At 42.9% G+C, this 60,948-nt stretch overlaps 3 protein-coding genes and 1 pseudogene across 5 annotated transcripts; 1 reads left to right on the forward strand and 3 right to left on the reverse strand.

Annotated features, from left to right (window-relative positions):
• The first annotated feature begins 1,790 nt into the window (after positions 1-1,790).
• LOC311214794 (aldo-keto reductase family 1 member B1-like) lies at positions 1,791-10,859 on the forward strand. The gene is made up of 10 exons (XM_084295567.1): positions 1,791-1,915; positions 2,180-2,347; positions 2,805-2,921; positions 4,151-4,228; positions 4,602-4,724; positions 7,987-8,093; positions 8,257-8,338; positions 8,843-8,926; positions 9,398-9,480; positions 10,221-10,859. The coding sequence occupies exons 1-10, from the start codon at positions 1,850-1,852 to the stop codon at positions 10,261-10,263; spliced, it is 951 nt and encodes a 316-aa protein (XP_084151693.1). The 5' UTR covers positions 1,791-1,849; the 3' UTR covers positions 10,264-10,859.
• A 7,736-nt stretch (positions 10,860-18,595) lies between these two features.
• On the reverse strand, positions 18,596-26,765 carry LOC311219984 (aldo-keto reductase family 1 member B1-like; annotated as a pseudogene). Its single transcript has 10 exons — positions 26,754-26,765; positions 23,883-24,022; positions 23,301-23,352; positions 23,083-23,199; positions 22,350-22,434; positions 21,055-21,179; positions 20,200-20,306; positions 19,990-20,020; positions 19,122-19,205; positions 18,596-18,682 (listed from the first exon to the last, which is right to left on the reverse strand). The product of its transcript is annotated as an aldo-keto reductase family 1 member B1-like (transcript).
• A 7,668-nt stretch (positions 26,766-34,433) lies between these two features.
• Positions 34,434-48,128, reverse strand: USP18 (ubiquitin specific peptidase 18). Its single transcript, XM_084293322.1, has 11 exons — positions 48,022-48,128; positions 44,981-45,170; positions 44,016-44,112; positions 42,782-42,927; positions 41,372-41,451; positions 40,413-40,559; positions 38,161-38,256; positions 36,689-36,859; positions 35,624-35,755; positions 35,115-35,164; positions 34,434-34,547 (listed from the first exon to the last, which is right to left on the reverse strand). Exons 1-11 carry the CDS (start codon positions 48,106-48,108, stop codon positions 34,499-34,501), a joined length of 1,245 nt encoding a protein of 414 aa, XP_084149448.1. The 5' UTR covers positions 48,109-48,128; the 3' UTR covers positions 34,434-34,498.
• Positions 48,129-53,156: 5,028 nt separating this feature from the next.
• Positions 53,157-60,211, reverse strand: LOC311222266 (tubulin alpha-8 chain). 2 transcript variants are annotated; one of them, XM_084306452.1, is made up of 5 exons: positions 60,061-60,211; positions 56,488-56,710; positions 55,625-55,773; positions 54,406-55,086; positions 53,157-53,614 (listed from the first exon to the last, which is right to left on the reverse strand). In XM_084306452.1, exons 1-5 carry the CDS (start codon positions 60,061-60,063, stop codon positions 53,327-53,329), a joined length of 1,344 nt encoding a protein of 447 aa, XP_084162578.1. In that variant the 5' UTR covers positions 60,064-60,211; the 3' UTR covers positions 53,157-53,326. The 2 variants fall into 2 exon arrangements, with proteins under 2 accessions (XP_084162578.1, XP_084162579.1); XM_084306453.1 differs by lacking the exon at positions 60,061-60,211 and adding an exon at positions 58,876-58,948.
• Between the last annotated feature and the right edge of the window lie 737 nt (positions 60,212-60,948).

The raw sequence follows: 60,948 nt of genomic DNA on the forward strand, positions 1-60,948 counted from the left end.
AAGCCACATCCCAAAAAATCTGCAGCAGTGGCATTTCCTCGACATTTGGCTGGTCCCCAGCATTTTTTTTTCAAGCACATGCAGCACTTGGGATCAACAGACAAGCCCAAAGACAAAAAGCCTTGTTAACTCCAAGGAGGTGAGAAGCAACCACAGCATGCTCCTGGTATGATATGAACGCAGCGCGAGGAAGAGGCCAAGGTCTTCTCTTTGTGCCAGAGAGAAATTCCTACTGCCATTGGCGACTTCCCCCAGGCACCCACTTTTGCTGTGATTCCAGCTGGAAACTGACATGCTGTCACCTCAAAGCACTGATTTTGGCTGTGTTTGCACCTGTCGGTGCCTACAGCTGCAGACCCTTGCAGCTGTCCTCCTTACAAGCAGAGGCGATTGTACTTTGTGCTTCTGCCACCCCCTGAGTTTTCCTTTGCACGTTTTCAGCGGGCCACACAGCCTCTGCTGGTGAAGCCCACCACCTCCACAAGGACATACCCACTTCCATTATTTTGGATCTGGTTCTTCCCAGATCCCAAACACTGCTGGTCTCCGAAGTCTCCGCTTGTGGTGAAATTAGAGTGCAAAGTCAGCAAAACAAAGCAAGAAACTCATGATACTACACATCCTGTTTCAGTGCGAAACCTCGTGCACAGATCAGGAAAAAAGAAAAGAGAAGCCCTTCCTGCAGCGTGCAGCTCGGCCTCTGCAGCATTCACAGCCGAGGAACACGCAGGCACGGCACCAAGGACAGGCCCTGCAAGCTTCTCCAGGCTGGCTGCCACCCGGTGACACAGGCAGTGCTTCTTCCTTCCCCAAGGCCCCGCTGCCTCGTGACAGCCCCAGCAGGGCCTCTGGGAGAGACAGACAGCTGGAAAATGGTTTGCCTTAGAGGCGAGGGAAAAGCCTCTCACTCGCGAGAACAAAGAGCAGGGCCCAGTGCAGAACTTCTGCCCCAGGTCTTTTGTAACAAGATGGAGACATCTCCCCCAGCTGAAAGCAGCAGGGAAAAGCGAACTGAAAATGTAGCGCATGAGCACGGGGTTATGTAAGTGCTTTGCGATCCAAGTGAAAACACATCGCATCCTGCCGGGGACGGCCGATGGCGCTGACACAGAACAGGAGGACCATTAGCGAGGAAAATCCATTACCTTGCCCGCCCTTAGTTAAATGGAGCAAAAACCTCAGCGCTGCACAGCGCACAGGCCTCTGCCGTGGGAGAGGCACCTGAGGAGGCTCCCCACATGCTCCTGTGGCCAAGGCTGGCTTTTTCCACTGCGCTGCAGCCTCCTCGCCAGAGCAGCACGCGCTTGTCCACAGGGTTTCGACACCGATGTTGGACGTGCCAGCGCGTACTCGTGCAATACAAATTCGTTTTGTCCTGCGAGGCCCTCAGCACCTCCCTGAGGACGGCGGGGCAATTCGGCTATGATGTCACACACTAAAAACTCACTGTTCCTCTCCTGCAGCTTTCAAAACACGTTAAAAAAAAAAATAACAATCCCAACATTCAAACAGAGCTCTTTTTTTCTTAAATCTGGCTTTTCCCAAATGACCCCCGGGCACCACCGGGAAGGGAAGGGAAGGGAAGGGAAGGGAAGGGAAGGGAAGGGAAGGGAAGGGAAGGGAAGGGAAGGGAAGGGAAGGGAAGGGAAGGGAAGGGAAGGGAAGGGAAGGGAAGGGAAGGGAAGGGAAGGGAAGGGAAGGGAAGGGAAAGTGGCCCCGAGCAGCGGTCCCGGGGGCTCAGCCCCGGCACCGCCCCCTGCCCGCCTCCCTCCCTCCCTCGCTGCGCTCCGGGGCGGGCCGGGCGCTATTAAAGCGGCGTGTGAGAGGCTCCGGCGGTGTGTGTGGGGCCATGGCGACCTACGTGCAGCTGAACACGGGGGCCAAGATGCCCATCGTGGGGCTGGGCACATGGAAGGTGAGCGGGGGGGGGTCCCGGCTCGGGCGGCGGCGCGGGGAAGGGGGAGGCCGCGGGGGCGCGGGGCCGCTGCCCGGCCTGCGGGCGGCCTGCGCGGAGGTCGGCTTTTTTGGGGGTTGTTTCTCGTTCGTGTTTTTTTTTTTTTTTGTTTTGTTTTTTAAGTGTGTTTTCGGTGGGGTGGCTTTCTGAATTTTGGTCTTAACGGGCACGAGGCCTGCGGTGTGTTTGGGTGGGCGCTCCTCAGGCGCTGTCCTTCCCCTTCAGTCCCCGCCAGGGAAGGTGGCAGCTGCGGTGATGGCCGCTATCGACGCTGGGTACCGCCACCTGGACTGCGCCTTCGTGTACCAGAACGAGAGCGAGGTTGGGGACGGCATCCAGAAGAAGATCAAGGAGGGGGCTGTGAAGCGAGAGGAGCTCTTCGTGGTCAGCAAGGTAGGGGCCTGGGGGTGTACGAGCCCCGGGGAGAATGGCGTTCTTGTGGTAACCCCAGGTCCAAGCTTATTCTGTCGTCCCTACCTGCACAGAGAACTAGGTGGGATACGTGCTGAGTACAGGAGTGATGCTTTGAGCTTTTCCCAGCACTAAACTTTGCTATTGTCTTTTATGCAGCACCTGACCCTGTTGTGGGTAGCTTTTAAATAATGACTTAATTGGTCGAGGCTGCTTCTGCTGCCTGCAGTGCCCCCCTTCAGCTCTGTGTGCTGCCACTGCATCACTGGCCTTGCTATCGGGGGCTGTTCCTGCCCACAGAGCAAGCCTTCTTTGAAGAGAAATAAGAACCTAATTTCACACTCTCTTCCAAAAGAGAGATCTCTCCTGATTGGGACAGAAATGTTCCAGGAACTTTTAGCCCAGCAGCTCATGGTGTGCCTTGGCTTTCTGTCTCCAGCTGTGGTGCACGTTTCATGAAAAACATCTGGTAAAGGGAGCCTGCCAGAAGACTCTTGCTGACCTGAAACTGGATTACCTGGATCTCTACCTCATCCACTGGCCCCTTGGGTTTAAGGTACAGTAATGTGCTTGGCTTTCTGTTATAGCTGGCAGTTTTGAAGAGTTACGCAGTCTTACAGCCCAACAATGTCTCCATCTGAGAAAGATAATCATGTGCCTGCACATGAGTCAGGCTGTTGATTCCTGCTTCTGAGATTCTTGCTTGCACAGCACCCTCTCTTTTGATTGTAGAAGAAGTAGACCTAGTAGTAGGGGCAGGTTTCCCTGCCGCAAGTATAAATTATGCAGCTCTCCTTCTTATTACTACTACCTCTGTGTTGTCTCTTACAAATCCAGAGTATGGTCAACAATGACTTGGTTCCTGCTTTGTGTGAAGGAGGGTGGTACTCTGCTGTCTGACAGATTTTTTTTCCCTCTGTTTCAGACTCAGAGAATATTTTTCTACTTCTGTCTGTAATCACTGCATCTTTAACATTAATATAAATTGAGTTGACCGTTGCTGTAGGAGTCGTAATGTTCCATAGACTTTACATTCTAAAAGGTTGAAGCTTTTTAGTTCCTAACTTTAATGTGCTACACACAAAGGATTTGATGTCTGCTTGAAAATGTGTAAGCTTAGTCTGCTACAGCCTGAACAAAATCTGTGCCCTACCTGTTGCTTCTGAGAACTGTTCTTTGTGGTTTTCATAGTATCTGTATCTTTAATATTAGATTAATGTGAACAGAATTGTCAAAGTGAAAATGTGTTCAAGTATAGTAAGGTATCCCTAGAAAACACCTGCTTTTGGAAGTTCGTAAATCATAGCCAGCCCTAACTGGGACACAGACTGTTGCAACATTCCCTTTGCCAGCAACTGAAACAATGAGGTTCCCTGTGAAAGACCTGTCAGCAGATATGGTCCTCACAGACTGACGCTCCTAGGTCCTAAGTGGGTCCTTACTACAAAAATGCACAGCTCTTATGTGAGCATAACAGTGTATCTTATTAAAATGCATAACACAGGAAGCAAACTTGTAAGCTGGAAATAATTCTACAAGAGAATTGTCCTGTTTCACGTACGTATTGTGGTGACCCAACAGACTTTGCTGTGTCCAGTGAAGTAGTTGTCTTTATGAGATGACTGCTGACAAAAATGCCACAAACCCATGTGAAGGCAAAAGAAAAGACTGAAGAATGTAGATAATGAATATTAGTATTTCTTGCACTATGTTTGTGATATCATGGTCTTCAGCTGGTGTTAACCTTTACAGCAGAGAATGTTTCAAGTGTTTTCTCACTGACAGGCAGGAGAGGACCTGTTTCCAACAGATGACAAAGGCATGTCAATACCCAGCAACACTGATATTCTACATACGTGGGAGGTAAGTCTGCCCACAGCAAGAGTCACATCTTCTGTCCTCAGACGTTTCTGCCGTGCCTTCACTACCTTCAGCAGTCTAAACTGTCTCATGTACACAGAACTACTTGAAAGGACTCACTGGTACAATGGTGGATATTTAAATGTTGATTTTTTGTTTCCAAGTCATCATGAATTCCTGTAATCTCAAAGAATGAATCTTTGGGCTTTGAGACTGGAGATGTGGAATAAATATACCAGTGCTTTGTTTGTCTCAAGACAAACGCTGCAGATCTAAATACATTCTCTTTGTGAAAAGGACAAAATAAGCCATGTTAGGAAAAATGTGTACAGACCCTTTCATACATATCAGATGCTGATTTGGCTCTTTCCATTAGGCCATGGAAGAGCTGGTGGATGCTGGTCTGGTAAAAGCCATTGGAATCTCCAACTTCAACCATGAACAGATAGAAAGAATCTTGAACAAGCCAGGATTGAAATACAAGCCTGCCAACAACCAGGTAAGCAGTTCAGTGACCAAAGATGAATGCTTTTTTCTTCTGTGTTTCAAGTATTATGAAAATCTTCTTATGGGATAAGGTTGGAGTTTCTGCACTACTGCTTGAAAGGAGCAGCTCCAGCATATCTTATTTTGGAGGGGGGAAAAAAATCCCCTGAGCTTAAATCTGCATTTCAGTTGAATAAAACCCAGGATATGTACAAGAGCTTGGTGGAGAATTGGATGATTTTTCAACTCTGTTGTGGAGAAGACAGTTCCTGTTGTTGATGACTTGAGACTAAAGGAAATGAACAGGGAATGCTTTATGGACTGCTTACAGATTTGAGGAGGGTTGGGAGGAAATGGACTTAGAAGGTAGGCTGTAAAGTAAAATTGTCCAGGTGTATTGGCAACACTTAAAATTTTAGGAAAACACAGACTGCAGAAGACTTCAGGATATAGTGTAATGTACAGTTTGGAGCAACATCAGCTGTGACACTTGATCAGGCTACCCTGGGCTTTATCCAGTCAGTTCTTGAAAACCTGCAAGGCTGGAGACTGCACAGGCTCTTGAGGCAGTGTGCTCCACTGCCTGACACCCTCTCCTTGTTAGGATGAGGGAGTTTAGGGAGTTTTCCTGTATCTAGTCTGAACCTGTCTTGTTTCAATTTATGCATGCTGTCTGTTTTCCTCTCACCATGCACCACTGAAGAGCTTGGCTTGACTTCTGATGAGCTTCTTGTAGGTATTGGAGAACTTACTAGGAGCCCAGAAGCCTTCCTTCTCCAGGCTGAACAATCCTAATTCACTCAACCTGCCCTAATACAGTAGGTGCTCTGGCCCTCAGCCATCCTGCTGTCCCTCTGCTGAATTTGACAGTTTCCCAATCTTCTCCTGAGAGGACTGGGAAGGGGGCAATGTGGGCACTGTATTCTGAAGGTGGTCTGACAGATGCTGAGTAGAAGGGGGTGATCGCTTCCCATGACTTACTGGCTGTGTTCCTGTTGCCAAGGATCACTACTGGCTTGCTTGAAGCCATGGCAGGCTGAGCTACTAGGTCCTTCCTAGCAGAGCTGCTCCCCAGGCAGTCAGGCTGCAGCCTGTGTCATTGCTGGGGGCTCTTTCTTCCAAGGTGCAGGGCTTTGCATGCAGCTTTCTTGAATCTTGTAAGGTTTATGTAGGACTTCTCCCACTACCTGAGTAGGTCCCTCTGAAGTGGCAGCCCACCTTGAGTGTTTTCTCTTGTCCACTTCTCTCCACTGGTCAGTTTGGCATCACCTGCAAACATGACAAGCTCATAGCTTGTCAAGTTGTTAAGGAAGACAGGTCCTGTGATAGATTTCCTGTGTTTATCTAGTCTTGTCCTAAACTGCTCTGCTTATTGTGGGACTGCAGTAAGTTCTCAATACTGAATTACAAGAACTGGTTAACTTACTGTGATAGCTTGAGCATATGTACTAAAAAGGGATCTTAACACCTGTCTTCAGAAAGCTAATGGGAGTGTTCCCTGCAAGTCTGTCCAGTGTCAAACAAGCCTTCTGACAGCTGCAAAATTCATAATTCTGGACTAACTTCATATTCAGTCCAATCTACTTTTAGGAAACTTAGTCTTATCAGACCTACCACACCTTGTTGCCAAAGAACTTTTCACTGTAGTTGGCAACTACTCCTCTGTCACTTGTATAGGGGATGTTGACCTTATGTCTCTTCCACACTGCTAAGTTTTCTCACCAATGGGTGTTGGTGGCTGTCCTTCAATACTTACTGCGTCTGAAGAAACAGTTGCAAGTCTGAAACTCTTGTCTTGTGAACTCTTACCAGTTAGCCTAATACAAGATTATAGTGCTTCCTGCAAACCGTTTCTCTCTGATTAGTTGGAATTACTGGACTCTAAATGAAGTGTCTACAGTGTCATTCTCGTTCTTAACTATGAATGCAGCCAGTATGCAAGTTTCATTCATGGTGAGATACCAGTTTGGCAAGGCAGTAATTACATTATGATAATATTGCTAATTAGTTCATGAAGAAGATCTGAGTCAAGTATTTAATCATTGTCAGTGTGTATTGCAATATCTTAAAATACTTATTTAAATATATCGGAGGCTTTTCACCATGGCCTGAACATACCACTAGATAATGCAACTCAGGAATTTTTCAACTTGAGTTCAGGTGGGCAGGTAAGGATGACTTTGCCTCACTTGTATGGTCTGAATCTTACCTATTGAATAGCAGAGAAAATACCCAACTTGGCTAAATGCTCTGTTATTCTGAGTAGTATTGAAGCAAAATAAATGTATAATTTGCCTAAAAACTGAGTTGTGCCCTGTTGCATCTAATATTTCAACATGCTTCAGAAGAGAAGCAGCCATGCAAGCTTCTGATAACAGCAAGCAGCCAGAACCATAAATAAAGCAGTCAAGGGTGTAATCTAATCCCATGATTTACGCTGTTGTTCCACCTGCCAATGGCATGTTTCTTTGAAAGCTTGAATGACAGTGTAGTCAGAAAAGGTTTTTGAGTTTGCCTGCTAAAAGAAGAGTACTGCTCCCTGGTATGAAATTATCCTCAAAGTCCATCTATGTAAAGCAGCAAAACTTCATGTTAATTCAGTGCTGCCAGATAATTGGATAATGTCTGTTCTGTACTACATATCAGTGCATTAACTTGCCAGAACACAGATCTGGTGCACTAAGAAGTATGTAGATAGTCTTCTGGAAACTAATGGTAAGCACAAATGCATTTCTAAAAGTTATATAATGCAGAGTAATTTGAAGATATAGAATCTGTAGCAATTAGTAGCTACTTTAAATATTTGCAGACTGGGAATATTCTGCATGCTTATTGACATAAAGCAGATAAAAAGGAATGAAACAATGCCTGTATTGAGGCAGTATGGAATCTGTAAAAACCTAATACTTTTACAACATTTAATTAGGTAAGAGGACTTTGTACTCTATTGGTCTGCTATCCCATTGTTATGACTTTATGGTACTTCTGCACGTGTGTCTCATTGAACTGAGATGAACTTCACTTCAGAAGTTAGTAAGATGATAATTCATGTTAGAAATAATATGGATCAGGAAAGTTTTAAGAAAATGGTGTTATAGTTCTTGGACACCTGCACTTGCAAGCAGAAGGGGAATGGGGATATACAGAAACAAATGCTGCATAATATCATGCAGACTATAAATTACAATAAAAATCAACACTTGGTTGGATTTTAAAAAATAATGAAACATGAAAGTAGCTGTGCCACTGTCAGTTTCTGTACTCTTGTGTTTCAGATCGAATGCCATCCATACCTGACCCAGGAGAAGCTGATCAATTATTGCCAATCCAAAGGGATCGCTGTGACTGCATACAGTCCCCTTGGCTCTCCTGACAGGCCATGGTAAGACTCACTGCCATTTTGCAAGGGAGCTGGCAGGGATTACGCTTGAAGCACTGAGACTCCAAGTGCTCCATTAATCATTCATCAAGATACAGATTCCTGTTGCTGGGTTGGCTCTTTCTGTGGAGGTTTCTTGCCACTGGTCTTTCTTTGCTCTGTGTAGGGCTAAACCAGAGGATCCTTCCCTTCTGGATGACCCCAAGATTAAAGAGATTGCAGCCAAGCACAACAAAACTCCGGCACAGGTAGGTGGGTGCTGGACAGTGGGTACTGCTTCCTGTAACACAGGATTTGTTGTTCTTTAGAACAGCTACTGACAAACAATGTAAAATGAAGAGCTTGACTCCTCATTCACTGAGCTGCGGTGTTATATAGCAGTGCAGCTCGTTTATTGCATGGTCTGAAATGCTTTCTTGAAAGGGTTATTTGACAATCAACAAGAAACATTTTCTTGACCCATCTTCAAATGTTTGTCTTCTCATCTTAAGCCAGTGCAGAGAAATGAACACTTGTGTAGACTACCTATGTTTAGGTAGGAAGGAAACAAACCTTGTATCATAAGACTGGAAGGGCTACCACAGGACTCCACTGCTCTATTTGCACTTCAGAAGGCGCTGCTGAGACTTAGGTACAATTTGAAATGCAGCTCTGCTGTGAGTGGTTAGTTCTGCTGAATTGTACAGTTTACAGCTCCTACTTTCTTACAGAACAAAAGCTCTTCTCTCTGACTCCGTGGTCTCTTTCTGCAGGTTCTCATTCGGTTCCACATCCAGAGAAATGTGGTTGTGATTCCCAAGTCCATCACCCCCCAGCGCATTGTGGAGAACTTCAAGGTGGGTGATTACAAGTGGCCAGTATGCAGGGATGGCATCCTTTCCCTCTGTGGAGCAAGTGGTCCTTTCTCAGCCTTCCAAAGTAATCCTCAGATGAGGACTAGAGCTTTTCTCACATTACCTATAATGAGGGCTAAGGTAAAGCTGAAACTGGAGACACAATGAACAGATGCATCCTTTACAAATAGTGTTGCAGAATGCCTCCATCCTCTAAATGCTCAAGAAGCTTCTTGGAACAGCTGGCACATAAAAACCTCCAACTTCTGAACTTTCAAATGCTTCCTTCCCTCCTTCTCCCACTGCTAGTGGAGTCTTGGAAATCCAAAGGTGCTTTTTTTCCTCTTCCTCCTTCTTGAAGCCACCATTTCTTCTCACTAGCACCCCTCCAATGTGGACTTGTGCTTTAATTCTATGAGTCTTGCTTAGTCTGATTTGTTTGAAGAGGTGATTTCCAGCTGTTTCTCTTGTTAGGTGTTTGACTTTGAGCTGACTAAAGAAGAGATGACAACCATTCTCAGCTTTAATAGAAACTGGAGAGCCTGTGCAATGAGCACGTAAGTGATATTTTTAAACTGATAAGTTGTCACAGTTTTGTGTACTAGACCTGTTTAAGGTTCAGGATACTCAAACTCAATTTCCAAAGAGTTCAACTTCAAAATATTTTTTCACAGTAAAATTTCAGATGTTCATATCATGAACCAAACTATGATGATCATAAAGCAAACTTGATGTTCGTCTTGAGTTCAGTCTGCAAGAAGGCTTTTGTAGCTGGAATTCCAAGAAAAGGATTCTTGTTCATAATCTTCATTTTGTCTATATTGGAGATAGGAGTATGAGGCAGACTCAATTCATGATCAACTTTGCTTGTGGGATTTTATTTATCTTTACTAACTTTTATGTATGTTATAAAAAAGGCACTATGATCTTAATGGGTTACTGGAGAAGTGGGTGAACATTCAAGAAGTAATGTTGACGATTTGCAACTTAAAAGCCTGAAGCTAGATATGAAGTCTTTGAAAGACTGCAAAAAAGATTCTCTAGGCAGTAGACAGTAGAACCTTGAATTAGTGATCTGTGAAGTGCCTAGGTCCCACAGCCTGAAATGCTCTGCCTGAACAACAGGAAGATACTTGAGAATCTTTGTTTACAAATGAAACACATCACCAAAGAAAACAGAAGTCTGAAACTGACTCTGTTTATACAGTTCAGTTCCTCCTCTGATTCTCTACAGGGAGTACAGCTGCATGTAGTATTTTTCAGCTGTTAGAATAATGTTCTCCTCGATTTCTTTCAGGTGCAAAACCCACAAGGACTATCCTTTCAATGCAGAGTATTGAAGATAGTTTCCTGCCTCTCCCCAGACTTCTCAGATACGCTTCTGCTGTTGCCTTTGAGTTGTCTATCTAGCTTTCTCACTGCATCAACCCTCTTTTTTGCCCACAAAGACGCAGTGTGTGTACCCAGTGACTTTGGGTGTGCTTTTTGTTGTTTTTGTTTTGTTTTTCTTTTGAGGAAGGACATGCTAAAAAGTTTCTGAAGAGCACACTGTGTGGACTACAGTAGAGTGTCTTTGCCAAACTGCATGTCTGGAATTGGTAAGCAAGAAACATTGAGAAAGTTTGAGCTACTAGTCACTTACTTTGGAATATTGTGAATTGTAGCTAGTGACATTTGTCTGGATCTTGTCTGGAAGGACCAGGATATGACAGATTTTGCATAACTAGGTTGAGGTCAGATACTTTCTAATTACTTCTGGATTTGATTTTTTTTTTTGTAACACTCCATGCTCTTTTCCTCTAATTGGAAGTACCAATTTTTTTTTTAAGTATAGCAGTTGCTACATGGGTAGCTCTTCAAAAAGTGTATAAGTCCTGGTTTCTTGGTGATATAAAAGCTGGGTTTGCTTATAATAAAATATAGTTTCATTACTGTGTGTAATGAGATGGTTATTTCAGCAATGCTCTTAATGGCAGCATAGAATAGCTGTATTATATTAGCTGTCTGGTTACACAAATGCAAGGAAAATTACTGTTCCCCCTAGAAATCCCTATAGCTGATGTTAGCTTCTCACACATAGCCAGCAGGTTATCTATTGAATTCATGCTACTGCTTGTGGAGTGCGTGAGTGTTAGGCATTAGTGTGTATCAATGGCCACAGGTTCACCTTTGGCCATTGAGTAGCATACTTGAGCCTCTTTAAATACTACTCTTACAGTATGCCTGACAGTTAACATACTGATGTTTAAATCAATATTTTATGAAACTGGCAGTATATTTGGTCTAGTAGAAAACTCATTCCTTTAAAGACATGAAGCCTACACAGAATCCTATGGGATGTTTTAAGTAAACAATAGAAAACATGTGCCTTCCAGGCAGGCAGCATGTGATGCAGGAAAGGCTTCTGTGCTTGTACAAGCAACAGCTGCAAATAACACAAAATGGATTTCTAAAAAACTCCTGCATCACGAGCTGGCAGATCAAAAGCTTACTACAGTGTTTTGGGAGTACAGAAGTAAGCTTATGGCCACATTTTGACACAAGATATCCTTTGCTTTATTTGTTCTCACAACACATGCTGGTAACGATTCTCAAGTTGTTGCCTTCTGAGAGCTGCTTAAGTCTATTCACAAGAGGCACTTAGACAGACATAAAAATGGTGGCTAGTGTTGGGGTGATTTTCTTGGGTGTTCTCACAAATTTATTTCCAAGGTCTGACTTGACCTAGAGTATGAAGGAGGGTGTGTAGTCCTGACAGGAAGAGCGTTCTTTCTGATGGGGTGAAAGAAGGAGATAACAGAACTGCTAAGGCATGATTACCCCTAAACAGTGAGCTTAAGGTATGCTATGTAATCATGGAACCAGAATCCTACCTTCAGGCAAACTCTGCTGGCTTGAAAAGCAAAGCAATAAAACATTACTGCCCAGTGAATGCAGCTGTTCTCAGAGTATTACTCTAAGTCGGCTTGTTTTCTGATTCTGACAAAAAAAAAAAAAACACAAAAGGTACTGAGGAGTCATGCTAATTTAAAACTTGCCTTTCTGATGAATTGAAATGACTATTATATTGGGGGAAGGGGGTGAACACCATTTTTGTTATCCTCAAATGCTTTTTAAAATCTTTCCAGTATAGCTGATGCCAGACTTTGTGCAATACACATTTGGTCAGAACAATTTACAACAGGCTCAACAGACAAGATTGCATTAACTTAAGATGCATCGGGGAGGGGAGAGAATCAGTCTGACTCTAAGCAATATTCTTTTCCAGTGCTGATTCTTCTAACATAAATTGATTATAATTACTTTAAAGTCTGGTCTTAAAGGTAAACACAGAAAGTTTCAGCTCCAAAAGTGGTTCTGTATATTTATAATGCGATAAATAAAAGCCCAGAGGCATCAAGAAAAAGCAGACCAGCTAATGGGCTTAGATTAGTCTGAGCTGTGACAGAAAACTGTTTGTGGCATTGTTGACTTGCTTGGAAATAACATCTTTGTGCCAAGTGTTCCAGCAAGGAGTTATATTGCGGATAAGGGACTCCAAAATAGCACATCAGGCTCTGTTCACTTCCTCTGTTTTCATTTCACTGTAACTTTATGGAAGTTTGTGCCTGGAATTTTTCCATTCTCAGAGTAGGAATTTTTCCATTCCATGAGTAGGAATTTTACTGGAGAAGGCTTTCAGACAGACTGCCCTGCAGCAGAGGGAAGATCAGCAAGCTCTCTGAGAGGAGTGGTATTGTAACAGGCTCTCTCTGTATTTTTCTGGATGACCTAAGGGGGAAGAATTTGGAAAGGGTCATTCTGGGACACAAGGCAGTGCTTAACCAACAGAGGACTTGAATGCTTGGTGAAATATGAGTGGGAATAGAGGAAAAACAAATATCTGAGGGAAGAAATGATGCCTAAACTTGAACAGAAAGCTGGCTGTTGACAGAGGATGAAGAGTAGGAAGGGAATGAGAGAGATCAATGATAAGGCTTTTTTTTGAATTTAATTTTGTTTAATTTTTAACTTTCTATAATCTTTCCATAAATTATATCTGGCCTTGAAAAATTAAACAAGGCTGAAATGGGAAGAACCAGCCTTTTAGACTACAGCCAAGTCTTCATTTAATTTAAACCCCATGCTTGGGCTACTCTCTACATACCAGGATAGAGATTTGCTTTCATCTTCTAAAAGGTAAAGTGGAATGATCAAAGACTATGGTATCCGGAGCCTAGCATTCCTGCTAACTGAGTTCTTCCTGCTATAACTGTTCACAGCATTTGTTTTTCTATTGTGGCTTGACGGATCTCTGGATTTCTGATCAAAGAAACTTTTAAGGACAAATACAATCTTGTAGCTCTCACAATGAAGTGGTTTTTTTTTTTTGTTCTTTCTCAATTTAAGAACTTGTAGTTCAACTCCACCTTGTTGACATTCTTAACTAGATTTTCTCATGACACCACTGCAACAGCTAGTGTGGTACTGTAGGACCCCTAGGAAGGGAAGTCCAGCTGGCTCACAGGAAAAATTAAGAACAAGATATGATCAGTCCTAATATGATCAATCGTAGGACCTGTAGAATTAGTATTTGCACTCAAAATTCATGAGTTTTTTTTTCAGTTGCATTCTTGCTACTTGAAATACTAGACCAGCGGGTCTTTTTTCATGTTAAAAGATTTTCTTGGAGAGAATAGATGCATTTCAGTAGTAGCCAAGAGCAGTGGTGAACTGGTTTGTCAGGGAAAGGGGTACCTTTTCAAAACCCAAGTTTTGTTTGGGTAGCAGGGGAGAATACAAGAAGCTGCCATCAGTATCAGACTCGTTTGAGATGTGATACCACCAACAGTCTTACAGGTACAGTATGTTTCAGCATGCAGTTAACATGGCTTCGGGAGAAAATGGCTTCTGATACTGGAACACAAGCCAGGCTGGTTGGAACCACTGTATATAATGCTCTGTAACTTAGTCTTTACTTCCCTCTGGGGAAGACAAGGCTCTTCCTGCTGTTCCTGAGACTGACACAAGTGCATATTGTAAGGCTTGTGCAGAGCTGTGACAACTGGGCCACAGGAAACTCCTCAGGATATTCCTTGTATTCACTAAGGTGAAGGTATTACTAGAAAACAGAGGTCTTCGAGGCACAGAACAGTTGACTTGGGACAAATAACTTTCTTTTTACTCACTTAATCCCTAGTTTAGCAACTGTGAGCTATTTGTAACACACCAGACATACCTGGCCTTGTCCTTAGTCACTTAAAAAGTATAGAGCTGAGTCTTATGAAGGCCCTGCCAGAATTTAAATGGAGAAGCCGCTCAACACTCTTTCACAGGTCACATTGCTCTCACATTTTAATTTGTTAAACTGCATGGCATTGGGACCATTAGTACAAACACTTGCAGGACTACATTTTGCTCAAATTCTTCAGATAATCTAGACTGCATATTCAGCTTAATGTAAGTTTTCTTAACTGGTTGTTTCCTTAACTGCATGTCAAGTAAAACAGTTTATTCTGCTAGAATAAGCCTGACTACAGTTGATAGCTGTTCATAAAAACAGCTGAACTAGATCAGATTAAATAACTACTAACTGCAGCATCCTATTCAACTATCGCCAAAATAAGTTTTCTAAGGTGAGTAAATAGTGTTATAGTGGTGTTCGTTAAATAGTCTGACTGCAGCTTAAGGTATTTAGTGTTTAACAGCCATCAGTTAACTTCCTTTTTCAGTTACCTTGTGAGTCTTACACTCCAAGGGAATAATTTTCACAACCATGCACTTCTGTGAAGAATTGGTGTCTTATTTGTCTGGGAGTTGTCTGCTGCAAGATTCATTTAATGCTCCCAACTTATATGGTGGAGGAGATAGCAGCTGGTCTATCTCCTTTTACATTTTCCAAGCTGCTCCAGACTCTGTAATGTTCTGTCATAGTTCCTTGCGCTGGTATCTGATCAAGGAGAGTCTCAGCCTACATAACTGCTACCTGTGGAAATTATTCCTGTGCTATTGATCATCCTATTAAGTCTTCTATAAATCTTTCTGAAAGGGAGGTACAGGCTAGAACTCGTTGTGCAGGACTGAATGCAAAAAAGTTCATAGTGGAACAGATCTGCCTTAATGTTTCCTCACATTCTGGTTGCTTTTGAATGATACTGAGTTCAACATAAATTGTGGAAAAGCTTGGAATTATACTACATGGAGGATGTTCTTAATTTTACCTGTTGTTCCTTAGCTATGTTACCATGTTGTTCCTCTAAAGCAGGGGAATGTTGCTTTTTTTCACCCAGCCCCTCTGGAACTGTTAATGAAGGGCTGACTATACTGGAACAGATGAACCACACAATAAAAGCTCAAGTCATGGGACAACGTGTTGTGATACAAAGGCAAAATGCTAAGCTATTGTCCATTCATTGGGTTCAGTGTGGTGCTATGGATAACCTCACTGCTGACTCGGAAAGATCTGAAGGTTTGCTTTAAGAGCACAGTCACATAGCTGATGAAAACTGATAATAATTTGGGATAATGTAACCTTCTTGCTGTAGTTCCAACGAAGTGGGTGACTGTGCTGCTGAGGAAGTAGGCACATGGGAAGAAAAGCTGCTAGTCCTTCAAAGAACTGCTCAAGGATCTTACTCAATTTCTCTCCTTTCCTGTCAATTGAATTTACAGTAGCTGTAAAAGAATCCTGAGTCTTTCCTTGCCTGTCACAGCAATTTTTATTTTCTCCACAAGCAGGTTCTATGTAAAGCAAAGGCTGAACTTGTAAAAACAGAAGAGAACAGATTTTTGGAATCCTCAAAACTGAATACAGGCTGATTGTGCTTAGTGGCTTCCTCTCTACAGATCTCTTTAATTAGAGCAATGCCCTGGTGACACCTGTTGGGGTAAGGGAACTGGTGAAGCAAGGAAAGTGTGCTTCTTAAGCAGCTTACAGCAGGCTTGCTCCTGTTGGCTGTTGTGAGGCAGCAGTAGTCTAACAGAAGGTTATCTTGTCTTTAAGTTGTATGGATGCAGCTGTGCTGCAAAATAGAAGATACTTTATTGCCCCATAACAGATACCACCCAATTTTTCTCCTACCTCTGGTAAAGTCTTTGCAGCTGGAAAAAAAAAAACACAAACTATTGTCTGTAAAAACAAATGAACAATCTCTGGCTTCTAGCTTGTTTTGAATTTTTTTACCATTATATGGCTGCTGTGATCATGTAGTCCAACTTCCTGCCTACTGCAGTCTATAAACATCCTGTAAATAACTTTGATAGTTATGATTAAGTTGGAATGCTGTTAGAAAACTCCTCTGAAGCAGAGTATGTTTCAAGATAGCTGTGCACCCCAGCCTTGAGTGAGCGTTGCTCCTCCTGCTGTGGATTGACAGCTTGACTGCTGCTTCAGAAAAGGTCCAGCTCTCCTCTAGGAGTGCTTCTGACAGAAACAAGGCCACAGTCTTCAATCCCAGGAAGCACAGCCTGTTCCATGCAGCTTACTTTCTAACTGAGGTTATGATGATGTACTGTAACTGACCTTTTCAGTGTAGGAAATGGGGGGGGGGGGGGGGTGTGTGGAAAAGAGCCTGTTGCAAGCACCTTTCTGTCCACACCACTGCACTAAACTGTCTGTTTTGACAGTTTTTGACAGAATTGCTTTCCCAGTTCTAGGGCACCTGTTACTACAGCATTTTGTAAGAGTCTAAAGTAGCTGAAAGATGTCATCACTTCCTTTATAGACTTAAAAACCTCAGCTTCAAAGAAGATCAGCTGGCAAAGGCTATCCATGAGGTCTGTACCCTAGCCCTGACCCTTAATTACATAATCATCCTTCCTCTCTGCAAGCAGTGCTGGTCCATATTGTTCTACTGGACTGAAAGAGCCCAGAGGGATTACAGGAGTTCTGTGGGTCAGAGTTCAAGAGCAAGAAGTCTCAATTAACAGACACTTCATTAAAACTTGAGCAGCAACACTAACTCCCCACCCCAAAACCAACATCCAGTAACATCCTTTGGGTCAAAACACAAGATGGTATCAAGGGAATGATACAAGGGTGAAAACCTGCTCCTGGCTTCTAAAAGCTGCCCAAATTTTGCTTATTAAATAAGACGGTTGCCAAACAAAATAGTTCCCGTGTCTTTTATCAGACTGGAGTGTCTTTTATCAGACTGGAGTTGCTGGGAGAGATTCACACTCTGAACTGCAGGTATTCTACTGATAAAGGCAGCATTTATATACTTGTATCTACAATAAACCAAACATACTGATCTCCTACTAGTTTGTTAGTATTTAGCAGTTCATAAATGTGGAAACCTCATTATGAAAACAGCTCCAGAAATATAATTCAGTGTCCTCTGAAGTGTTGTCAATCATTTACAGTGAAGTTACTGAACTTGGTAACAATTGAAAATCACATTGTCTACTCATAATTAATTTAACATGAGAAGACTTATATTAGCAACTAAAAAATAGTTTGCATGTTTTGACCTGTTGTCCAAAAACACAAGCACTAGGAGAATCTTTTAAGTTTCTTTACAGTTTATCATGATTTGTTTATGATGAAAGCTGCTTTTCACAAGTTCAGGATTATTAAACTTCTTTAATTGTCATTACTAAATGCTTATACAATATGTATTTTGTTACAAGTGAGAACAATTACAAGATCAAAGTAAAGATACAGATAAAGGAGGGATAGAACTGTAGTTGATACTAAATGAAGCAAACTCATGCCTGCTTGAAGTTTACTCCTCAGTAGTCCCATGAACTACGTTCTTCCATCTTGTGCAATACATAGTCAACTTCTGCTGTGATTTAATATGCCTGAAGCACTACAAATCACTTCAACAATGAAATATAGTCCTCCTGATCCCTGAGGGATCTGAAGATAATGCCCACATTAGTCCTCCAAAAAGATAGTTCTTGTTTTTTTTTTTTGCATAAGAAAGCAAGCATAGGATTAAAATGCTCATATCATATAGTCTTAAAGCTGAGAAAAAAAGAGCTTTCTCCCCTGTCCCAGTGTAAGCTCTGCAGAGCTAAAACTGAACTGCAATAAAAACAAACCCTGCTTACCTTACATAGCGTAGTGGAAGTTCATGCTTTGTAACCTTCACATGTGCCAATGACCTCGTTCTCAGAAGATAAGATAATGTTTGCATAGCTGAAATTGCCAAACTTCTCTGCAATATTAAATGACTCTCTTGTGAACTGGAAGTTTGCAGAATTCTATTAGATAAGCGAGTAAACCTAGGGAAACAGTAAATGGCAGGTCTTGCTAAGTCTGTATATAACTGTTCTGATCTCTAGATGCTGCCCTAATAATGTTGGCATAAATACACAGGCACAGATTTTCACTTAAAAAAAAATTGCAACTCATTCTTAAAATGGAGTTTATTTACAGCGACTGTCTGTTACATAAAGTAGCCAAAGAAAACAAGAAAAAAATGCCCTTTTTTCTTTTTTTTTTTTTTAGAATTTCCAACTGATTTTGATTTTCAGGCATTAGTCCAAAATCCATTACAGGTGTCTTAACATACAATGTCCCTGCATATTAGAACATGGACGGTGCTCTAATAAACCCTGGTGCTGGATTCCAGCAGCTATGGATATGACACGTATCGGCTAAGGTTACCCCTTCCTTTAAACGAGGCTATGCAATGATAATCCAATCCTGCTGAAAGACAGAGGAGGAGGGGAAGAAGGAGGTACTCACTCACTTAATGCACAGATTTGGTATTACTTCTTGAAGGTGAGGAGGGTTTCCATCTCTTCTTTAGCCAATTCACAGTCAAACACCTGAAAACAAGATGCCAAACAGCTGATTTATACCAATTTGCAAAAATACAAGTATAAGTTCATTTGCAGAAAGAATACCAAAAACAGAAGCAGAAAAGTGTTGTATTAGTGCTAGAAAGAACATAACAGATGCATGTTCGTAGCGAACAATGAAATAATGTCAAACTTATAATGCTGGTGGGAGCCTAATTGCATCATTTTTACATCACCAGGTGGAAGTTGCTATCTTTTTCTTGATCTGTTTTAAAGATGGAGTCTCAGGTCCTTACTTTTAAAATAATATCTTTCATTCATAAAGAAGTAACCTACATGGTATCTGACAAACAAGGTTTTTTTGCATTTCTAGGTGTGAAGGGGATACTTTGTTCCACTGGCAGAGTGGATTTCTCTATGTATGTAAGACTAACACCACTAAGAATTTTATAAGGTACCCTCTTACCTTAACATTTTCCTCAGTATGGTGCGGAGTGACAGGTTTGGGAATTACATTCACGTTTCTTTGAATATGGAGCCAGATGAGCACCTGAAAGAACAGAGATTTAAAGCTGAGAAGTTCTGCCCATCTTCTGAAAGCTGAAAAAAATACTTGCCTACATGGCTACAGGGAGCAGCCCTACTGATAATCAGAGATGATTTACACAGGAAAAACACAGAAAAAGCACTATAATAAGCACTTCCTAATTATTATTGCATGAAGTCATTTAACCGTTATTTTTCTCAAGTCGGGATGACAGCATGGGAGTGCATTGAACAAGAATTCAGAATTGGCCAGGGATGCTGTGTGTAGAAGTGGCTAGTGTGCCAATAACAGCCCACCAGTTAAAATCCAGGCATTGGTGATCACTGACAGTCTTTTAACACTAGGTCTTTATAACTAGTCTTAGAATATTTGTGAAGCGTTCCATGCTGGATGAGACAGCTGGAACTCAACTTTCCATAAAGTCTTTGTAAATAGTTATTTTGGCACAAGTTGGAAAACTACATGTCACAGGGGAAAATACAATGAGCAGTGGGCAGTTGTCCCATCATTCATAAGCACGGTTTCTCTGCTAAGTCCCAGGTCAGAGAAAGCCATGGAGACTGGAATAAAAGCAAATTTCTTCAAGTCAGCCATTAAAAAACCCCAGGTCTCAGCAGGACAGCATGCTTCCTATTTTTGCAAGTGTGTGGTGCTTTGGCTTTTGTTTGTTTGTTGGTGGTTTTTTTTTAGATCAGAAGTTTTGTTATGTGTTTAATAAGCTGACCAAAGTTCAGTTAAGAATTATCTTCACAACTTTCATCAACCACACGATCCTTTTTCTCCTAACTGTGAAGATGTAGTAACAGCACAGGAGCGAACTAGTGGAATGGATATCACAATAAGCATGAGAAAGGTTTCTGTCTGTTTGTCCTTTTTAAGCAATTATCAAGCATTTTTCTAGTTATATCAGTTTTACTCTGTAAGGTCTTATCCACACTCTGATTCTGATATTGGCTCCAATATATGTGTGAGAAGAAATCTCACAAAGCATTCTTACCATGGCCAGTTGGGTGCTCCAAGGGGGCAATATGTAGGGACAGAGATCCCTTTGGACTGGCAAAACTTAATCAGCTCTTCCTGAGGAAGATATGGGTGGCTCTCAATCTACAAAAATAAAAAGATGCTGGTTTCTTTGAACACAGAAGTGACTTCAAGATTAAACATCACTATGGTGACCTGCTAACTCCACATCAGCTTTGAAAAGACTGCTCCTGTGCAGTTTGTGGTTTTTATGAGTGTCAGCCAGTATTCCAGATTGTTTCCTCTTCTTCTCAATCCTGCCCAGCAAGGCCCAATCTTCATACATTAGTTTCCCTTTCCAGTTCCCTGCTTCATTTTTCATAATTTCTCATAGTCCCATATCAATGGGCTCCAAGCTCCAGCTGTCCACATCCAGCTAGAGCACCCACCCGTTATCGTACCCAGCCCTACCTATCCCAGTCCTGCCGACCCACCAGTGATGTAGCCAGCTCCGATCCCTGCCAGCACATGGAATGCGTGCAGGGGCACCAGGAGCAGAGCGAGGCAGCCTCGTGCCCCACAGCCTCAGCTGCAGAGCTCAGCTCCCAGCCCACAGGAGCTTGGTGCTGCAGTCAGAGGTAAGGTGAAGCCTTGTGAGCCAGCATCACCACAGGCTTGTGAAACTGCAGCTTCCTGTGCAAGTGAGGGCACAGAACGCAAGTCCCATGTTTTCTGATGCTTGGTAATTCAGCCAAATACAGGTGTGTTCTCACAGGGATATCAAAAAGCACCCCCCTGGCATAAAAGCTATTGCATGGCCAGACACGTTCTGCTAAATGCAACGCCACAGATGGGTGTGATGCAGGTACTGATGAGGTGAAGAAGAATTTACTTGATTATTTGCAGGCTTGTGTTTCAAATCTGGTTTGCTCAAGAGCCGATCTGTCTGTCTACAGTTGAAGCTGGAGATTCTGATGGCTTTTACCCTTCCCACACTTCCACCACCTCTTCCTTGGCCTAGAAATAGCACAGAATCAGACTTGTTATTGAATTAGGATTTATTTTTTTCCCATAAGGAAAAAATGCCTGCGGAAAGACTTCAGTGGAAACTCATCACAGCTGGGATGCTCTTGTGATGTGGCATTAGTACAGCACAGTGAACATTGGGATCCTAGTCAAAGACTCAGGGTGTCACATCATGTGTCATCATACATAAAAACAACAGCTTTATTCCGGATTAACAATTATTACAGTGTGATTATTTCAGTGTAATGCAGCTATTTTGAAATGCTACCCCTAAGTAGATCTTCTTTTCTAAAATATCGGAGGGTGTTTTTTTTTTCAGAATAATTCCTCAGCTAACTAAATAAATATCCCGTAATAAAAAGCCTGTAGTTGGAACAGAGTGGCTGAACAAGGAGCTATTTTGGGAGAGCCAGAGCAGAGAACCTGATCCTCGCTACGGATGAATTTCCCAGGGGAGCCATACCACTTAGCTGTGGCCATATAGCACAAGCAGAGCTACACTCCTGCCACCTCCTATTTTCTTTCACACTAACAAACAATAAAACAGTTTGACAGCCTTAATTAGCTTGGCACCTCCAACACGGAAGAAGCGGGAGAAAATCTATTTACTGCCTTCAGAGCGGAAGATACACCTCTAGCCAAACAGAAATCCTGTTCATTCGAAGTTGCTATCATAAGCAGCAGCCTGACATGACCAGGTTTTTCCTTCAAACAAGAAACAAAATCGTGCTTTGTTCTTGGGGTCAGACAGAAAGCAGAAGGGGAAGAGCACCACTGAATTCTTTTGACTGGCGTGTCTCTGGTCCTCTTTTGACCTGGCCCTGGTGAGAACAGGGAGGGCAGAGGGCCCAAACCAACAGCAAGCAGAAATTGGTGCCTGTGCCCAGGTCTGGACTCATGCACCCAGCCACCAGGACTGGGCAGCTCCAGCTGCTGCAGGGTGCATGCACACAGCTTCCCTTCTGCCATGCCCACCCAGCAGTAGGCATAAAAATACCTCGATTTTGGCAAAGTGAGGCAAGAAGGAGCCCCAGGGCACAGAACAATCGGCAATCTGGGATTCTTCACGTTGGAAATTCTCCCCAGACGACTCCCAGCATGGTCAGTGGGAAGTTTTCAGGCTGTTATTTCAAACTAGCAAGAATTTTTCATCATGTCAACAAACATTCCTCCACATATTTAGAAAAGCTGTACCACTGGGAATGATCATACCATTGCCATCTGCAGGAAATGGCTCCTCTCTGGCCTGTCATTGCAAAAGAAACATGGGTTTAAGGTAGGCTGAATCACAAGTAGTTAAAGGGATCACGTAGAAGTCCAGCAAGCAAGTGGAGCTGGAGACACGGTGGATATCCTGGCTTATGTTTGTGTTGGGGAGAGAGGTGGCCAAGAACACTAAACCATATGAGCACAGTAATCTTCAAGAAAATCTGCTTCTGGAGAATCCGTCCTGCAGGCAGAGGAAGGGCAGACACTTTTATGTGCTCCAGTCGGGTTGTGAGAAGTCTGGGGATGTGACACAATGGGGAAGTGAGGATTTATTTAACCTGGGGGTAGAGAGAGAAGAGAAAAAAGGGAATTCACAACTGTTTGATCCTGGATAAGCACCGAACGGCCAAACCCCAGGCTTTTAGAGGAATGTGATATGGATGGTGATTTGATCCATGACATGGAAATGCTGTGCAGGGGAAAATAAGGTGATTTTGTACTACAAGACCTATCTTCAGCAGCCATGACTTTACCTTTCCTCCTGGGCACTCCATACTGAGGTTCATCATTATGTCTTAATGAGGTTTAACAACACTCTTCATTAGAGAGCACTAAGGACTCATCCAGTCCCAAAAGAAAAAGTGGCAGAGCCCCAACAGGGCTTACAGGAGTTCAAGCCTCATACCTTGAATCCCATGGGCCAGCACATCAGGCAGAGATCCAAATAACCCAGCAGGAGGGCAGTGAGTGCTTTCTGGCACCCCTCCTTCACCAGGGACTCCCCGTGGAAGGTGCCCCACAGCTGGGGGGACACAGCCCAGGAGCTCCTTTCCCAGCCTCACGGCTCCAGAGCATCCTGGGCAGGGAGGACACAGAAGCAGCTCACGGTACGGGACAACTCACTGTGAAGAAGGTGTGGTTTTGTGCACCTGACTGTATTTGCAGCAATACCTGTCTGCTAAGTGAAATAAGACAGAGAGGCTCTAAAATTCCAACAGTTTAGACAACAATTGAACAAAACGAATTAAAAAGCAAAACTGGTTTTGATTTTAATTACACCAGTTTTGATTAAAAACCAACCTGCCAGTTTCCAGCAGATAGAAGTTACTTTATTTTTCCTACCATTGTTGTCGGGGGGAAAACCAAACCAAAACATAACACCCGGGAGTTAACAGGCTGAGCCCGGCAGCGCAGCGGGAGTGACGACGAGTACAATAGCCAGGCTTCCTATCTCAGAGGCAGCTGAGAGCACGGCCTCAGTTCCTGTCTCCATTGCTGACAATGGATATCAACTACAAAAAAATCTCTCCCACATCAAGCCATTTTTTTCAAGAGTTGACCTCTCCCTTCCCTCCATCCACAAAGGGCTTACACCTGACAGAAAGGAGTCTGCAGGCTGGGACCTTGTCTCCTCCTGAGAAGGGGCCTCACGTGAGATGAGTTACCCAAGGACACACCTTACTGACAATAAAGAGGTCTTCTCACCTCAAAACGCCCTCCTTATTTTTTTCTCGTAGTGCATCCATGATCTCACTCTCATTCTGGTACGCGAAGGCACAGTCAAAGTGGTGGCACCCAACACTGATGGCACGCTTCACCGCATCTCTTGCTTTTACTAGCAGAGACTGAAACAAAAAGGAAAGTCAGTAAGTCGGTATATAACAGAAAAAGAAGTTTGCTGTCCTCCAAATCTGGAGACTTTAAAATTCAAAATGATGAGGTGCTCTATTTTGGATCTTGCTTTTGTTTGTTTTCCAGAATAAAGCGCACTGACCCTTGGCATTGGCCACAGCAGTCACTGAAGAGCTGCCTGAGCTGATCTGCCGTTTTATAAGGATTGAATGCTCACATTCAGACAGCAAGGTATCTTGAAATAAGTTTTAACTTGCCCAGAAATAAAAAGTAGTTTCAGTATGAGCTACTGGCAGCCTAAGAAAATGAGCCGTGCCTGGAAAGGCTGCCGGCCCTGCACATGAACAAGACGCCTCTTGCTGGCACGGGACAAGGGACACAAGAGGACTGCAAACCACTACAGACAGTGCCACCTCGCGGGGAAAACACACAACACGGGATCTGAGACCGAAGTAAATCAAGTTCTTGGCTCAGAGACACCAAAGAGTTGTTTCATGACTGCACACCAATTCTGGAAAATGGCTATTGAAATGGAAACATGACTCAAAACCACGGCCACTGCCTACGTTTAGCTTAATAATATCACTCTTTTAAAATGATTTCAATTTTCCAAGTATTTCCAAACAAAGGTTGCTTGGTTGGTTCACCTTAATTCAAAATGATATCGCATGGAAACCGCAGCAGGGTTTGGGGTTCTTGGTTTTGTTTGTTTGTTTGTTTTTACATGAGGCTACGCATGACCAAGTACTGAGTTTAAAGTTGCCCAAGTTTTCATTTTTGCAGCCTTTCCCGATCCCACCTCTTCTGATGTACAAATAATACTGCTCTTTGTGTGTCATGGGAAAGCAGACTAACAACAACACCTTGTAGACAACACAGCACAGAGTATTTATCTCTGGGTGCTGCTGGAGCACAGGGAAGCTCTTTGCTGTGGCTGCCCCATCCCTGGAGGTGCTCAAGGCCAGGCTGGATGGGGCTTTGGGCAGCCTGGTCAGGTGGGAGGTGTCCCTGCCCAAGGCACAGGTTTTGCAACTCAATGGTCTTTAAGGTCCCTTCCAACCCAAACCATTCTGCAACCCTGTGCAGGAGAGAGCTCCCTGGGAGAAACCACAACAGCAACTGTGCTGCTTTTGAGTGCAGGAGAAGACATTGGAGGACCATGGTGACGATACACCCTGTCATTACATAAAGCGAGATGTTTTCAGAAAAATAATCTATTATATATTACAATGTGCTCACTGAACAGGACTTCAAATTTCTGAAGTCAGGGTGATGGGGTAAAGAGGATGCCGCATTGTTCCACCAAAACACAGGGAGTTGCAGCACACGTTATGTGGGAACCTCAATATCACAAAGCTTTGATTAATTAATCTCAGTAGGTTTGGGCCACATTCTCATTGCAGTAATATAAGAGATTTTGTGGTGACAGAGATCACGTGAACAAAAATTTCCTTCCGTTAGTGTCCTAACAGGTTCCTTCAGAGAGCTCACAAATCCTAGCATTAGTGCCCTAAGAGGCCTCACACAAACACTCTTCATTTAAAGCCTATGTATTTACACTCAGGCCTCCTAGTGTCTGCTGTCATCAGACCAATCAAGACTGAAAGGGTTAAACAAAGTCAGCCCTATTTGCACGTAAGTTATGCAATAATTAGTATCAGCTGACCAAGAAATACAACAAGAAGAATTTAAGATACTTTCATGGTGACTGAACAGTGTGTTACGGACTTGGCAGCTTACAGTTCAATATACTTGGTTTCCAGCCTCAAGTTCAAGAGACAATCCACTTTTTTTCTCTCTTTCTTAATAAGCTCACTTTCACCCCTTTTAAATGCTTCTCTTCTTTTATATTTATAATTCAGCACACCCTTAAATATTCTGTCTTACCTAAACCAAATACATTCCCATAGTATTTGCAAGTAAAGAGCTACCCAAACTATTTTTTCTGTGAAGTGCTATGTATTCATCTGGTGTCATATGGAAAAGTTATCCTTAGTCTCTAAGGAGTTCATGTAGATTCCCATTTCCAAATCCATCTCTCATCACTTAAATTCCCCTATTTACATATGTTCATCAAAGATGATACCTACACACATGTTAGGATACTAATACACAGCACCAAGAGCAAGAAAAACGACAAATAGGGCAGGCAGAATTTTTTACTTCTGCAGTACGTTGTTTGTTTTTTTCATAGTTAAGAAAAAAATCTCCTTGTCATCACTACCTGCTCACTTTACAAATTTTCTGAAGACAGGTGTAAAAAGCCTTCAATACCTGAAATATTTAAAGAGGCAAGAAATACCCTGTAGAGGGCTTGGTGCATTTTCCTGACCCCAAGAGAAGATGGCTGGAAAAGCCTTCTGCCTATCTCAGCAATTTATTGGTGTCACCTGTGTGACCATAGGGGCATTGCCCCTCCCTCCTGCCTTGTGGTTGGCGGCAGGCAAGGAAAAAAATGAACAGAATGGATAAAATAAAATAAAATAAAATAAAATAAAATAAAATAAAATAAAATAAAATAAAATAAAATAAAATAAAATAAAATAATAAAATAAAATAAAATAAAATAAAATAAAATAAAATAAAATAAAAGTGCTTTGCCTATTATCTCACTCTTTGGAGAATGTCAAAATTTACTGCAGACTTCTTCCATGTATTTGTTGGGTGAATTTGTTGTACCAGTTACACATACTGCATTGACTGAGGTTGCAGCTTTTTGTATACCTCATAGTCCATGCTTTTCTGCAAGAAAAATGGTATTTGAGGAGTTCACACACCCCTGAAGAGCCATTTCTGGTCTCACCTTCTCCCAAACCTTTCACCAGAAGGAGCTGCCAAGCTGCTTGTCTTAGAAGGAAACTCAGTTCTGCCCACAAGAGGGATCAACTATCCAAACCTCACCATCAAAATCACGGGCTTTTAAGGGTTTCTGGCTGATCTAAAGCTTCTCTGTAGTTTTAACCCTGCTCCTTGACTGACATTTTATTGTAGGTGTGTCAGATTTATCAGTGTTACCTTTTCTCTCAAAGAGGAAATAAAGTTTCTTTGGTGTTTGCCCTCAATCACTGTAGAAGAGGTGTTCACTCAATTCATATATCACTATAAGCAATTGTTTTTCTCAGCTATCCATTATTACCATCTTTATCATTCTACAGATCTTGAAATCTGCAACTGCACAGTCCTTGCTTACCATACAAAAGTAATTTCTAATATCAGAAAATACACCTTACAAAATGTTCAGCCTCAGTTTAGGGATATGTCAGTCCAATGATGATGTGAATCCACATCACCAGTGAAGGTGCATTTACATTTTCATTAGGATTTCTTCATCTGCTCACAGAGCTTCATGCCTATAGACAAAATTTCACTTTGTCATAAGATTCTGAGATTGAATGATGTCTTACTTATATTATAATTTGCTGCACTACACAATATTTTAAAGCGGGATATTAACTAAAAATGCATGTCCCTTCCTCTTCCAATTCATTTATAATGTTCCTGCATTTCTCAGGATTAGTATTAGCATTCCCAGGATGTAATAATGATAATATCTCATCAGAAGTCAAATTACTTGATTGTTTGATACATTTAAAATGTTCTGATGCAGTTTTGCTGGTATCTTAAAAAAAAAAAAAAAAAAAAAAAAAAAAAAAACAAGTAGACAATGGATTATTTCCTATTCAGCTGTCTTGTATCCCCAGTTGTTGCTGGTGCCCATCTCAACCAGCAGCATCTTCCTCTGCCTGCAGCCTGACCTTTTCTGCACTGCTCTGTGCAGATGTTCTTGCAGCTCCTTCCTACAACCTCATCTTTTCCACTGCAGTCAGCACCTCAACCCTATGTCCAAAGATTTTAATCGAGATGTGCAAATCACTGCAGCTTTGGGACAAGCCTTAGTTTAACCTATGAACAAGAACCCCTAACCAAAGGAGACCCCTAATGAGAGGGGCTCCCCCTTGACCATGGCACTGCTCTGCCAGTACCAGCACAGGCCTGGGGAGCAGCACTGCTACCCTGGCAATACCTCGCTCAGAGAGGCACATTTCCACACTAAAACAAACTATGGGAGAGCTTTCAGTCATGAGTCTATTTTGGAAAACAATAATCAACTCCAAGCACCCTTTCTTAAGTCTGCCTGAAGGTCGTGGTTCACTTTGCCTTTAACTTCTTATTCCATTTTTCACCACATATATTCCTGTTTGTTATGTTTTCTTAATTCAGGTAGATTTACCTCAGAAACATTTCCAGTTTCTTGACCATGTTTGTATCAGAAATGTGTTCTCTTTTAAGCTCTTTAAAGCATTTGTGACTCCTGGGCCTACTTTAGCAGCCAGGTGCCCACTGTCTGCCAGCTTCAAGCCGGTAAAACATAAACCAGCCAGTGTGGGAAGCAGCAAGGGATCAGAGCTGAATAGCCCTATACTGAAATAAACTGCTTCATAAAATACCTCTGAAAGGTTGTCTGAGGTTACTGTTTGCACTTGAAAACGCTGCCCTCCGCCTCCAGCTTCAGGCACAAGCTGTGTTGCCAGAAGAAATGCCAGCTGCTGGGTTCCCTTCCCCTTGGTTCTCACAGCTCTGGGAGACCACGGGCTGCAGGGGACAGCCTGTGATATCAGGGGCCTCTCCACATAGAGATCTGCTCCATGTGGGACCCATGGGCTGCAGGGGGACAGCCTGCTCCACCAGGGGCCTCTCCACAGCCCGCAGGGGAACTGCTGCTGCCTGCCTGGAGCACCTCCTGCCCTCCTGCTGCACTTACCTGGGGGCTGCAGGGCTGCTTCTCACCCCTCTCTCCCAGCTGTGTTGCACAGCAGTTTTTTTCCCCTTTCTTCAATCTGCTCTCCCAGTAAGCCCACCCAGTGTCAATTACTGGCTCGGCTCTGGCTAGCAGTGGGTCACTTTGGAGCCAGCTTAAACTTGCCCCTGTCTGAAATGGGGCAGCTGCTGGGCCCTGCTCATAGAGGCCACCGCTGCAGCCCCGTTAATACCAAAACCTTGGCACGTAAATCCACTGCAATACATTGCTACGATTTCCCTGGGCCTGAGTTTGGGCACGTCAAGAAACTTGGCTCCAATGATAGGAGGGCAGCAAGAAAAAGCTGCCTGAAAGGAAGAGCTGTTGAAATGCCTGAGGGCCATGGCTGGCTTCAGGAAAGGCAAAAAGTAAAGCTGCAGTTCATCCCATAGGCACCAGTTTGAACCCCGGGTTGCTGAGTGCAGGCTGGCTTTTTATGCAACATCCCTCCGTGGACAAGTGAGGACTGCACTTGAGAAGATCTGCTCAGCAAAGGCAAACCCTGTGGGAAGATGATGCCTTAAAACTACAGCTCGTCCCCAGGAGTGCTGTCACGGGATTCATTACTGGAATCTGTCAGACAGACAAAACAGGTTATTGTGGTCTGCTATTAATTATCAGTAAAGCCACTGTTATTAAAATCATTAGTAAAGCTAATTACAAACGTGTATTACACATTTCATTGTAGTTTAGAGTAATTACAGTCTTATTAATCCATGGGTTTTATTCCATATTAGGATGGCTCCTTTCTTGCAGACCTTTTTTTAAACATACAACGCTTCTGTTCAATGTTTCTGTGTAAACACCAGTGATAAATAGTTAATAACTGACTCCTGTAAATTAAAATTATACTGGCAGTAAAACATCAAGGATTGTTTCTCTTTTACTTTCATATATAGTTTTGGGATTTGCAACATACAGAAACTTTAGAGACTAGGTATGATATATATATGCATCATATAACATCAATACATACATATTTATTTAAAAAAATAAAAACTATTTTTAATGTATTTATTGAAACTGGGGAATATCTGGAGCTGTGGATGAGTGCCAGAGATGAAGCAGACAATCTGTGTATTTTACACCTGCTCTATTGCTACATCACAGACTTTCCCTTAAGACTCAGCAATCCCAAAACAAACAAACAAAAAAAAAGCAAATGAAGACTTACCAGAATTTAGAGTAATCTCTCCACCCATTTATTCCTGGCTTTATCTTGCTTTTCAGGGACTTTGCTACCTGTGCTAGCTTTCATTTGCACAGTGGCTCTAGCATGGGGCAAATAATCCCAGCTCCTTTGACGGGACTCTATGGCTGTGCTTCTGGCAGAAATCCAGGAGGTGCTTTTCCATACCCTGCCCCAATTCAAGGTGGACTCCATATTTTATATATATAAATATATGTATACAGCTACTTTGCAGGGTATGAAATCTCAGCACAGACTGTTTTGCCTAGCATTTAATTTCATGTACTTAAGAGTCATTCATATGCAGTTTATCTAGTGCACAAACTAACTGCTGTGGATGCAGAGGCATCCATGGTGACTTTTTGCAAAAGCAGCACAGGTCTGATGGAGTTTTTGAATCTATATGCAATGCACTTTGCACATTGTCCCACTCCTCTCATGGCCCAGCTGGCTCTGGAAGCAATATAAACTGGCAAGAAACCTGACAATAAATCATTTGTATCTCCTGTGCAAGGGTCAAGTGCCCTGGGAAGGTTTAGTCTCATTTTCTCATCCGTTAGTTATATCCTGAATACTTCTGAGGTGGAATTGCTGCAGCGTATGAGCTCTGTGAGTGTGGCCCACAGCCTCCCAGCAGCGCTCCCTGCTGTGCTCTACACTGGAATGAAAAGGGTGGAAAAGGAAAGCTGTATTTTTTATGCAGTACAACCCTTGTTTTTCTTCAAATGCAAACGCTGTATTTAATTTCCACATGCCTTCCAGGCATATAAGTTTTTCATAGGGCTCACAGTCAGTCTTCTTCAGCATATGTCTCCCAGACACAGTCCTGTAAGCAGTGACCCCAAATTTGCAATGAAATGAACTACATTATTAGTTGTTATTAAGTACCAATAATGAGCTCAGCCTTTCTGCATATAGTGCTGCGGACAGCCAGCAAATCTGTATCACCACGAATTTTGTAAAGGGCAGGCAGCAGTGAAGAGGTCAAAGAGGAGCACAATATTTAGAACTAGAGAAGTTAATCCTCTTCATTTTCAAAAACACACAGTATCTACAATTGTGTTTGCTATTAATTTTAATGTGACTTTTCATCATGAAAATCAAAAGGAAGGAGACAGAGGTTTCATATCAAACTCACATAGCTCAGATTTGATCCCATTCATCCTTGGGCTATGTTTCAGAACAGCAGTCCTGAGGCCCTGCTTGGTTACAGTAGCAGCATGTGCATGTTGGGGAGCAAGTGGGAGCAGAAGTGTTGTGGCCAGTGCAGAGCCTGTGCCAGGGCTCCCAACATCTCCTCTTCTTCCTGATCAATCCACTGCATGCAGTGTGTGGCTCTACACCTGGTAAGAACTATGTGTTGATGCTGATCAAACCTGTGTTTGCTTCGTGCTGAGCAATGGAGCCTACCTGTCAGCTCCACAAGTGCAGCAACAGACCCCGCAACCTTTTTCCCCTGCCTATGGGTTGACCCCAGAGGTTGCTTCTTCCCCTCCCAGCCTCATGAACATGATGTTCAAGGCCAGAAGTGATATAGGGCATCTGTAATTTTGGATCAGGCAACGGTGAGAAGAGACAAATCCTGTGAAAGAGCTGCGCAAAGCTCTACCTGTAACCTTCACTCTGTTTTGAGTGCAGCCTTTGAACTGAGGCCCCCACCTCCCTGCTTCCTGAGGCCCCATGCTCCCTGACACTTCCTTGAAAAGACCACAGAAGAAAGGTTATAGGCCAGAAAACCTCTAACCTCAGATGGCTCTGATTCTAGTTCAAACACTTTTATTATGATGACTGAAGTACTTCAACTGTCTAGACCTCAGGGACTTGCAGTCTTTGGGGACCCTCGGTTATAGCCTGACATGGTGAAAAGAATCAGTCTCCGTGTTTGTTAATTCAGGTCATGAACTTGGACGGTCCTGACGTGGGTACAGCACTCATTTTACCACTTTTGCTCTGGGACCAGTACCACAAAGAGCACAGGGTGGAAAGCTCAGGGTTACTGCAGGGTTATGGTAAACTGCTAAATCTCTCTGTCTTTACCAGCCACAGCCTCCCTGCATGTTTAGAGAGCCAGCCAGTGCGGACAAATAACATAGTATGTGTTGTCTCTTACAGCATCTCTGTCCTCCCACAGGTGTTCCAGCAGCTGATATGAAAATGTCCCCAAGGAGCCCTAATTGTTAGAAATACCTCACTGGGGCTTCCAGTATTAAAAGTATAAGCTTTGTGCCCATTTCTGTCTACACCACATTTGGGACTTGACAGCTCCTGGCTTCCAGCACGTAAGAGAACACCACACTCACAGAAATGTTTGGTAGTGGGGTTGTGCTGTTGCTGGGAATAAGGCAAGCTAACAAGCAGTGGGAGCTGAGTGGCCCTTACTGGGAAATTTATGATTTGAGGGAAAAACAGACCAAGAACAATCCAGAAAGCTTATTTTCTAGGGAATTTATCCCATCATGTTTTATTCAAAGAACAAAAAGCATAGATTTTTTTTTTTAATTGAGAAACTAACTGAAAAGATTCTAAATATATCTCAGCAATTCCTTCCCTACCAGGTGCCATACCTGTAAGGTCATGTATGATACATTTCAAGCATTTTTTTCATAAGCATAGCTTGTTTTTAAATTTCAGATTATATCAAATCAGAAGTGTTCTTTCAGTCTTTTGACATATTCTCAGTTTGTGGAATTGCAGTCTTTCAGCTACTTCACGTATACAAAGTGATGGATAAAGCAGACCAGAACTTGATTTTCTTATTCACCACTCACAAGGTACTTCAGGAGTATGAATCATTCCTGAAGGAGAACAGGCTGAAAACTCCTCATGCTGGTGACAAATAGATTTCTTAAAGTAGAATGAGGAGTGCAAATACAAGAGAGTTAAACAGAATAATGGACCTTGCCAGTACGGTGAAATAAATACATGCTAGCTCATAACAATCTAATTCTACAGCTATGATACAGACTGTTGATTTACCTTCCATATACCAACAGAAAACGGACATGATTTGGGACTTTCATCATCATAAAAAAAAAAAAAAAAAAAAAAGAAAGATTATATATAGCTGCTAAATAAATTAGTAATTTTTAAATGCACCCAGTCCTACAAAAATAGCACCCTTCTAAAGAAACAGTCAAAGAATACCTCTAGGCTGGAAGGTACTTCAGGTATCAAACTACGGGAATCACTGACCCTTTCACACTGTGGTAGGTCAAGACTTACCATGATGAGCGCTTTAAAAGCATTGTAACCAAACTTTTTGACTTTCCTCAGAGATGAACCCTATGATGATATTTTAGAACACCACTCTTCTGATTGCTGCATGATACTGACCTTCCTTTCTAACTCTTCCTTTCTTTATTTTCCTTCCAGCTGTGTAGTCTTGCCATCTTGCCATGGGAGCACAGGCTGGACCTGTGCTCCCAACACAAAATGACAGGATTCAACAGAAGATTTTAAAATGACTCACTCCTTTTTTTTTTTTTTTTTTTTTTTTTTCCAGACTTGCTCTCTACAGAGTATTTTCTGTTTGAGGGATATTTCCACTGCATGAAGGAAGGGAGAGAGGGAGAGAGCAAGACAATTCTTGCTGGCAAAGAGCTGAAGAAAAACAAAAATTCCCAATGTTCAAGCATATCAGAGCTTCTCATTTCTCCTCTTATCACATTGTATCAAGTGTATTGCACAAAATCACTAACTACCTTCAAAATTTCTGGATATCACTGAGTGATATACCTCTATACAGGAAAAAATGAATAAAAATGCCTGATAGGCATGCTAAAACAAAATCAGAACTACTGCAATAGCTCCTGATTTAAAAACATTTTATGCTGACACCAACTTTCAATAACATCTCAATCCCTGCAGCGATAGATTTCCTTGAAGGTTTTTAGGAGCAAACATCAGTGATGCATGCGTGATAAGGACCCTGGTCCCTGTTCCAGTTGTTTCTCAAGACTTTTGGGGTCTCCCCCTCATCATGCCAACATCTAACAAAGCCTTAAAAGGGCAGAGTAAGCCTCAAGATCGTATGACCTTATGGCTATCATGGCTCTCTAGCCATAACATATGCCTTCTTGGAACATCATGAAGACTTTCAGGACGAAAGATTCCTCTGCATTGGGATCTAGGTATCAGCATTCAGTAAACTGCTAAATCAGCAGAGACAAGGACTAACTTTACTACTATTTAAGAGGAAATTAATGTATAGAATTACACAAATATCAATGATACAGTTAATAAATAATCACATGACATGAAAGAAAATGTTTCTAGATGCAACAGTTCTTAGATCCTTTCTCCAGCTGAGTTTGTCCTCCATTTCTCTTACTAAAAAAAAAATAATGTGAAGGTCATAGACTGAGCACAGATCTTTTCTGTGGAGCATTTTTACCCATCCACACTGATACACAGATGCTGAGCTTCATGGACAAGGCACAGTTTCCCAAAACTCTGGAATCATCTGGATTCATCTGGATAAGCCTATTGGGGATGCTTTTTCATGTAAATCAAGAGATAGGCTGTTTGTCCCCTGTGGAAAAAAAGAAAAAGCATAGCAAGTATGTTTGAAGATCTTGGTAATCTTAGTTGCAAGCAACCTCCCAGGTGTTCTCCTATTCATCCTTTTTGAGATTTAGGTCAGCAGAAGTGGCTCTCCCCAGTGTTCCTATGGGAGTTTACAATTCTAACCCGCTGGCAGCGCTATAGCTTATAGGAGGAATTCTCTCTCTCTGTGCTCATTGTCTTATGATGCATCAAAACACAAAGCATGGAGAAATCCTGACTGATGTGCCTTAGTCAGGTAACTTTACTTAGGTAACTTTAGTCAGGATTGAGGGTGGCACTGGTGACAATCATAAGTAAGAGTACTGCTCCTGCAGCCTCACTAATGACTACTCATTAATCCTGCAGGCTCAAGGTACAGCCATATACAGGTGTATTAAGTAACCAGACTGCAGCAGTGCCACTTCTACACTTCTGTATTCCCAGATCATGCTAGGCAATATACAGTTCAAATAATTTGTTTTCCCTCTCTTTGCTACATCATTTTCCAGACCCCAGAGAAACATTGGATGAAAACACAGAGGCTCTCACTTACCAGTAGAGGTCTGAATGTCCATACGTACATTTAACATCATCCCACGACACCTGAAGAAAAACACAGAAGATGAAGGTGGTAAAAACTCTTAGTGGATGGGCATACAGTGACACCAGTACAGCAGTCCTCACGAGGGTGACAAAAGTCATACTTTCAGGAACTAAAAACATTTTAATAAAGCAGTTTATTACTCTTACTTTATGAGGAAAATCAGTTCCTCTGCCTCTCTTGAACATAAGTTAAACAGATCTAGAGTACATAATGTAGGGTATACGGTCAATAGCTGTTTCTGCAAAATGCAAACCAGAGCCTGAGGTCTTTTTTGGAACAGAAGCTAGAGCTGTTTTGCCCTTAACTCAGAGTATGCTGTAGCAGAAGAATGAGGTGCACAAAGCTCTGCAGCTTCATTTTTCTATCCTGGTTCCCTTTTATCAGCAGTCAGTCAGATTAAATAAGATCTGGAGGAGTGTCTGGAAAGTTACAAAGGAAATGTAGATTTGTGTCCTCACCTGGCAAACAGTAGAATCATTGAAGCAATACCATTTGCATTCTGTGAGACTTCGAATATAGGCACAGTAATGTCCAGAATGAGCTGATCCTGAATGAGCAACAACAGCAAAAAGCTCATACTGCCAGGCAGCCTGTAAAGAGACATAGGGTAACTTTCAGTGAAGAAGTTTTCATTTATCGCTGCTGAAGAAAAGCAGCAGCCAGGACAGCAAGAACGTGCATCGCACAAGCAAAAATGAGAAAGGTTAGATTTGTCTCGAGTACCCTGTCTTTTATAGTATTACCTGCAGAGTTCTGCCCACCTGCTGTGGACTGGCAGCCTCCCTGGAGGTCACAGTAACATGGAAAAGGCAGTCGGACAGCAAAGAGGCAGTAAAGGGATGACAAAGGTGCTACGCTGCAGGCAGCACTGCACTGGCAAGGTTTTGCTGCTGCCACACTTTCCCTTGTTACTTCTTAGTAAAGTGAAGACACCCACATTATGGCAGATCACTCAGCTGCATGGCAAAGCTGTTGTCTTCCTGCTAACTTCGACTCTGTGGCAAACAATACTGTACAGGAAACTGCCAGGAATGAAATTCCCCTGTTTTGGGCTGCCAGCCTCTGCAGATGGTATGTCTGAGGCTCACTGAACCTGTCTTGCCACGGAAGCTGAACCCCAAGTTGCCTCTAAGGCAACAGCTGGATTTGGCCATCCAAATCATCTGTGTTTTAAGTCTTTTCGGTCGTATAGTTAGACACAGAAGAAAAAAAGTTATGCTAACCATTCTCAGAAAAATAAAAAGTTTTATTTCCATAAAGCCTGTTTTCTGTCCTAATGGCAGAAATCTCCAGTTATGGTACCTTTGGTGATTTACTCTAAGCACAGAAACTTGAGCCTGAAATAGCCAGAACCATGTGATGTGAGACAACTCCAGACACAGGTAAAGACTGAGATGTACATTTCTAAGACAGATGCTTTGAACTGAGGTGAGCACCAGTGTGATCTCTAAGTTTTTATCAAACTTGAGCAAAGGTGAGAAGAAAATCTACCTCTTTCAGAGAACACATTGGGAGTATCTCACCTTTTCACTGTCATGTGCTTGGCTCTGCTGTTCTGTCAAGACTGCATTGAAATCAAGTTCTTGTGGGAATGGCAGACAATGACTAAGTTTGTGGACGTCGGCTGATCTTTCAAAGCAGAAGCGCTTTAGGTGTATGGTCAGGGTCTGTGGCAGATGGACTAGCTTCATGCTCTGTAAAGTAATAAATAATGCGATTTAAAACCAAGGAGCAAACCCAGGGGAGCTGGGATGGAAACAGCCATTACCACCAAGCGAATGTAGCACGGGGAGCAGGTGGTGCTACAGTGAATGAAAACCAACTGCACAGGACAGCAGGTGCCAAACCTTAGTAGCCCATCTATGCAGAGGAGACACATACATGTAGTAAAGCCGTGCTGACCAAGTTTCTCAACTTCAGCGTGATCAACACTGAGCCTCGGGTGTCTCATGGGTTGCTTCATTTCTCATCTGCTTTCCCAACTTTATGTTGGTAGCACTCCCATACCTGTTCCCTCGGATCACTGACCCATGGACTGGAAGATGATGGTGCTAAAGACTGTTTAGGCAACCAAAGCAGCCACAGCATACAATACAGATGGTGCAGCATGCTAGATAGCTGCAACAACCAGCAGGCTGTTTCTACACCATGAAAACTAATCATGTTCAGAAGGATTTTCTCTCTTGAACATCTTCTCTGTGAAGATTACGTTGAGTTGTTTTGCTATCTGCTGGGTTGGCTGTACTCTTCAGTGGCAAGATACCTGATGTGTTCATCACCTCCTTAAACCTGAGCACCACAACACCATCAATAAATAGATAAGGTCTTGGGTGGGTGGGTTGATAGGCAACCACAGTGCCTGGTGAGGAGAGGCAAGCCAACTTCCTTGTGACGTGGCCAGCAGAGCTCTGTGGAGCATGCCAAGCTGACAGCTCACTCCTCCCAGCACTGCCTTTGTTGACATTACTGTTGCTGCCACCAAGACATATGTATGTACCTTGGTCTAGGAGGGCAACCCACTCCTGAAAATATTGTGGAAAGTCCCCTCCAAGTCTTGAGCTGAAGTACTCTCCCCTATACATCTCTCTCTTCACCGTGCTAGTCTCTTCATGAAACAGCTAACTCATCTGCTGCCAGAGACCAATACTATAAGTGCAAATCCCAGTGGAGAGCAGGGGAGAAGAGAAATCCCCCTATGGTATCCTACTCTTAAGGGTATGCACAGCACCAGTAGCATATTTTTGTCTAACCTGAGGTGACTTGCATTAAAACCCAGGAAAGCATTCTTTTGTCACTAGAGCTACATTCACAGCACAGATCTGCCTAATCAGAAAGATGCATATGGCTTATACCTAGCTACTGCTGCCATGCAGGCAAATCTTTATGTTGCTCATCTCCTCTTAAATTTATATGGTTCAGACCTTCCTCCACCCTTCCCAGTCCTACAGGGAGTTCTGGGTATAAGAAACATATGGAGAAATACTTCTTTGATTACCTGCAGAAAAGGTGTTTTCTTTTCACAGTATTCACAGAAACACATGTTGTGACCAGTCAACTCTTCTGGATGGAAAAAGCACTGCAGGCAGTCCTCCTGAGAAGACAGAGGAGATTTCTTTCAGTTGAATTCCTTCAAGCCAAATTTCTATTTCTACTTTGTTTCACTGGGTACATGCAAACAGCAAAGCTACAGAAGGCCTACTTTATTCAAAGGACAAAATAATGCAAAATAATTTTCTCTCCTTTATCATGAATTAGAGTGAAATCAATCAAGTACTGCTAGTTGGATTTTTCTGCTCGTTTTTCATGTTAAAAAGGAGATTTTGCCTGCTTTGCTTTCTTCTGATTTGTATACTGTAAGTTAGACTCCTTCTTGAACAACTACACAGGCAGTTAGAAAATGTGACATGTTCAGTGACCTGTACACTAAGCAGCAAGTGGCACTGTTAAGCATGCTAGTCACAGTAGCATTAACAGACAATTTTTTAACCAAACAAAATAGGAGGAGGATTTGGTCATGTCAGCCCATACAGGTACTTCAGTTTTCCTTTTTTTGTTTAACTTGAGCTCTAACAGCACAGTTTATTTTGTTTTCCTGCACACAGGAGAGTGACAGAAGTAACATCACCTTCATTCTTCTAAATACAAAGACGGAATTCAGGAAGGAAGTTTGCAGGAAGAAAACACCGGGTATGAAGACTGGCTAAGGCAGAGCAGGGAAGGCTGACCAAACGCAGAAAACTAGACTGGTGGATGTCCTGACCCATCTGTTTATAAGTGACTTATGACATTAGATGCCTTAATTTCCAAAAGGCCCTGCTTAAGTCACATTATGACTGGAAGTCTCATTTAGCACTGAACCTCCAAAACCAAAGAGCCTGTAAGTTGGGATACCCAAAACCAAGAGATTCAAGGTCACTAGTGACTTTTGAAAATGATCTTCATTGAGCCACAGTTCTTTATCTTCCACCATCTGAAGTCAGCAAACATGACTGCAAAGCTTCCCTTTATATAGCAACCCTCATATTATCAGTGACTATACAGGCAGCCACAGTCAGACTACACTGGCGAGGCATTCACATATGTACACACGCATACACATACACTCTGTGCCAAATCACTTCTATTGCAGCGTGACCAGATGGCCCATACAGGCCAGGGCAGTCCTAAAATAGACACTTGTCCCATTATGCCAACATGGGAAAAAATATCTTCTTTGTATCAACAAAAATATCCACAAAACATCAACAAAGTAACACCAACAGAAATACACTGATCTAGCTCCAACTTAGAATGAGCGTGTGTAAGAAACAGTTGTGCATCTTTCACCCAGGACACACATTACACCCTACCTCCCTTTTCACACTGCAGACCTGAGGTCCCCTGTTCTTACCCCCGCATTGGGTAAAAGTGAGACTAGATCCCAGACTCAGTCCTTACCCTATCTTGTAGTCCAATGCAAGACCGTACCCCCACTGTGCAGCCTGGTACTGGATCATCCCCACCACGTTCATTTTCTTTAAATTTGATAGTGGTACATTGTGGCAAATGCACCATAAACAATCAGCTCCCTGTGTATCCCCTCTTCCCTAGCTCTGGGTGTTACATCATGTGGTGTTTCATCAGCAGTAAAAAATTAGAATACACAAAAATGACACTGCTGCATGAGTGTATTTTACACCTATTTCATTTATTATTTTTGCCTCAGGGGCTCTGAAGGAGGTTTCCTTATCTTGGAACAGTACAAAGTAGTCAGAATAAGGTTCAGTTGTCCAGTGAAGCTGAAAACATCCACCCCCTATTTGTTGCAGCACCCATATAGCCACCAACACTGCTCTGTCTGGGTATCAAACAGCAGTACCGATTTACCAGTAAAAGGACACTGCACTGGGCAAATGCAGGATGCCTGGCCAAGGATTACAAGTTCTGTAGGGCACTTCACTGTGGTAGCTAAGCTCTCACAGGTGTGCATCACTGCGTAAGTCTGAGTCTTATATTTAGTCAACAGTCTTCTCAAAAAGAACTTTCAAGGACTTTATTTTCCAACCCCAAAATCAAACAGATTTTTTTGGAGAAGTTTAGAGCCCCTTAAAACAAACAAGAAATGAGAATGGGAAAAAGTCACCTCAAAACCCCAGACAATCTGTAAAGATTCTAGCTGAGTCCCATGAAACACCAGTCCTGCAGGGAGAAGACTCACACAGTGAATAGAGGAGGAATCTAAGGAAACAGCGCTGCCACTGATCTTACCAGCGTCTTCAGCTTGTGGGAATTGGAATCCAACACTGGGAGTGGAAGGGTTAACATGTTGCTATTCCTCTTCGTTTCAGAAGAGCAGATCTGACAGGCCAGGTGCTCCTGTACGCAGATAGTGTACAAATCACTCAGCTTTGTAACCTGGAGAGAGTAAAAATAGCCAAAACACGGTTTGTGAAGAACACAATGGAAGTATTTCCCCATGCATGTGGGAAGGGCTGTGTGGGCATGTCACTTCACTCAGTGTCACTGGTTTAAGGCTTGAACCCAGATCTGACATGAACTTATGTGGACAGGGCTCTTCCCACCACTTAAAGGAGAACAACTCCTTCCCCTCATCCGCTAGCAGAGGGAAGAGACGCATCCTATAACAAGAACGGACAGCTCAGTGTCTGCTTTAATGCTGTTTTATTTGGAATTGCAACAGGAGCCCATCTTCTGCATGAAGGGAACTGCAACACTGGCTTGAGGAAGAGTCCCTGTTCTCTTATTTTACACAGCTCCCCTGGGAGGAACTGTCATATACAGAACATACCAACAGTGACTAATGCTAATGAAATGCACATAGGCGACTTCAAAGAGCGAAGGAACTGTGTCAAGACATGCCAACTAATGCTTACAGAAATTTGGGAAGTAAAGAAATGCATGTTGAATAAATTTGGCGTTGCACAAAGATAAATCGTTTTGTTTATTAATAAACTCTCCCACTAGAAAGAAGACCCTGACATGCTCTAAAGATAGGATGAACAAAAGTTAACCATGGTTCGAACTGATGAAGCCTATGAAATCAAGATTGTCCATCTGAAAGATGAGAGGGAAGATCCAGATGGGAGATAATTCCAAAAATTTCATAGGATAATTGACAATGGATGGGATTTTTCTTAGAGAAGCAGAAGAAACCGCATATGACAAAGGCTAAAGAGCCTGGTGTTCATTTCAGTGACTGTCCTTACCAGGTCTTGGTCTTTTATCTGCCTCTTTACCAAGTTCCAGAGAGTCAGAAAGAGTTGGGCAGCATCGTGTTGCATAAACACTGGACAAACAGAAAACACAACCTTGATCAGTATTATTGACAGCAGTGAGTACATACTTCCCACAGGTGGCAAAGGTTGTCTCATTCTCCTTAACCCATTAATCCAGTGTCCTGTTCCATTGCCATCCTCCACCAGAGAGGGAGCTTAGACCGGAGACAAGCTGTGGTGGCTTCATGTGACCTGAGCAGGCAGGGGGAAAATATGGGAGTGCTTGAGTGCCCTATTGTAAAGCAAATATAAAGTAAAACCTTTATATTTGTGGACTACCTGTATGCTTGATAACAGGTGAAACAAATTTTGTGGAATAATTCAACACCGTGAGATGGAAGTGTTTTCAACTTCCCTAAGAGTCTGCAAGACTTGCCAAAGGTATTGACTTCAGCTGATTTGTGTTAAGATTACAGGCACCCCTGAACAAAGATATCTCAGAAAATAAACCTTTCCTCATGTCTACTAGCACATCTATGATCCAGGCAAAGTACTACTTGCCAGGATATATAACTTTATGAACCACACCTGAATTTTAAGAATGAAGTGTCAAGCTTTACAAGTTCTGTTTGGGCATCTCTCTTTAACTGAAAGAGAGAAGGCAGAATGCAGAGCCATTCAGTCTCAGAAGGAATTATATAAACAGAAATATGTTAGCTCATGTTCCCGCTTCACATAGGTCTAGGCTGGCTACTGTCTTGTCCCTCTCGGTGTTGCTCTGTTTTGTCTTTTATAAGAGAAAGATCAGGGCATTTGTATGCAAACTACCATCTTTATTTGTACACATAAACAGACCCTCGGTATCACATCCTCACTGGACACCTGTGCATTCAACAATCTCTCTCCTTCAGGCCCATCTCCAGGTGGGAGGTTAAGCCAGCAAATTCTTCTCTTAGCATTTATAACAACAAACAGGAAAGGGATCCTTGGGAAATTGGGTGAGCTCAGTATCTTTTCCACATAAACTCTTCATTCTAATAAGAAATATTATCTGTTTCAGTTACCATATCAGTACAGTAAGACAAATCAAGCCGTAAGCTGTCCAGCCTATGCTCTGCACAGCCCTTTCATTCTTGCCAGCATAAATAGATGAGTCTTCTCATCCTTTGGACATCAGCAAGGATATCTGGCAGGGCTTTTTTTCCCGTTCTTCAGAATTAAGACACAGCACCTCACTAACAACTAGGAGGTAGCTATAAAGAGCACTACATCTTCAACTACCTACTCCTCATGTTTCTGAATCCCTGAATGAGATGACAAAGTCTGCATTGCTTGCTAGTGCTTGAAAACTAATATCCCCAGTTTGCGGAAAGAGGTGGACATGGGAAAGGGGCTGCTTACAATCCATTCTGTATACTGAAAGACAGCGAGCAAGATCTGTGGGAAAAACAGCTTTCTGCTTGCCAGACTGCATGTTCTCCAACAGCAAAAGCATTTGGTATGGGACATTCCTCCTCTTCAGTGAGGCATTTGGGGGCACCGTGATCCTATAAAGAGAAGACATAATATGAATGGTAATCAAGCAGCACAATAGAGAAGTATTAGACACCACACCTGAAGGAGCAGAGGTGTATGGCACAGATAGCAACTCCAGAAGAATCAGAATGGGCACGTTTTTAGCAAAAGAAGGAAAAAGAGAAAGCCCCCGTTCCCTGTCCCTCTGCACAGCTTGGGGGGAGGACATAGAAGAGGGTAGATGGGGGAAAAGGTGTTTTTAGTTTGCTTTTAGTTTGTCACTGTTCCAGTCAGCTAGAGATAGACAATAACTTATATTAAACACCCTATGTTGAGCCTGTTTTGCCCGTCACAATGTTAAGTGATCTCCTTGTCCTTATCTCAACCCTTGAGCCCTTTCCATCACATTTTCTCCCCCTTTTCCTTTGAGGAGGGGGAGTGAGAAAGCAGCTGTGGTGGAGTTCAGCTGCGTACCATGGTAAAAACACCACATTCGTTTCCAAATACGAGGCAAACTGAGCAGGACCTGAAGTGTCTTCCATGCTCTAGAAGCAACATTAGTTACAGCTGTTTTCAAAGCTGCTCTTGTCTCCCACCTATCCTTTCCTTCATTTTCAACATACCCCTAAAATTTTATGGGTAGGTATATCATAATGCTTGTATTTCAACCATATGCCAACTGGGAATCTCTTTGCCCTCTCTAAATTTATTGCAGTCAACAGTTTTTTTCTGAGCCTTTCTTCAAATAACAATGGCAACCCACAGCCTACATTATTTAGCTTTGCCCATTCATGACATGAGTCTTCTCTGCCTGTAACTTTTCTTCTTCCCCCTCTGCACACTGGTGAGTGTGGAAGAGTGAGGTACAAGTCATAAAGGCTCCATTCAGGATTGCAGCATTCTGATGTGCAAACATCACAGGAATGAAAGATGACTAACAAGTCAGAACTGCAGCCTCTACCTTTGTAGGCCCTAGTCTGTGCAAGAGAGGCAGAGACCATGCTGAAAGCACCTAACACTCCTGATGAGCCAATCCTTCAAATGTAGCTCCCATACAAACAAGGAACGGAGACATCAGTGCAACAGGAGAGCTATCTCAGGTGATTCAAACAGGTGGTACCTTCGTAGTATCCTGGTGAAGTGTATGTTCATGAGGAACACTTGGAGTAGAGAGTTCAGACAGCAGGTCTGCCCCATGTTGTAAAGTCCAACAGCTCCTGTAGGCACAAAAAAGAGGAAATGAGTTCAAAGATAGGTACAAGAAAAGAAAGTGAAAATCATTTAAGGGATGGTAAACATCTTTTTGTATGTATTCGCCCATTCTGTGCACAGGTCCAACATCTTGTTCAGACCTTAGAGAGGGTTCAGCCTATGTTCAAGTAGATAACATTTACTTTTGTTTGGCAACTGACAGGAAAAATCCAAGTAAGCAAGGATCCTGATACTCAGATGTCTTCCTTTTTCTTTTTTTTTTTTCTCTTTTTTTTTTTTAGAAGAAAGGAGATAGCCTGGGAGAAGTGGAAAAAGTCAGCTAGAGTTGTTCAAACTGCATACAAAAGAAAAGGATATTCTGTGCCCCAAAGCAATATTAGTAAATTACAATCAGAAATTATAAAGTCATCACCAAAGTGAGAGAGGGCATGGAACAGAAACTCAGAACAACTGAATTGCATACAGCTAGTGGTAATGAGGGATGCATCTCAGACGGAAGAGCATGTACACCTGAAATACTGATGACAGCCTTTGGGAGGCCAATCTAGTGATGCAGCAGAATAACCACGACCTTGTCCATGGTTGAGCAAATCTTGAAGCAATGCTGGCTGTGCTTGGAAAGAGGACAGCATCTAGGTGTTTTCAGCTGCAGTAACCAATATGAGGACTTCAAAGGGGAGAACACCCTGAGATCCTCACGTAAGCCCTTCTCAAAAAACAAAATGGTTACTTGACAGCACAAAATGAGAATCATCTGCACATTCCTCGGTGAAGAGGTAAAGAATAGGAGAAGATGAAACCTAAGGACAAAGAATGGAACAGAAGGCACTACAGACAGAAAATACGAGTGAAAAATAGGCAAAGCTTTATTACCATTTTTTAAGTCTGCCACACCAAAGACTAATGGTAGCCTCTGGTCTTTAGTCTTCAGCTCTTTGTTTTCCTCTTTATTATCTTCTTCTTCTGCTGTCACGTTTTCACGTAGTGACATCTCTGGCTTTTTGCTCCTTTCTTGACGTCCACTTCTTTGGCCCATCAACAATACAGCACTATGACAGAAGAACTGCAGAAGGACACAGAAAAATGAGGATCACCCAGAAACACAAGATTTGTCTTTGTATTTGATATTTTCATTACGAAAAAGCTGAAATGTCAATAAAATTAGTATGATTACTGCCGTGACATTTGGTATGTTTGAATTAGTATGGATATAGTAGCTGTGCAGTATATCAGCACGGTAAGAGACATGGAACTGGATGGCAACTGCACATCCTGTACCCCTTGTATGACTACATAAATGGCCTTCCAATTCCACAGAAACAGCCCCACCTAAGCTGGGAACTCCGGATATACCTGTTCAAGATTTGGTGAATAAAATTATTAAAATTGTTCAAATACCAGGCGATGCAAAATTTCTCTTTTCAGTAAAAGCAATGCTTTAAAGCCTAAAGCACCCTAAATATTCAAAGGGGCAAATTTCACCTTCTCTACCTTTTAATCTGATAAGCATTTATGTTTTTTTTTCTGGTTGGGCTCTTATCTGCATTGTTTTTAAGTGCCCTAGTCACAGCTCTAGAGGAGCACCTTGGACTCTAATTTTTAAAAGCATTTAAGCACCTAAGAATCATTTTCGTTTTACAATCCTTCAGGCAAAGGAACTGTTTAAGAGAGCCATTATAATGCCTTGATTTTAAAGGGAGTACTGAATGGACCATTTCTCTAACAGTCTCTTATGACTCAACTACTGGCTCTTTAAAAAAAATAATAAAAAAATCACTGAACTAAAGCAAAGTAAAAATACTCAAGCAAAACAATGCGATAAATGCTCCAATGCAACTAAACAAAAATGAAACATTTTTAAGAGCCCACATTCGACATGGAAGCTGAATCAGAAAAAAATGGTATGCTTAGGGAAACACTCACAGGAAAACAAAATAGAGAAAGAAAGGAAAAAAATACCATATGCTCAGGAATCATCATTACACAAATATTGAACAGCATGTAAAATGAACCTGAGGTCATTCCAGGTGCAAAAAGAGTGAAGAAAATCTACCAAGAAAGGGAAATTACCAAAAAATCCTGGTTCTGCTTTTCATGAACAGAAATTTTTATTTCAAAAGCTTGTTATTTTTCAGGTTGACTCTGCCTAATAATGCTATATTTCAAAGTTTACAAAAAAATTATCATGGAAACTAGAAAACTAGAAATTATTTTTCCCGATTACCATTTTTATGCTTCAGTGTATTTTTCCCAACCATCCTTTATCAAAGTTACTTTTGAACTCAAAGTGTCATACACCCAGATACGCTAAATAACATCAAATTTGCTGAAGAGATTTATCTGGGAAAAAAAAAAAAAAAAAAAAAAGAAAAAAAGAAAAAAAGAAAAAGAAAAAGAAAAAGAAAAAGAAAAAGAAAAAGAAAAAAAAACTCGGGCATTCAAACACAGATTCAAGAACATTGCTCTTCATATTGAAAAACAGCAATTAGGACGGCTATGTGGGAAAAGTAAAATTGGATTTCAATTTCTTCTTCTGCAAAACACTCTGAGCTCAGGCTGCCTTTTCCCTGGGAAGCAATTTAACCAGGCATTCAGGTTTCTGAAAGCCCAGCACACCTCTGCTTGAGCAGCAAAAGCTGGTGGGTTTTGCTGGTGTAGTATCAGCAGGAGGGTGAGCAACGCCCACAGCCAGGGAGGACACAGGGGGAGACAGAAAGGAGGGGAAATGGTCAGCAGAGGAGCTGAACAGCAGCTATGGGTATGCTGGGGATGAGCAGAACTTGTAAAACACAGTTCTGGGTACAGTTAAGGGCAGGATGAACAAGCAGGCTCGGGGCTACGAAGCTTTGGGTGATTTGAGAAATAGGTAGAAAGATGGTAGGGCAAGAAGGTGCAGGGCTCTACAGAGATGGCAGGGTTTGAAGGATTCGGCTCTGCGGTTTGATGACGCTCTCCCCCAGGCACCCTGGCACTGCTAACAGAAACCCTGGGTTGGGAGCAGGGACAGGAACAGAACTTTCCAACCCTTGCACAGAATTACCTCGTTTCAGCTATAAAAAATACAGTATTTCTAAGGTTTGCCATGACCTTCCTTTCCTGGCATAAAATGTACAAAAGTTCTGTTGCTGGGGCACGGGACTTGAGGAGCAAGCAACCCGATTTCTCCCCTATCACTGGAGGAGCAGGGACCCTTCTCAGTTCTCTTTGCAGGCGAGAGGGATGGCTCAGTCCTGCTGTACGTGGCTTGGCCGAGCCAAGCGACCAGGCTACCTCTGGGCAGCGAAAAGGCGGCAGCGATGTCTGCCTCATGTCCTCCACCCCGTGATCGGTGAGCCCTCTGGCCCACCCTTTCGTCCTCCATTTCGCTCTGCACCAGGTCGCTGGCCTGAGGAGGGCCTCTTGGTCCCCGGTCGTCAGTCACTTTTTCCTAGCATCGCCACTCCTTTCCCCTTCTTTCCGTGCCAAGGGCACAGACCTCAGCCCTGAGGGGATAGATGGTGGTCCCTGGGTGCTCCGGGGCTGGGATGGACCCGAGCCCTTCACCTCCGTGCTTCTCATGGACACCGCTGAAATAACACTTTGCACTGTTCTGTTTGTGTCTAGCCCGCTCCCTTTTTTATATATATTTTTGTCCATTGGAGAATATTGGTTGAAACATTAAAGAGAAACCATCCCAGCCACTACAAACGCCCATCACTTGCGCTCCCTTGCCAGCATGCCCAACACCCCAGAGGGTCCACCAGCTCAAAAGCCATTTTCACCGGTGAAAAGAAACACAAGCGACCAGGCTGATGCGCTACGAGTCCGGAGCCAGCAGTGCTCCGACTGGGTGCGTGCGGCCATGCAGCCGTCCCACCACGGTCTGGCTCCCCGACCCCGAGCAGCAGCAGCCGCAGCCCCCTCACAGCTCCTACCTCGCTCAGTCGGAGCCTCGGCAGCCCCTCAGCGACCCCCCGGAGCCGCGGGCGGACCCGGACCCTGCGGGCAGTCCCGTCGCACATCGCCCCGCTCACCTGCGGCTGCCGCGGCGGCGCTGCCCGAGCGAGACTGCGGGGCGGCTGCGTCAGAGGGCAGAGCGCCCACGGGGCCGCTCAGTTTTGATTTCCCGCTTCGCTCAGCCCAGGGACGGAAAGTGAAACTTCCCGCAGCCGCTCGCTGCGCTCCCTTCTCGCCGCCAGGGGCAGCCCCGCGGCGGGCAGAGCCGGGAGGTGGCGGCGGCTCCAGCCGGGGCCCCTCCGCTGCTGCCCCTCGGCACTCCGAGCCTGCTCCGGGGGGGAAGGAGTGGGGTTGGGTGGCACGGGGAGAAGCGGAGCGCTGCGGAAAGCAAGCTGGTCGTCGGCTGTGGCTGCCCCTCGGGAGGTGTGTGCTGCCTGTGCCTACAGCGTTCAACACCACGCATTTGTTAGCACGGTGTTGGCTTCTTGTGGCAGCGAAAGCAAGGGGAAAGGCAAACTGTTCTCAAGGCACAGAAGCAAGAAATGGCTCGTTTAAAATAACCCCAAATAAGTACATGTCTTAGAAACTTAACCCGCATTCCAACCTAAAAGCCTCAGGAGTTCACTGCTTATGCGTGCCGTGGTTCCACAGTCAGATAGCTGAATGGCAGCACCGTGGTAAAGATACCCCAGCAAACCCCTGTGCCATGCGATGTCTGGTTTCAACAAGGCCAAGGATGCCTGGACCAGCAGAAGTGCTTGGGTGGCTGCTCCTCCAGTGTGTGCCGGGATTCCTGGCCTTCCTCTTTCTGGCTGTCAGCAGGAGGAACGGAGGGGCACGGCACCCTGGAAAGGGGCTTTGCTTGTTGGAGGATGGCCATCGGCCCGGCTTTGCCCCACATGAGGAGGCAGGAGAGTTCAGAGGTGAGTGATGCTGCCCGGCAGAGCTCTGCTGACTGAAGAAACAGTGCAGCTGAAGTAGGGCATCCTGCTATGTGTGTGAAAGAGATGGAGTCTCTGGGACCCCAGAATTGAGACTCCCCTTGCAATTTGGCAAGGCATACCTGCCTTCCCTTTATCTAGGAGCTCCAGCAGGCTGAGGCAGCTAGACAGTCTCCAGACAAGCCCAAACCCTCAACCGTGCCTCTACTGGGGTTGGCAATTCCAATTCCAATGAGGCAAAAGGTGTTGCTACTTTCCACTGGCTATGGGGAGCTCCTGAAGGCCTCTGTTTCCCTTTCTTTGCTTCCTAGAACCTCGCTGGTGTCTTTGGGATGCACCTTTACCCCTCAGGAAAGCCCTTTCTTTGAGCTAACACACTGAATTTGCATGTGCTGTGCAAAAGCCTTCAGCTGTTGTGTTACTAATTTACTAAATTCAGTGGATGTTACAAAAAAAAAGAGAGAGAGAGAAGGGAAGGAAGGAAGAAAAGAGGGAAAGGTAAGAAAGAGAAAGGAAGGAAAGAAAGAAATGATGAGGGAAACCATGGCTTAACGTAGCCCTGCCTTACAGGCTTCTTCTCGTACAATAAAAACATTTCACAGTTAGAGCCAGCACAGCTGCTGGGCAGTCAGAGCTCCTCAGCTGTGGCAGCAGTGGCAGTAAAAAGCTTCCTGAACTGCCACACAGACGTATATGGGGAGCTGGAGCGGCTGCAGGCGGAAGATTACAAATGACTCAGCGTCTTTCTTGTGACTCAGGTGGAGCTTGTTGGGAATGATGTAGTGGTGTTCACTTTCTATTCCTAGCTTGTGTGGAGCCTGCCTGATAGAAGGGAGGAAGAGAGAAAGAACTGTGAAGCCATAAATTGCCCAGAGACGGGTAAACCACCTAAGCAGATTGACATCAGAGGTTAAATAGGAGCTAGGTCTGACAGATCTGCATAAACCAGTGAGGAAGTGTGCAGGTGACGTGGCTTTTGGTAGTGATTCCTGTGAGAGCCTGGGTACTAGATTAAGAGGAGCATATGTCTTGTTTAAGAATATTTTAAGGTTTGCTTGTGGAATCTGGTTGTGACACCCCACTTCCCAAATGGGTATTGGGCAGAAACCTGAGCCTGGAAGATACACTTAGTTGATGGGATGACTAAAGGTGAATAAATTCGGTGTTTGGGGCCCAAATACACTGACTATTGAGCGTCATGGTACAGTAGCACTTTGAAAAAAGCTGCTTGCTCCTGGTAACTGCCACAGAACTTATACAGTAAATAAAATAACCCATAAAATAGATAATCAGGATGTGATTTTAAAAGCACTCAGGGAGTTAGGAACTCCACCCCCGTTGTTTCAGGACACATGATGTACGCCACACTGGATCAGTAACTTCAAGTTCTTCATTGCATCAATTTCAGTAGTTTTTCAAGGAAGAAGGCAAGCGCTTCCTCTGCCTTTTTTTTTTTTTTTTTTTTTTTTCTTTCACTTACAAAATTTCCTGTTTCTGATTTTGGTCCCAGTTCAGGAAAGAACTTTGAGGGGAGCCATTTAAGAATCTAAATACAATCAGTGTGGGTAATACATATTCATGTTGTTTCAGTTTAAGTACATAAGCAAGTATATCATGAATAGGGATATTCTTCTAAAGAGAGGCATTTTTGGTACTCCATAAGTACCTAGTTTATTATAATGATCTAGCTAATTAAATGCATGCAATGAATACAGCATGTACAAGTTTTATGTGACGTACTGCAAACTGTAACTGCCAACAGAAATAGAAATCACAGAATACCCTGACTGGAAGGGATCAATTTCTACATGAGGAAGATCACAGAATAGTTAAGGTTGGGAGGGACCTCTGGAGGTCATCTGGTCCAAACCTCCAGCTCAAACAGTGCCACCCAGAGCAGAGATCACTCTGGATGGCAGCACAACCCTCTGGCATATTGACCACTCCTCCCAGTTTTGTGTCATCTGCAAATTTGCTAAGGGTACACTCTGTGTTCAGTTCTGTTCAACATATTCATTAATGATTTGGATGATGCTGCCATCCAGAGAGACCTCCCTTGGCAGGTAGGAGAGGTGGGCCGACAGAAGCTCATGGAGTCCCACGAGGAGAAGCACAGAGCCCTGCCGAGGCACCAGGACGTGCTGGGAGCCACCCAGCTGGAAAGCAGCTTGGCAGAAAAGGGCCTGGAGGTCCCGGTGGGCACCGACTGGACATGAGCCAGCAACGTGCCCTTGGCTAGCAGTAACCGGGGCTGCATTAGGCAGGGCATTGCCAGCAGGCCAGGAAGGTGATCCTTCTCTACTCAGCACTGGTGAAGCCACACACAGAGTCCTGTGTCTGCTGCTGGGCTACCCAGCACAAGACACATGGAGATACTGGAGAGAGTCCAATGAAAGGATAGTTAGGGACTAATGAAAGGCTGAGACAGCTGGGACTATTTCACTTGGAGAACAAAAGGCTCAGGGAGAATCTTATCAATGTACATAAATATTTGAAGGGAGGGTGCAAAGAAAATGGAACCAGGCCCTTTTCAGTGTTTTCCAGTGACAGGTCAAGAAGCAATGGACACACACTGAAACAGAAGGTTCCATCTGAATGTTAGGAAACTTTTTTTATTGTGCTGATGATTAAGCCCTGGCACAGGTTGCCCAGAGAGATTGTGGAGTCTCCCTCTTCGGAGATTTTCTAAAGCCATCTGGACGTGGTCCTGGTGACTGTGCTGTAGGTGTCCCTGCTTAAGCAGGGGATTTGGACCAGATGGCCTCCAGAGGCCATTCAACTTGCCCTTCCAGCTTCAACCGTTGTGTGATTGTCTGGATCATTAATGAAGATGTTGAACACAGCTGGACCCAGTATTGATGCCTAAGGTACACCACTAGTTACTGGCCTCCAACTTTGCACCACTGATCCGCACCCTTTAGTCTTGGCTGTTCAGACAACTTACAATCTGCTTCACTGCTCGTCCAGCCTGTACTTCAACAGCTTCTCTACGAGGATCTGATCAGAGACTGTCAAAAGCCTTACTGAAGTCTAGGTAGGCTATACTCACTGCTGTCCCCTAATCTACCAGGCTACTCATTTCATCATAGAAGTTTATCAAGTTAGTCAGGCACGACTTGGTGAATCCATGCTGACTACTTCTGTTGGTTGTCTTGCTGTTCATGTGCCTGTAAGTGGTGTCCAGGATTAGCTGCTCAAGGATCAAGGTGACGCTGACCAACATATAATTCCCTGGATCCTCTTCCTTGCCTTTTTTGAAGATAGAAGTGACATTTGCTTTCTTCCAGTCTTCGGGCACTTGCCATGATCAATCAAAGATTATCCAGAGTGGCCTCGCAGTGACTCCTGCCGGCTCCCTCACTTGTGGGTGCACTCCATCAGGACCCTATATCTAGATAAAAAATTGCTGAGGGTTCTCCTAGTCAAGAAAGACTGTCATTGCCTAGGATGTGAATCCTATCAATACAAAATCTTTGATCACTACTTTGAATTATCTTTGAGTGAGCATTCAAATAGCTGTATTGCATACTCACTTGCAGGTGGTTCGCTAAGTAAACATTGCCACAGATGGCACCATGGTCTGCTCAGTAAAGTAGAGAATGCTGCTTGCAGAGGAAGAACCATTCAGGTAAATACTTAAATGTTTTATGACTCAATAGGGATAATGTAAAAAGAAAAAATGGTGTTTGTTTCTTTGTTTGTTTGTTTTAAAGAGGCAATTTTCTCACTTAGAGAATTTCAGAGACAGAAAAAAAGATTTCACCTGCTGCAGCCATAAAGCCTTGGATGCAACCAAAAGGGATATTTGTTTCAAGGCATAGGTATTTATCCTCCAAATCTGGAAAAAAAAAGCACTGCTTTAACATTTCTGATTAAAATGTTTTATCAGAAGTAGTGTTTCAAAGAAACAGAGGATAGTGAACCACAGAGCAGAGGATCCATTTCTCCAAAGTCATTATTTTTTGCAATGCCAACAAGCAGAAGGCAAAAGTATGCCAAATTTGAGATTTGAAATCTATGCTGTTTCACCGTGCTCCACTATAAGCTTGTATATATTGGACTACAGTGTTTTTACCGTATGTTAGAGCTTGAAGAGGCTTACGTTAAATGTGCAAGGAATGAAAGCAACACTTTGTGTATCACTGGGAGTGGTGGCACATTACTACAACTGATCATATCTTACAGTGCAATTTACTTGTGGTGTATGGAATAAAAAATGTCCTTACATGACCCCTTCTATATTTCTGTATATTGCATACAAAGGGGTGACATAATGGCAGACGTACAATACAGTGATACAGAGACAATTCTGGGCTCACTGGGAGCAACATATAGTTTAAAATTACTCCCCATCGTTTTCTTCTTCAAATGAGTCAGTTCCCACTTCTTCATAGTCCTTCTCCAGGGCAGCTAGGTCCTCACGAGCCTCTGCAAATTCTCCTTCCTCCATACCTTCACCCACATACCAGTGCACAAAGGCTCTCTTGGCGTACATCAGATCAAACTTGTGGTCGAGCCTTGCCCAGGCCTCTGCAATGGCTGTGGTGTTGCTCAGCATGCAGACTGCTCGCTGAACTTGGGCGAGGTCTCCGCCAGGAACTACTGTGGGAGGTTGATAGTTGATCCCAACCTGGAATTAGGAATATAAGAGAAATAAGAAAAAGTGCAGGAAGCAGTCACAGAGTAGAAAAAAGCGTGAGTAACATTATGGATGCTGCGGTAGAGGGGTGCCACTATCAAAACTACTGAATGGCACCTGCCAAAAAAAAAAAAAAAAGGTTATACATAGTTTGATACATGATCATTTTAATAGCTGTTTAATGCACACTGGCAACTTCCTGGCTTTCTAAACAGCTACACAACACTGAACATACAGTTTTACCAAGGTAACTCTGTACAAACTAATACAGAAAGTTGGTACCTGGTTAAAAGTGTTCAGTTTATTAAGCAAGCTTTTTGAATGACAAATGTTTTCCAATGTTAATGTCTGTATTGCTGTAGAAATTATGGTTCTCAGCACTACTGTGTAGCCAAAGGAGACATGCTGTGTAAGATTTCTGTGTGGGAGGGTTAATTGACAGCTTCTGTAATATCAGCATTACCTTTATTGAATGTATTAGTTTCAGTGTTTCCTTAGTTTTAGTTGCTGCTTCAGAGGGAACACTCACTGTCTTTTACACATTCAGCTCTGAAAATAATCCTTCTTTAGATTTTAACTCATACACATCAAATATCCTTTTATGTAAGTATTTACAATTCTGTGTCAGTGGGATGTCATTAGGAGAAAGGCCGCATTGTATACACACACACCTTTCTTAGGTTCATTCTTCTCACTAGTGAAAAACATGCAAGATCTAAAACTTTAAATACAAGTTTTCAGCTAGACTTTAAGCGTTAAAGAGAAACTCATGGCATTCTCACCTTGAAGCCTGTTGGACACCAGTCAACAAACTGGATATTTCTCTTGGTCTTGATGGCAGCAATTGCTACATTGACATCTTTGGGAACTACATCACCTCGATAGAGCATGCAGCAGGCCATGTACTTCCCATGTCGTGGGTCACACTTCACCATCTGGTTGTTGGGCTCAAAGCAGGCATTGGTGATTTCAGCCACCGAGAGCTGCTCATGATATGCTCTGTCAGAGGAGATGATGGGGGCGTAGGTCACTAAGGGGAAGTGGATGCGTGGGTAGGGAACCAGGTTTGTCTGGAACTCTGTCAGATCCACGTTGAGGGCACCATCAAAGCGCAGCGAGGCGGTGATGGAGGAGACAATCTGGCTGATGAGGCGGTTGAGGTTAGTGTAAGTTGGGCGCTCAATGTCTAGGTTTCTGCGACAGATATCATAAATAGCCTCATTGTCCACCATGAAAGCACAGTCTGAGTGTTCCAGGGTGGTGTGTGTGGTGAGGATAGAATTGTAGGGTTCCACCACAGCGGTGGAGACCTGAGGGGCAGGGTAAATGGCAAACTCTAGTTTGGACTTCTTTCCGTAATCCACAGAGAGGCGCTCCATCAGCAAGGAGGTGAAGCCAGAGCCAGTGCCCCCACCAAAGCTGTGGAAGATCAAGAATCCCTGCAGTCCAGAACAGGCATCTGTCTAGAAACCAAAAGAGAAAGGACTAAGAATAGTGGCTGTAAAATAATGAAAGACTACGTTTGCTTATTCTGAGGTGAAGGAGAGAGCAGTTATCAGCAGTATACAGGACATGTTTCAGGTCCTTCTTGAGAAGGAATTGCTGATAATCCTGTTCTTTGCTTCCTTCACTGGTTCAATTTCTGACATACAAATTAGCCTCTTACCTATAGAGCTTCTTTCTCTGAACTTCACACTTCTTTTAGTTAGTCTAACTGAAACCAGCAACGTACCTAATCCAACCTTCTGTATCAGTCTGGGTGCTCTAGTGCTGTGCTAATGACGAAGAATTACATATTCAGAACCATCTTTTAAGAATATCTGGAGCCATACAACCAGAAAGTGAACTGCTAGACTTCCTTCTCTTGGATTAGTAAGGATGCCTCTGTATGTCTTGCAATTACTTTTCTAAACTGTTAGTTTGATTTGTAGGTAGGAAGCTTCCTGTTCTGCACTTCTTCCTTCAGCAGAACCAAACTACTACAAAACTACTGTGACTTACCAGCTTACGAACACGATCAAGTACCACATCAATGCTTTCCTTGCCAATGGTGTAGTGGCCACGGGCATAGTTATTAGCTGCGTCTTCCTTTCCAGTGATCAGTTGTTCTGGATGGAAAAGCTGCCGGAAGGTGCCAGCCCGCACTTCATCTGACCAAGAGAGAGAAATTGTAAGAAACTGCGTGGCTGTGCTCCACTGCCAGCAAGTTGGCAAGCTTTCAGTCATGGGAGGCCTTGACCCAGAAATGAACAAAAAAAAAACAGGTGCTGGAGAAGGGAAAACTGTTTCCTAAGAATATTTTCATTGATGCATTGTGTTGATTTGTTGTAGTAACTGTATCCATCTGCAAAAGCTGTTCTTTTCTCAAGAACTTTGCCAAGTACAAATCACAAGAAAAACAGTGTGACTTGGAAGAAAAAATTTGGGTTCTTCCCAGGCACCCCAAATGAGATTTTAGAAATCTCATTTTTTCCTGGAAAGAAACTGTCAGCCTCACACTTTGAATCCAAAGTGGAGAAAAAAAGCAGAACTCAGGCGGCAAAAATGTCATGATAAACAAAACTAAGAGTTAAAGGTTTTTGCAAAGAAAAGTCATACAAACCATGAATACTAGCTACTGAACTGCTGGTGATCCTGCCATTTCTAGGTTTGTAACACCTACAGAGATAACAGAGTCATGACAGAATCTGGCATTCATTGTCACAAGAAAATTAATTTTATTCTGTCTGAAGGGAGACCAAGATACAAAGGGTGTGCTTCTTTGTTCTAGTGGAGGATGGTGACACACCATTGTAATATTAGGAAGAGTAAGCTCTTCTCCATTTTCTAGGAATGTAAAAAAATAAAATTATTTTTATACTGACCTACTACACTTGGTTCCAAATCCACCATTACAGCCCGTGGCACGTGCTTCCCAGTGACTGTTTCATTGAAAAACGTGGTAAAAGAGTCATCGTAGTTGAGTTGACTGTTCTGGTCCTTGAAGGTGCCATCCGGCTGAATGCCGTGCTCCAGGCAGAAGAGTTCCCAGCACGCATTTCCTATCTGAACTCCAGCCTGGCCGACATGAATGGAGATGCACTCACGCTAGGGAGAGAGAGCAGAGAGAGGGTCAGGAAACCCAATGTGCATTAATATTCCTTATTCCTAACAGTTACGTTTTCCCAGCTTTTCAAAAATATTGTTTGTCACTGGCAGCATTTCATTTGTTTGTTTGACCTCATGGCTACAGTGAGACTGTATGCATACAGACAAAAGGTTGGTACAGCTCTTTAAAAATGGAGCTCTATGTGCAGTAACACATGAGTACATGAAAGTAAGTTGAAAAAATACATAATTTCAGATACACAAAACCCACCTTTCCTCCTACAGATTGGCTATGCTGAGGAACACATCCCAGTTGAGTTTATTTTTACTTCAGGCTGGAACCTGACACAGCCATATGGTATTTTTCAACCGTATGTAACCCAAGACAGGTGATGTCTTTGGATCCTTTTACCCTCTGATAGCACACCAGAGTGGAAACTTGGAAGAACTCCTTTCAGCAGTATTCACCTCAGGAAATTATTTCAGATTCTCTTGGCTGAAAAATGTTCTTTCAAGCTCCTGAACCAGCTGTGAATTTTACACTGCAGGTGCACTTCTTATTAAGGCACTGTCACTGCATACAATGTGCTTATTTACATAATTTTGAACATAATTGTTGTGGTAGCTTTTAACATTAATGAAAGGGAAACAACGTATGTAATACCAGACTAAACTAGGGAGATGCCAACTGCTGAAAAGCCTTTGCACTCTGAGTACAAGAGAATGAAGAACCTGGTGCTGGATTTTATAAGTTCAGAAAAAGAATCATAGAGCAGATAGTTCTGAGTTGGTCCAGACTTTTATGCCACTGAGTGAAGGGAAAGGAAGTTTTGTAAGTAAGGCAGTTACAGACCATGTGGAGTTTTTCAGCCTCCGTTTCTGCTTTGGAGCAATTGTAATTGTAGTCTTCTGAACTCCACCTTTGTGATCTCAATAGCCCTGTCTACACTAGTGAGTGAAAAAGTCTGGATAGCCTGTGCTGACTGATAATTAGCACACACTCTGGCACAGTTTTGGCTTGTGCCAGTTCATACTTAACGAGACAATGCTTAAGCCCCATTCAGAGGACAACTTGTTGTCAAGAATGGTTTCCAGAGAGCAGCTCATTCACTACTGCCTGACTTTGGAGAGGGAAAAAGATGCCTAAGTATGAAGTGAGGTATGCTACCTCATCTCAAGGTCAGATAATGGTCCCCAGTCATTTTTGGTTTGTAATGTAGATATATCCAATGACAAAAGAGCAGGTATAGCCAGTAAACTTATTATTATTATTATTATCTATCATTAATTATTATTATTAACTATTATTATTATCATGTAACTGCTAATCCTGCAAACTCATCCTGTGACCTGACAGTCAAATATATCTTCCCCAAACACTAAATTCTCAGGCAGAATGTATGACCAGCAATGTCTCTGGAGCAGTTTTCTTCACAAATTAGCAATAACTAAACCTATTTTTCAGAAGCAAGTGGAGTTTTAGAAGTCACCACTGCCACAGGTGGTCATCCTCAGAAGTTCACGTGAATGTGGAAAATCAATCTAAATATTTCATTCAAGGAAATATATTATTTCTATTCACCACTCATTTTTAAGTTGCTGACTCAGGATTCATTTGTGGCAGCATATGCAACATGCTCTGAAGTGTACTTGTGCAACCTTGTTTTTTTCAGTTCAGTTGTGCAAAAGTATCTGAGTTATTTGAGTGATGATGAGTCTTCATTGACTGGTATGTTGTAGTAGAGTCACAATCTGGAGGAGTACTCAGGAGAAACTGAAGGCAAATTTGGGCTTAACAAGTTCAATTAATACTGGTTTTGCACAATGCAAACTCATGCTCTTCATTTAGATCCCAATGTGAATCTACAAGGCTGACAGCAAGAAAGAAAAAAATCTCTTTCCTTTTAAACACAGAAATGAGGCAAGGTGACTTTTTAACAGAATATCTTCTAGAGCAAAGCTACAATTAAAAGTCAAGCAATACTTGGAACCATTTTTTAAAATCAGCAATCTTTTTTTTTTTTTTTTTTCACAGATGTAACAAGTGAATGTTGCCTTAGAAAGTTAATATTGTAGATCTTAGTATAGGACTACAGTCAAAAACTGCAGAACCAGTTCCTTTCCTTTTAGACTGAGCTTCCAGTGGCACTGGTTTGAAGCAGTACCTCAACTCTGCCTTTTGAGCCAGGATTCCTGCTGTGACTCCTGGTTTCAATTCCCGTCTTCTATCCCAGCTATCATTTGGAAATATTCTGACAAGTAGAGAAGACAGTAACAGGGATTTAATTTTGCATAGTAAATGGCTTTAAAATAGATGTCAGACTTTTAGCAGGAAAAAGAGTGGGCCTTCTTCAGAGTCACAAGCAAAGTAAACTGATCTCTACATGATATTTAAATTTTGAGCAGACTCCAAACTCGTATTTCGCATTGCATCACTGATGTGCTGGGTCCTATCTTACATATTGTGAACCTGACCTTTTATCCAGCAAGAGACAGTAGAAAGGGTCCTTCATGAAATGAAACCTATGACTGCTTTGATTGTTAAAAAAACAGATTACTACCTGGCCTAAATATTTACTGTAAAAAGACAGGCTTTAGTCTTGCAGATGTTCACTGCTATTCCTGAAACATACTCACTACCCTAACTGTAGAAGGCTTGGTCTGTCTTAAGGCATGACGAACGTACAGAAGCGCGTCTCTTGCCTGTGAAATGAGCGCTCTCATTTTGGGTCTACAGCTGTACTGGCAGAGAGTAACATAGTTCTCCACACCAGAATAAGACTCAGTGCTAGACATAAATCAGTACAAGGTGATTTTTTTATTTTTCACTTTATAAGAGGTTTTGAGATATTTCTATGGATCTATTCAAAATCTATTAAAAATATTTCTTATTTACTTCAGCACATACACGTATAAAAACCTTCATGCACTCCAGAAACACACATATACATTGTATAACTATGAACAGTACGGCCATTGGGGGTGAATTAATATAAAACAGACACAAAGGTAAGTAACCTCTCTGTTTTATTTCTAAAGGATTATTTCATACGAAAATTAACTTGTCTTGAGAAAATATAGTCACAACAGAGAATACTAGAAAGCAAAGACTCCCAATCTAATTTATCTTATAATTTTACTAATTTGAGACTCTCTGAAGAAAACGTTGGATCAGCATGCCTTACTGCCCCGGTGAGGTATTCTGACACTCCTCCATGCTACGACTAGCGAGGGAGATCAGACTTTGTGGCACAAACCACTGATTATGGCAAATCCCCCTGGCTGCCCTCACCCATAATCCTCCCGGTCCCAGTATGGGGATGTGTGTGATCCCACACATTCCCCCTTACCATGGTGTCTCCAGTGGTGTTCCCTTCCCTCTCAGATCAGTGATGGCAGGTCTTTGCAGGAGCTCAGCTTTGAGCTGCAGGGCAGGAGGCAGCCTGGCCAGTACCAGGCACCTGCTGCTGCACTTCAGTGTCATAGTGCTCTGGGGAATAGGTCAGAGACTCCTCAGTTCTGCCTTCTGCATCACCGCCTCCTGCCCTCCCAGCCACCCCACGTATGCAAATTCATCCAGATAGGCAGGGCTCAGATCTACCCCAGATTTCAGATTTAGTCTCATCTGGTTCTGCATGATTTTTAAATTTGAGTGCAGCCATGTAACACGTTTCACACTATGCTTTCTAACACCTGAGTACTATATGTACATGTCACATGCAAGAGAGATGCCATTCCAATTCCCTGTTCTGACAGCATGCCAAGAATCATTCCTAAATTTTCCAATAAAATCATTCCTAAATTTTCCATTCATTGTCTGACAGCATGCCAAGACTCATTCCTAAATTCCAATACAGAAGATCAAGAGTGCATAAGGAAATATGAATGGAACAGAGAAGGGCAGAAGACAAAGCAAAAATTGAGAACTGAAACATAAATGTAGTTACTGTTTTGAAGTGTGCTCTTAAATGCTGGCCTGACTTATTTCTGCCCATACTCCAGCTGTCTCTCTGTTAGCATTTCAATCCTTCTATTGCTTCTCTTTCTAGGTACAGCCATCTGGGCTCTCAGCAGCATGGGACAGCTTTCAGTGTAGAGTCTAACTTGTCTGTTGAAATACAGAAAGAAATTTGGTTCCCATTGCAGTACTTACTGCAAGAAATAGCTGGAGGCATCACACAAATGTTCAGACACCAAATTAGGGCAGTCTCCTCCACTTTTTTTTTTCTTCCTGCATT

Source organism: Netta rufina (genome assembly GCF_964035555.1).
Source record: "Netta rufina genome assembly, chromosome: 1".
Taxonomy (NCBI): domain Eukaryota; kingdom Metazoa; phylum Chordata; class Aves; order Anseriformes; family Anatidae; genus Netta; species Netta rufina.

Bases quoted from the DNA above. Each gene is read 5' to 3' on its own strand.
- LOC311214794 (XM_084295567.1), top strand. From the start codon at position 1,850: ATGGCGACCTACGTGCAGCTGAACACGGGGGCCAAGATGCCCATCGTG. The intron at 1,916-2,179 runs GTGAGCGGGGGG...CTTCCCCTTCAG, and splicing joins TGGGGCTGGGCACATGGAAG to TCCCCGCCAGGGAAGGTGGC. The intron at 4,229-4,601 runs GTAAGTCTGCCC...TCTTTCCATTAG, and splicing joins ATATTCTACATACGTGGGAG to GCCATGGAAGAGCTGGTGGA.
- LOC311222266 (XM_084306452.1), bottom strand. The intron at 55,087-55,624 runs GTAAGTCACAGT...TTTGGTTTCTAG, and splicing joins TTGATCGTGTTCGTAAGCTG to ACAGATGCCTGTTCTGGACT. The intron at 53,615-54,405 runs GTGAGAATGCCA...TCCTAATTCCAG, and splicing joins GGTGTCCAACAGGCTTCAAG to GTTGGGATCAACTATCAACC.
- USP18 (XM_084293322.1), bottom strand. From the start codon at position 48,108: ATGTGCGACGGGACTGCCCGCAGGGTCCGGGTCCGCCCGCGGCTCCGG. The intron at 44,113-44,980 runs GTAATAAAGCTT...TTGTGCCTACAG, and splicing joins TGTGGCAGACTTAAAAAATG to GAGCTGTTGGACTTTACAAC. The intron at 38,257-40,412 runs GTAAGATCAGTG...CTGTCTTCTCAG, and splicing joins CCCACAAGCTGAAGACGCTG to GAGGACTGCCTGCAGTGCTT.